The sequence below is a fragment of the Mesocricetus auratus genome, unplaced genomic scaffold (assembly GCF_017639785.1).
Source record: "Mesocricetus auratus isolate SY011 unplaced genomic scaffold, BCM_Maur_2.0 Super-Scaffold_100037, whole genome shotgun sequence".
Lineage (NCBI taxonomy): Eukaryota > Metazoa > Chordata > Mammalia > Rodentia > Cricetidae > Mesocricetus > Mesocricetus auratus.
Window position 1 is genome coordinate 10,824,197 of NW_024429215.1, and position 72,089 is coordinate 10,896,285.

General features: G+C 43.1%; 2 protein-coding genes and 1 long non-coding RNA gene across 3 annotated transcripts; all 3 read right to left on the reverse strand.

Annotated features, from left to right (window-relative positions):
• Positions 1-28,240: 28,240 nt before the first annotated feature.
• Positions 28,241-35,197, reverse strand: LOC121135363. The gene is made up of 3 exons (XR_005872508.1): positions 34,210-35,197; positions 32,074-32,200; positions 28,241-29,007 (listed from the first exon to the last, which is right to left on the reverse strand). It is a non-coding gene; the product is annotated as an uncharacterized LOC121135363 (long non-coding RNA).
• A 3,637-nt stretch (positions 35,198-38,834) lies between these two features.
• On the reverse strand, positions 38,835-52,147 carry LOC101834943 (zinc finger protein 883). The gene is made up of 4 exons (XM_013124925.3): positions 51,925-52,147; positions 51,303-51,341; positions 48,598-48,724; positions 38,835-41,465 (listed from the first exon to the last, which is right to left on the reverse strand). The coding sequence occupies exons 1-4, from the start codon at positions 52,009-52,011 to the stop codon at positions 39,676-39,678; spliced, it is 2,043 nt and encodes a 680-aa protein (XP_012980379.2). The 5' UTR covers positions 52,012-52,147; the 3' UTR covers positions 38,835-39,675.
• Positions 52,148-63,106: 10,959 nt separating this feature from the next.
• LOC101834414 (vomeronasal type-1 receptor 4-like) lies at positions 63,107-64,057 on the reverse strand. The gene has a single exon (XM_005085663.4). It carries the CDS (start codon positions 64,046-64,048, stop codon positions 63,107-63,109), a length of 942 nt encoding a protein of 313 aa, XP_005085720.2. The 5' UTR covers positions 64,049-64,057.
• Positions 64,058-72,089: the final 8,032 nt, after the last annotated feature.

A 72,089-nucleotide genomic window follows, 5' to 3' on the forward strand; every position in this document is an offset into this window, starting at 1 on the left:
CTTTCATTAGGCAACGGCCTGGCCTTGCTTTTCTTTTCCTAGGGGGTCCTGGGTAGGGGTCTTTCACAAATAGTGAGCTTCTTGTTAGGGAGCCATCTTTCTAGTGCTGACATTTTCGTCTCCAATAGGCTGACATATAGGTGAGGTCAAAGCTTGAGAGTAGCTGAGGTTGTGGCTCACTTGGTAGAGGGCTTGTGTAGCATGCGCATGGTCCCGGATTTAATTGACAGCAGCGTCTAATCCCGAGGTGGTGTGGTGGCCCACACATTCAGGAGGTCAAGACAGGTGCCTCAGAATTTCAAAATAATCCCCAGGTACAGAGGTGGAGGTCAGCCTGGCCCACAGAAACCTGTCCCCCCCCCCAAAAAAATCAAATAGGGCAGGGTTCGTGTGGAGTTGTGCAAGCAATTAATCCCAGGACTTGGGAGACAAAAGCAAGTAGATCTCGCCGGGTGTTGGTGGCGCACGCCTTTAATCCCAGCACTCGGGAGGCAGAGGCAGGCGGATCTCTGTGAGTTCAAGGCCAGCCTGGTCTACAAGAGCTAGTTCCAGGACAGCGTCCAAAACAATGCGGAGAAACCCTGTCTTGAAAAAAACAAAACAAAACAAAACAAACAAACAAAAAACCAACTGGACAAAAACCACCTAAAGCACAAACAAATGTTACAACTTTTAAGAACACGATGAAGAGGCTAAGCCTATGAATCCAAAGAACGGGAAGAAGATATGAAATACAATCTAAGGGAGGGTGGAGGGATGCCTCAGTAGTTCAAGAACACAGGCTTTTCTTGCAGAGGACCCAGGCTTGATTTCCAGCACCCACCGCGCTATGGCTGACCACCATCCAATGCCCACAGGAGTGTGCAAGAGGCACATACACACATCCAGGCAAAACACTCATGCACACAAAATAGGTAAACCCCCAACACATTAGCAAAAAGAAGAATCTAAAGGAATAGTAAAGACATTTGGTGAAATGGTAGCATATCTGAGCTCTCTAGTTATAAGACAAAGACCAACTGCATGGGTTCAAAGATCTGACAGATTTTTGTCTGAAACAAATAAACCGCTGGCAAAGAGATTGAAAATAAAAGATGTCAGACAATAAGCAAAACACACGGAAGACAAAAACTAACCACGGGTGCCTAAACTTACATCTGGTAAATTACACCTTGCCTAAGGTTGGATTACATACAATGTGCTACATCACATTAATACGAGGACCAGTTTGTTAAGAACATGGCGCAATACAAATATATGCACCTGTTCACACGCATGATTTTCTAAAATAAACATTGTCAAATAATAGAGACAGTCATGGTGGGTGACTTCAATATCTCATTGTCATCGAAAGATCTGCCATCTAGATTTAAAAAAATTCAAACACAAAAGTGAAGAGTTAAACTTCGAGAGATCTCCAGACAATCACAAATGGGCTGGAGAGGGGGCTACATGGTTAAGAGTCTTCTAGAGGACCTGGGTTCATTTCCCAACACCCGTAAGGCAACCAACAGCTGTCTGCAATTCAAATTCCAAATTCCAAGGGAATTCAGCGCCCTCTTCTGACCTCTGTTGGCACTACATCTAGGTGGTGCACAGACTGACATGTATGCGAAACCCCCATTTGGGTTAAAAAACAAAGAAACCAAAGAATTTTTGCAAGCAACAACTATTGAAGACACATTCTTATTAGCCCATGGAGTGCTTTCTAAAACGGATCACATTGTAGACTATATTTGGTGTCTTAAATACAAAAGGATCATAATTATTTCTTCTATATACTCATATCACAGTTAAGTAAAACTAAACATCAATAGCAAAAGAAAATCTAGAAAATATGCAAAGATTGTTACACAAAGGGGGTGTCTTGGGTAGAACAAGTTCCTCATACCAAAGTCCCTGATATAGTCTAGATGTTTTGTGAAGGAAGACATCATCTCCCTGTAACTTTAATCCTTATTTTGTTCTATTTGTGGTACCCAGTAATACAAGATGCTCCAGGTGTGCCAAAGTTGTCTTATGACCAAGGCATGCAAAGGATGTGAAAGTCCTTTAAAAAACTCTATAAATCACAGAGAGCAATCACTGTTCCCTACAGTGATTTCTTCAAGGTCTCAGTACTTCCAACAAACAACTATTACATTCTAATGTTGACCCTGGTTACAATGAAAAACAACTATTTCATTTTAGTGTTTACTCTGGATACAATGACTCTGCTAGGTTCCCACAACATTTGCAGATATCTTGAAGATAATAGTATCTTCATGTGGCTGGAGAGATGGCTCAGTGGTTAAGAGCACTGACTTTTCTTCCAGAGGACCCAGGTTCAATTCCCAGTACCACACGACAGTTCACAGCTGACTGTAACTCAAGTTCCCAGGGATCTGACACCCTTACACCAATGCACAACAAATTAAATAAATTATTAAAAATAGTATATTCATTACTATCACATGATGTCTGTCCTACCAAAGCCTATACATGCCATTCATCAGCACTTTTCTGTGTTTGGGTTGTTGGTGTGGAGCTGATTCTGAAAAAAAATCACCATTTAACCTGAGTATTCCTATAGAAGGAGGGCTTAGTACAGCAATACTCCTCCAGCAAAAGCTTAGAGATGCTGACAAACCCCTGGGAAGAAAGGAGAGCAGGATCTCAGTTAGGAAGAGAGATGGAGATGACAAAGAGAGATAGAGATGATATATCAGCAGATGGGATGGTTGGGTCTACAGAGCAGACCTTTCAGGCATCAGGTGACTCACGGAACCACCCCGGAGCACTGAGAACGGAGAGGCCATTCACACTGAGAGTCAGGAGCTACAAATGCCCTGACTGCAGCAAAAGCTTTGGGCCAACAATTCTCAGCCTGTGGGTTGAGACCCCATTGAGGCTCACATATCCTGAGTATCAGATATTTAATTCTCACGTTGGGGAAAAGCTCTGCCAGTGCAGAAAATTGGAGCAGTGTTTTAGCCAGAACGCTCGTGTCACACCAAAGCTCGCATGCCACGGCTTGAGTGCAGCCAGGGTGCAGGAGTCTTCACCGCGTTTCCACAGTGCAGATGGTCGCAAGCATGAGCGACAAACTTAGAGACGACACACAAACGAAGCTTACATTTTGTCGTCTGGATCTGGTTCTTTTTTTTTCTATTTTTAAAAAAATTTTAAATTAGAAATAAGCTTGTTTTACATGCCAATCCCAGTTCCCTCTTCCTCCTCTGCCCCCCACTGGTCCCTTATGCCATCCCCTTTCTGCTCCCCAGGGATCTTCAAAGTCTATCATATCATTTGGAGCAGGGCCTAGACCCTCCCCTATATATCTAGGCTGAGAGTATCCCTCCATGGGGAATGGGATCCCAAAGTCCACTAGGGATAAATACTGGTTCTACTGACAGAGGCCCCATAGACTGCCCAGGTCTCCCAACTGACACCCACATTTAGGGGTCCTGGTTCGGTCCTATGCTGATTCCCCAGGTGTCAGACTGGGCTTCGTGAGCTCCCACTTGCTCAGGTCAGCTGTTTCTGTGGGTTTCCCCAGCATGGTCTTGACTCATTTGCTCGTCACACCTCTCTCTGTACAACAGGATTCCAGGAGTTCAGCTTAGTGCTTAGCTGTGGATCTCTACATACACTTCCATCAGCTACTGGTCTCACCCTCCCTGGGGAGTGGATCGGGAGTGGGATAGGGGATTGTTAGGGTGCATGGGGGAGGAGAGGAGGGAGAGGGAACTGGGATCGGCATGTAAAACAAGATTGTTTTTAATTTAAATAAAAAGAATAATAAAAATTCTTATGTTTTCTTGGGCAAGATGTTTTCAGATTTTGTGCTATTTAAAAAGAAAACCCAAGCCAGGGGTGGTGGCGCACACCTTTAATCCCAGCAACTCGGGAGGCAGAGGCAGATGGATCTCTGTGAGTTTGAGGCCAGCCTGGTCTACAGAGCGAGTTCCAGGACAGGCTCCAAAGCCATACAGAGAAACCCTGTCTTAAAAAGAAAAACAAAGAAAAGAAAAGAAAATCCAAAACTATTTTAGCCAAGTGTGTGGGTATATGTCTTTAATCCCAGCACTCAGAAGGCAGAAGCAAGTGGATCTCTGTAAGTTCTAGGCCAGCCTGATCTACATAGTGAGTTTTAGTGTATCCAGGGCCATACATTGAGACCTTGCCTAAAGCAAATAAACAACAAAAAGTCAAAACAAAGAAAAGAATCAAAAACTGATTTTGAAATTCTTAATATTTCTTGGTTGTGGTATCAGATTCTATTGGGGTTGTTTTTACATTTTTGTGTTGAGACAGGTTCTCACTATGTATCACAAATTGACTTCTAAATACTCTCAAATCATCCTGACACACACTTTTAATACCAGCACTTGGGAGGCAGAGGCATTTGAACCTCTTGCGGGATGGAAGCCAGCCTCGTCTATTGAGAGAGTTCCAGGATAGTCAGAGTTACACAGAAAGACTCTGTCAAACAAAACAAAGCAAAACAGCTTTCAACTCAGTTTCTCTGATCACTGACATTACGTTTGAACAAGTCCAGCTATGCCTCTGACGGCCACAAGAGGGCATTGGATCTCTTAGAATTGGATTATGGTCACTTGTCAGTCACAAGATGAGAGAATTGGGGGACTGCAACTCAATTTTGTCTTTAATATGATTTCAAAGCTTCTATGCAAAGAATGGTCCATTAAATTGCATGTTATATTTCAATTATATGGTTAAAATGTTTATGGGATGAAGGCAAGCATATAACCTTTTTTTCTGTATATGCATGTTACTGGGACTGATCCCTAATGTCACAAAGAAATGTTCGCAATATAAAATTGAGTTCAAGAGGATGTGGTGTCTGCCTGCCCCTACCTGAGGGACTGACTTGGTAGATCCCTCAGCTCGTGATTGTTCTTTGTCTTCTGGGTTGCTACCCACTTTTGCTGCCCAGTAGTTCTTTCCAAAGTCAGGTTTTCCATCAAGTTAAGAATTACAGGAGGAGAAGTTTACAGTCCATCAAGACACACACGATTTGTGGCCATGAAAGCAACACACACACACACACACACACACACACACACACGCACACACACATACGCACAGAGAGAGAGAGAACGAGAGTGAGAGAGAGAAGAGAGAGAGAGAAGAGAGAGAGAGAGAGAGAGAGAGAGAGAGAGAGAGAGAGAGAGAGAGAGAGAGAGAGAGAGAGAGAGAGAGAGAGAGAGAGAGAGAGAGAGAGAGAGAGAGAGAGAGAGCTGAATAACGAAAGCTGAGGGTGTCCAGAGAGGGAGTGCCATCTGTCTGGGAGTCTGATTTTATGCATTTATTTAATAGAATGTGGAACAGGTGTTGGCTCCCTTTTTAGTTCTTGAACCTGGAAGGACGCATTTACCCAGTTGGGTTATTTGAAATGACAGCAGGCTGGGTGAGACATGGCTGGGGACCGTTGAGATTTCTTTGGAAAAGAAAGCACTTTGAACCAACTGCAGGGCAGCAGGATCAGGGAGGGAGTTAGCCTGTTGGCTGGGAGCTAGCCTCAGCAAGGAAAGTGTTTCTTTTGGGCTCGTTATTGGGCTTTTGGGCAAGCCAGCTCCCATCTAAAGTGGAGGCATTAAGAGGTCAATTTGATCACATCTGGGACCTCTCATCCTACTATCTACCTATTTAAGAATTCACTATCTTACGTGGAATCTCACAGAAAAACATGGAGGGAACTTTTGTCAAGGCTTGGAAGAAGGCAGGAGGTCAGACTCTTTTCTTTGGGGGGGTGTTTAGAGACAAGGGACAAGGTTTCTCTGTGTAGCCCTGGCTGTCCTGGAACTTGCTTTGTAGACCAGGCTGGCCTCGAACTGTTTCTGTCTCCTGAGCACTGGGAATGAAGACCTGTGCAGCCACCACCTGGCTTGGTAGATAAAAAAGAATTTTAAATTTATTTACTTATTTTACATCCCTACTGCAGTTTCCCTCCCTCCTCTCCTCCCATTCTCTCTGCCTGCCTTCCCTCTGCCGGTACTCCAATCCACTTCTCTGTTTCTGTTCAGAAAAGGGCAGGGCTCCCATGGGTATCAACAAAGCATGGCTTCCCAAGTTAGGGTAGGACGTGGCTCCCCAGACCATACAGCCCAGTTCTGATCGTGTCCTCTCAGTCAAACCTCTGTGGAAACACCCTCCCAATACGCACCACACACCCGGAAGTGTGTTTCCCAGGCATTTCTAAGGGCAGTCAAGTTGACACTGAATGTGAACCATCTCGAAGCCGTATTCAAATTTCGTTCTTCTTCTTGGCTAGCAATAAGAACTGTGAGACTTTCTGGATGCTGGCAGGGGTGGTGGCCCCTCCCTCACTTGTGCTAACTCACAATTGCTGTACATCGGGTGGCCTTTAGTTCCACGATTTCCCTTCCTGTAAGTAGATGGAGTTCAGAGCACATCGGAGGTAGGTCAGACCCACGGATGTTGTTTCGTAGGCTGGGAGGATTAACTGCAGTTTTTAACCATGGGTGGATTTTCTGGCACACACTCCACCAATGGTTAAAAAGTATCTGCAGTTCTTTATGTGGCATGTTTCCAGTTATCTTAGGAAAACATTAGCGTGTGGCCAGGGATACATGCGCGATAGCCTGTTTCTTTATTGGCAAATTGAACCCATTGATGTTGAGAGATATTAACGATTGGTTATTGTTAATTCTCATTTATTTTGTTGGTGGTGCCAGTGTGTGTGTGTGTGTGTGTGTGTGTGTGTGTGTGTGTGTGTGTGTGTGTTCCTGTTTTTGGTTTTTGCTGGGGTGAGATTATCTATTGCCTTGTTTTCATGGGCATAGCTAACTTCCTTGAGTTGGAGATTTTTTTTACTATTTATTTTTTATTTGTGTATTTATTTATTTATTTATTTATTTATTTATTTATTTATTTATATTTTTTGTTTTTCGAGACAGGGTTTCTCTGTATTGTTTTGGAGGCTATCGGTCCAGCCCAGCCTCGAACTCACAGAGATCCGCCTGCCTCTGCCTCCCTAGTGCTGGGATTAAAGGCGTGCGCCACCACCGCCCGGCTATTTGTGTATTTATTTTTACATTATCATATGGCTACAATGTAATGAGTCATTCTCTGACCCACCAGGCAGGCAGTTCTCAAATAATGATATGGAGATTTCTTTTTATTCATGAAAGCTTCACTTATGGTGTAGACTTGTTTCTAGCTGGCTCTCATAACTTAAATGAACTCATTTATATTAATCTATGTTCTATCACACTACATTATCTTTCTTCAATCTTGCACCTCTTGTCTCTTCTTTATGTCTCCTGGTGTCTCTGATCCTTTCTTCTTCCCAGACTCCTCTCTGCCTCTAGAAGTCCTGCCTAACCTCTTCTGGCCTAGCTATTGGCCGTTCATCTCTTTATTAAACCACTCAGAAGGTGCTTTGACAAAGACATACCTTCCAGTGTAAACAAATACTGTGCAATACTACAAGCCTTTGGGGGCCAGGGAATGGAATGTGGTGGTTTGGGAAAAAAATGGTCCCTAAAGGGAGTGGTCTTGTTGGAAGAAGTGTATCACTTTGGGGTGGGCTTTGAGGTATCTTTTACTCAAACTTCCTTCAGTGTGACACTCAGACCATTTGCCTGCGAGATGTAGGAACGTAAGCTACTTCTTTTTCTTTCTTAGTTAAAACATTTTAATTTATTTTTTTCTGTATAAAAAACTTCCAGATTGCTTAGCAGAATGTACAGATTAAAGAAAGATGACTCCTCACCGTCCCAATATCTTTACCTTTGTGAACTTTAAAAAATTTTTTTAGTTTAATATAATTTTTAATTTAAATTAGGAAAAAGCTTGCTTCACATGTCAATCTGAGCTCCCTCTCCCTCCCCTCCTCCCTTGCCCCTCCACCAGCCCCCTAACCCCCCCACCCATCTCCACATCATTTCCCAGGGAGGGTGAGATCCATGGGGGATCTCCAGAATCTATTATTTCATCTAGGGCAGGACCTAGGTCCATCCCCATGTGTCTAAACTGAGAGAGGATCCCTCCATGTGGAATGGGCTCCCAAAGTTCATTCGTATGCCATGGTGAACACTGATCTACTACTCAAGGCCCCAGAGACTGCCGAGGCCTCCTCACTGACACCACATTCAGGGGTTCAGGATCAGTCCCTTGCTGGTCTCTCAGCCATCAGTCTGGGGTCCAAGAGCTCCCCCCTTGTCCAGTCGGCTGTCTCTGTGGGTTTCACCAGCACGGTCTTGACCCCTTTGCTCATCACTTCTCCCTCTCTGCAACTGGTTTCCAGGGGTTCAGTGTTTAGCGGTGGATGTCTGCCTCTGCTTCCGTCAGTCCTAAGCTACTTCTCTAACATCCTGTCTACCTGCATACCACCATGTCCCACAATGATGACAATGGACTGGACCTCTGAAACTCTGAGTGAGCCCACCCTAATTAAATATTTTCCTTTATAAGAGTTGCCGTGGTCATGGGATCTTCTCACACTAGAAACCCCAACTAAGACACGAGCCCAGTCACATGGCACTTCTTATCCCACACTTGTGGTCCTTGGGGCATGCGAGACAATGGGAAGCAATGGCAGTAATGCCTAGATCTGCTTTATACTCAGACACTGGGGAACTGAGCCATGTACTGGGCGTCTGTGGGATTGGATCTGCTCACGAACTCATCTGTGCCATCCTTAGAGGGCCATGCAACTGTTGAAGATATTGCTGTGTACTTCTCTCAGGAGTGGAGGCTTCTAAAGGAAGCTCAGAGGAGCCTGTATCATGATGTGATGCTGGGAATCTGTACTCCTGGTCTCAGTGGCTAAGCTCCTTGAAACTACACCATTGACTGGTGGTCTCTGTGTATCCTTTTTCCTGATATTATCCTGTATTCCCAGAGTGGGAACATGGGTCCTGCTTCCTTATCTCGTCTCTTGACAGGGGGTGCTGTGCTCATCATGCTTGGGATTTCTGTAGTCCAAAATCTGCTGTTCTTATACCTTTCAATGAAAACTTTGGGTTCAGTCTTACAGCTTATCTATTCAATGCCACTTGACTTTACCATTCTTTCCTCAGTTGGTTGTTCAGACATGAGGGCAGAACTATGTCATAGGGTCCTTCCTCGCCTTATTGGGCATTTATTGAGGCTTAGATATCTCAGAATTTATAGGTTTTTACATGCCCACTATTTGCTGGAAACACTAGGCTATGACAGCAAGATAATCCTTAAGTTTTTCTCTGTTAAAGATATATTTCTCCTCCTGTGGTCTGCTAATAGTTGAGACATTCTGAATTAGTAGTGGTCACTTAGCTGTCTTCCAGGTGTTAGATAATCTCACCAATTGATATGCAGTCAAGGAAGAACTATATTCCTATAAGACAGTTAGTCTTATCAGAGGGACTCATATGGTCCTGTACCTGTGATTAGGAGCAGGACATGAGTTTGTGGCTGGCCTCAACTCCTGCCAGACATATGCCTTATGCTCAGTAGTATTTTGGTGTCAAAGTGTATGGCCGTATTTTTTTCTTGGAGGCAAGCATCCTTACCTGCCAAGCCACCACAGTAGCCCTAGCTTTTCTCCTGTAGAACTGGAGTAAGGATCTTAGCCCGGGTCAGAGTGTGCCAACAAATAGAGTGAAAGTATATGTTGGGAACTTCATGTTTCCATGACAGTGATTCCTGATGCAGATACCCAGGGACCAGGTAGGTGGGCATGGGATCAGAAAGTGGCAGGAGGGGAATTAAAGCATCTTTTGTGACCTTCCTGTCCAGTCATGATCCAAGGGAGCTGGAATCCCTTGGGAGTAAGCAATGAGCCGTTATCTGATGAGACCAGGAGTCCATAGGTCTCCAACATCACCTCGAGGTAAAGGGTCCTTTAAGCAAAGTATAGCTGTCTCCACTCATCCTGTGTGAAGGTCATGAGTACATCCTTGAAGGTCAACAGTACCTGGAAAGTGAAACAGTTGTGGCACTGGCATTGTGCTTTAGGATGGAATCAGAGTCACCCAACAGAGGGGAGGGTTCAGGGAGAGTCACAGGGAGTTCAGCTCCGTACTGAGATCAACAAGGTGGAGGCATATGGGGGGGGCTTTGGACACAGTGTAATTGTGGTTGAGGGAAAAGCCTTCCATGAGAAAGCCACTAGAGATCACACAGGCGATGGAAATGCCAAGGGGAACTATGGGAGGCAGTTGGCCAGCACTCTGGGATGTCAGGAACAGAGGACTACAGCTTTGACTAAAATTCGCATCCTCATAACAGCAGCGACACTTGAGTCCCACTGGTCCTCACTGTGAGTTTTGCTGGGTTGATGGCTTTGACCACTGTAAAAAAGCAAACAAAACCCCAGATTTGGAGGCAGTATTGGAATCTGATATTTGCCAGCATGAGAACATGATGAGGCTGTCACACTATTTCTTTAAGCTTCAGTTTCCAAATCAACCTTTGGTTTGGAATAATCATACTTTTGCTGTCAGACATTTCTGAGAACTAAAGAGAAATAGATGTTCATGAGGCCATCAGTGGAGAGTCTAGCAGACATAGGTGCTTGGTGTGTTTTCGACTTTATCTTATTGCAGTCCTTAAAGTTAATGCCATTATCACTCCCATGCCATGGTCAGAAACGCAGGTTTATGGTGGCTCTTGGAGGTCATTTGCAGAATCACATTGAAGTACCAGAGACAGGGTAGGGATATGGTTCAGTGGTAAAGGGCTCTCGTTTGCCAAAGATATACAGACCCAGATTCAACCCCTTGCACTGCAAAAAACAAAAATCAAAGAACAAAAAATGAAAAAAACCCCACAAAAAACCAAAAAAAAAAAAAAAAAAAAGAAGAAGAAGAAGCAGGATTGCCAGGGCCTAGGTTGGGCCAAAGGCCCTTGGGGAGTCTGGAGATGGAAGAGCAGTGAGTTCTCTCAACTTCTGAGCCATTTCTCCAGGCCAAGTGTTGATTTGGCATGTGTGTATACGTTCACGTGCAAGTGAGCCATGATGCTTGTATGGTGGCCCACAGCATAACTAGTGGGAGTTGGTGCTCCTTCCCCTCTGTGTGCCTCAGGGATTGAACTCAGGTTGTTAGACTTGGTGGTGGGTGTGTTCACACATGGAACCATCTCACAGGCCTGAACGGCAGACAGACACATTGGCTGTTATCAGTTGCAACCTGGCTCCTCTTGTTCTGAGCCTGCCGTGGTACCTTTCAAGCATAGCCCAGCAACAGTCTCCACTTCCACGTCTGTCGGCAAACTTTGAGGAGATAGGATGTGAGATCCAAGTATTAGATTCAAACTCCAAACTGGGCACTTGAGGACCAGCCTGGGCCTGAGACACACACATCATGCCTCTAAGCCCATAAAGGAAAATGTGAATATATCTTCTGGACAAGGCAGCAAAGCGACCCGTTTAAGGTTATGTCCCAGGAAGAGGAATAGCAGGAATCCACACTGAAGGGTAAGGACTGAGGTGAGATTCATTTCAAGCACAAGATGATGGGGTCAAGAAACACTGCATCCTCCCTGGTACATCCCACTGGGTGATGGAAATGAGTATCTTCCCTCATAAGACAGTGGCCCAGAATTGAGTCCAGGCCCAAGAGTGGTCCCCAGCTCAAAGGCTGGAGGAAACAGGATCACTTATCACTTGCAGATAGCCTGGGACCCTGTAGGTGGGTACTGGATTGTGAAATTTTAGTGGTGTGTGTGTGCGTGCGTGCGTGCGTGTGTGTGTGTGTGTGTGTGTGCGTGCATGCGCGCACACACACGCACCATAGCATGCATGTGAACTTAGTGAACTTTTGACAGGGTGTCCCACAGAGTGCAGTTTGTATCCCCCATATGCTTTGGGTGTGAGGCTATGGACTAAAGCATGGTTGGCTTGCCAGAAACTGATTCTCTCCCCTCAACAGCCATCAATAGTCGACAACTCCTCAGTGGGGGCTAATAAACACCCCACTTCACGCTGGCTTACTGACCTTCAGGAGTGCAGTGGTCCTTTCACTTCCAGAAGACACTGTTCTGCCTGGCCATCCCCAACATGCTCCTACGGTGGCCGAGCCACTCAGCCATGCTTATCACAATGCACCCAAATCCCCTGAATCTTGCAAGCCCCAAATATATCTTTCTTCCTATCAAATATCTTATCATCGTAATGGAAAAAATAACATGTATCAAGATACCAATTATCACACATTATACAGGTATAATGTTTGTGAAATGAACTTCAATTGATTTATTTTACTTTTTAACAGATGGTATCACTTTGTTCCTTGGGCTGGGCTTAAATGTTCCTCTGGCCTTAGTCTCCTGAGTGCTGGGAGTATAGCTGTGTGTCACCATGTTTGGAAATAAAGCTATTTCAGAAAGGGAAGGGTCTGACTGCCCCAAACTGTCACTTCACAATTATTTGATTACATGTTGTTGACAATATGCCTATCCGTATGACAGAAACAGAATATGATGCCACATATCCTTCTAAGTGCACGTATAGTGACATCATATGCCAGTCTGACTGGGATGATTTATATCAGGAAAACTGGTAAGCAATGCAACAGGTTTGTTTTTACTAGATTCAAGAATGCACTGAAAATGTTAAAAATGCATTTCAAGTTAAAAATTACTATGTCCATGCGATTGATACTGTGACAATATTTTTAGTAACCAAAAACAATAATCTCATTTTTCAAAGTTACTCATATGAACAAAAACTAAGTAAAGTTCTACTACATCTCTTAGTTTAATTGTCTTTAACTTTTTAGAAAAAAATAAGATTATCAGCCAATACGCTTTAAATGTAGACAAATGGTATGTTTTATGAGAAAAGGTAAACTATCAACATCATAAAATCTCAATTAAAACTGCAGTGAGTTGACATTATATAAAGCTCACCACCCCAAAGGGATTGCCTTTGTCAAGAATGGGCAAACTTGCTGGTTGGTGGCGGCACATGCCTTTAATCCCAGATCTTGAGAGGTAGAGGCAGGTGGATCTTTGCGAGTTTCAGGACAACCAAAAGTATGCAGAGAAACCCTGTCTTGGAAAAGAAAGAATGGACAAACTTATGAGTGTGTAGGCATACATGCTGATGCTGAAATTACAAGGGTACAACTAGTTTAAGTCACATCAAAGAGGATAAAACATCCACATTTGAAAATTATATGTATATACACTTTGTGGCTTTTTTGGTGCTAACAGTACCAAACTGAAAATGATTCACTTGGCCATTAATATGAATTAGGAGTGACACATCCATAAAAGAGAATAATTCTCAGAAAAATGTTTGATTAGTAACACTGATGAATCGAAATGTGATTTGCTTATTTTGAAAACCACAAGAAACTGGGGGCTGAAGATAGTCCAGGATTAAGAACACTGGATGCTTGTGGAGAGCATGGTTTTGGCTCTCAGCATCACAAACATATCTATCTGTAGTTCCAGAAGATCCAAAGCCTCTTCTGACCTCTGCAGGTACCAGGCATGCATTTGGTGTACGAACATACATGTAGGCAAAACACTCATACATATAAAATACAATTTAAGGAATAATTAAAAAAAGTTGGCACTTTATGATCTATTCATAATAGCTATGAAAACTGCAAATTAACTCAGTTTTTAAAAAAGTAAACTGGGCTGGAAAGTTGGCTCAGCGGTTAAGAGCATTTCTTGCTCTTGAGGAGGTTTCAAGTTCAATTCCTAGCACCCACATGATGACTCACAAGTCTTCACAACTCCAACCCCAGGGGATCTGATGCTCTCTTTCAGGCATGCATGTGGTGTACGGGCAAAACAATTGCACTCGTAAAATAATAAAATAAAAAAATAGGTAATCTTTGGACACTTTGAAAGCCTTGAACCACAGAGGAATTATGCAGAAATACAACTTCTGAATACGTTGGTCAATGGGATCACAATGTCTTTATGGGTTTATAGGGATGATAAACTTTTTAAATGTACGCACTTTGAATATTAACAGGTAGTGACATTTCAATTTTACATAAGCAAATTCGAAAGAAAATTGCTAAAAGGGAAAAAATTAAATCTCCAATTTCCTAGAAACTATGTTTGGCAACTCCGCTGTTTTTCCATTTTTCACTGATATGAGATAAGGGTAGTTTTACAGCAGCTGGAGAGGCAGAGGTGCACAATGAAGGCTGATACAAATTGAGACAAGAGCAATACTTGCTAGGCAAAGCCAAAGCCAGATCCCCAACCAAGACCAAAACCAACATCAGTTGTTTCTTTATGGGAATTTCAATTAAGTTTCCTTACATTTTGGCCTATATAATGTTTAAACTTGAGGGGAATCTCAAGAAACATGGTGAATTGCAGAACTTTAAGAATGTCTTCTTGGGGCTGGAGAGATGGCTCAGAGGTTAAGAGCACTGGCTGCTCTTCCAGAGGTCCTGAGTTCAAGTACTAGCACCACATGGTGGCTCACAACCATCCATAATGAGATCTGGTGCCCTCTTCTGGCCTGCAGGTAGGAACAATGTATACACAATAAATAAAATAAAAGAATGTCTTCTCAATGGCGCCAAGTACAAGACATATAGATTTGGTTGTGTGATTTGATCATGACACAGTCACTAGAGCTCAAGACAGTTTTCACAAGCAACACAATGCATATGGCTTCCTGTCAGCTCTTCCATAATCTATTAACCATGCCCTATGTTTTGCACTAAATGTTATTCTTTCCTAGATCCCTGTGACATAAACTTGGAGAACCATAGACATAAGATTACATGTGTCTCCACAGAACCCATAAGAAATGCTTCTGTTCAATAGCACAGCACACAAAATGTAAAATCATGTGCGAATATTGTAACTAGTCCAAGCTGTATCAAGGAGCACCAGAGATACTTAAAGCAATTAATATTTTCTTGGGGTGATCACTAATTTTTTAATGCTCTGCCTTTATTCTTTTTATGTATTTTACTTTTACATTTTTGCCATGGGTGTCAGGTCCCTTGAAACTGCAGTTACAGACATGTGTGAGCTGCCACATGGGTTTGGGGACTTTAGCAGCTAGTGCCCTTAACCCCTGAGTCATCTCTCCAGTCTCCTGATCAATAATCTTAAAAAAAAAGTGTCATTAAAGACTTGGAGGCCACAAACGCTGAGGTCCAGGAAGGCTTGCTTTCCTACAGTGGGAGCAACAGAAGTAGTAACTAGGTTAGCATTGCACACTAAACTCTACCAAGAGAGAACTACTCTGTGTTTCTACAGTGCCACACAAGGTGGGGGCTTCATAAAAATGGTCCTGCTTTTCACACGAATTGGCCCTATGTCAGAACTGTTCTCATCAGAGGCAAACAAACTGTACCCCTTGCTTAAAAGTCACTTGGCTAGCAGCCAAATTACAGGCTCATACGCACAGTCGGAAAAGGTAAATCCGTTGTTCCTAAAGTTCAGGCTACTGATGATTGCCTCTCTGGGATGGCACATGTTAAGTATTTCTATTGTAAGGCTTGTTTGCAATTGCTGGGCTCAAAATCTGTGTTTCCAGTGGCTGAACAAGCTTGGGTTTGCTGCTGGAAGGTGTTCTGAATTCTGGGGACTTTTTAAAAATCTTTTTTTTATTACTTTAATTTTAAATAGCTTGTTTCACATGTCAATCCCAGTTCCCTCTCCCTCCCCTCCTCCTGCACCCCCCCCACCATCCCCCACTGCCTCCCACCCTATCCCCACTTCCTTCCACATAGGGGATAACCAGAATCTGTCATTTCACTCAGGGCAGGGTCCAGGCACTCCCCTAAGAGTCCAGGCTAAGAGAGCATCCCTCTTTGTGTTATGGACAAACGATTTCTGTTTGTATGCCAGGGATAAACACTCATCTAGGGTAGACGTCAAGTTCATTATCAGCAATGGGCATTTAAGGTGGTCTCTCCACTATTGCTTAATTTGCCAGTTGGTGTCATTCCTTTAGACCACTAGAGGTCTCACTGGTGCCAGATCTCTCTTCTAACCTATGATTCCATCAGGTATTTCTCATCCTGTTCTCCCCCCTAATCTACCCGCCCCCTCAACCTTCCTGTTCCCCCATGACCTACTCTCTTCCTCTTCTCCCCCTCTCTTCTTCCCAGCTCCCACTCCTCTCCCTACCTCTCACCATGTTCCCAATCTGTTCAGAGGATCTTGCCTCATTCCTCTTCTCTGAGGTACCATGCATATCTCTGTTAGGTTCTTTTCTGTTTCCCAGACTCTCTGTCAGTGGAAGTGCAGACTGGCACTATCCTGATCCATGTATAAAATCCATATATGAGTGAATACATGCCATGTTTGTCTTTTTGTGACTGGGTTACCTCACTCAGGATGGTTTCTTCTAGTGCCATCCATTTACCTGCGAATTTCAAGATTCCATTGTTTTTTTTTCTGCTGAATAGTACTCCATTGTGTAAATGTACCACATTTTCTCTATCCACTCTTCAGTTGAGGGGCATCTAGGTTGCTTCCAGGTTCTGGCTATTACAAATAATGCTGCTATGAACATAGTGGAGCAGATATCCTTGTTATATGAATTTGCATCTTTTGGATATATGCCTAAGAGTGGAATTGCTGGGTCTTGTGGTAGATTGATTCCCATTTTCCTGAGGAATCTCCATACTGATTTCCAAAGTGGGTGTACGAGTTGGCACTCCCACCAGCAGTGAAGGAGTGTTCCCCTCTCCCAACATCCTTTCCAGCATAAATTGTCTTTAGTGTTTTTGAATTTAGGCATTCTGACAGGAGTAAGATGATATCTCAGAGTTGTTTTGATTTGCATTTCCTAGATGGCTAAGGATGTTGAGCACTTTAAGTGTCTCTGAGCCATTTTAGACTCCTCTACTGAGAATTCTCTGTTTAGTTTTGTACCCCACTTTTTAATTGGATTCATTGGTGTTGGGGAGACTTGCTTCTTGAGTTCTTTGTAAATTTTGGAGATTAGACCTCTGTCAGATGTGGGGTTGGTGATTATTTTTCCCATTCTGTGGGCTGCCTTTTTGTCTTGCTGACTGTGTCCTTTGCCTTACAGAAGCGTCTCAGTTTCAGGAGGTCCCATTATTAATTGTCAATCTCAGTGTCCTGTACCAATTTGTTGAAGAGTATCTCCCACTTTCTCTTCTAAGAGTTTCAGTGTGGTTGGATTTATGTTGAGATCTTTGATCCATTTGGACTTAAGTTTTGTACAAGGCGATAGACATGGATCTATCTGCACTCTTCTGCATGCCAATAACCAGTTCTGCCAGCACCATTTGTTGAAGATGCTTTCTTTTTTCCATTGTATAATTTTAGCTTCTTTGTAAAAAATCAAGTGTTCATAGGTGTATGGGTTAAAATCAGGGTTTTCAATTCAGTTCCATTGGTCTGTCTATTTTTTGTGCCAATACCAAGCTGTTTTCAGAACTATAGCTCTATAATATAGCTTGAAGTCAGGTATGGTGATGCCTCCTGAAGTTCCTTTATTGTATAGGGTTGTTTTTCCATATAAAGTTGATTATTGTTCTTTCAAGGTCTGTGAAGAATTGTGCTGGAATTTTGATAGGGTCCTGTCTAGCAGTGAGAGCAGAGTGTTGAGGTCTCCTACTATTAGTGTGTGAGATTTTTATGTGCGATTTGAGCTTTAGTAATGTTTCTTTCACAAATGTAGGTGCCTTTGTATTTGGGGCATAGATGTTTAAAATTGAGACTTTATCTTGATGTACTTTTCCTTTGATGAATATGAAGTGTCCTTCTTCATGTCTTTTGACTGATTTTAATTTGAAGTCTATTTTGTTAGATATTAGGATTGGTAAACCTGCTTGTTTCTTGGGACCATTTGATTGGAAGATCTTTTCCCAACCCTTTACTCTGAGATAACGTCTGTCTTTGATGTTGAGAGGTGTTTCTTGTATGCAGCAGAAGGAAGGGTTCTGTCTTTGTATCCATTCTGCTAGTCTGTGTCTTTTTATAGGCAAGTCGAGGCCGTTGACATTGAGGGATATTAATGACCATTGATTGATGATTCTTGTTTGTGCTTGATTTATTGTTAGTGAAGTTATTTTGTGTAGTTTCTCCTCCCTTTTTCTTTTGGTGTTTTGTAAAGTGGGATTATATAGTGCCTGTGTCTTTGTGAGTGTAGTTATCTTCCTTGGATCTAGGTTTTCCTTCTAGCACTTTCTGTAGAGTTGGATTCATGGATACGTATTGTTTAAATCTGGCTTTGTCATGGAATATTTTGTTTTCTCCATCTATGGTAATTGAAAGCTTTGCTGGATATAGTAGTCTGGGCTGGCATCCTTGTTCCCTTAGCGTTTGTAGGACATCTATCCAGGATCTTCTGGCTTTCATCGTTTCCATTGAGAAGTCAGGTGTAATTTGGATAGGTCTACCTTTGTATGTTACTTGGCCTTTTTCTTTAGCTGCTCTTAATATTTTCTCTTTACTCTGTAGGTTTGATGTTTTGATTATTATATGGCGAGGCGACTTCTTTTTCTGGTCCAGCCTATTTGGTGTTCTGTAAGATTCTTGTATTTTCATAGGTATATCTTTCTTTAGGTTAAGGAAGTTTTCTTCTATGATTTTGTTGAATATGTTTTCTGTACCTTTGAGTTGTATTTCTTTGCCTTCTTCTATACCTATTATTCTCAGGTTTGGCTTCTTCACGGTGTTCCATATTTCCTGGATATTTTGTGTTAAGGATTTGTTGGTTTTGAGATTTTCTTTGGCTGACGACTCCATATCCTCTAATGAGTCTTCAACACCTGAGATTCTCTCTTCTATCTCTTGTATTCTATTGGTGATACTTGCATTTGTAGTTCCTGATTGTTTACCCAGCTTTTCTCTTTCCAGCATCCCCTCGTTCTGTGTTTTCTTTATCGTTTCTATTTCAGCTTTCAATCCTTCAACTGTTTGAGTTGTTTCCTTCATTTTTTTGGTTGTTTTTTCTTGATGCTCTTTAGATTCTTTGAGAGATTTGTTTATTTCTTGAATTTTTCCCCCATTTCATGGATTTTTTGTTTGTTTTTTCTTCTATTTCTTTAAGGGATTTCCTCGTTTCTTCTTTGAGGGTCTCTATCATTTTCATGAAATAATTTTTAAGGTCTGTCTCCTCTGCTTCGTATATATAGTGCTTTTCGGGTCTTGCTGGTGTTGGTTCCCTAGATTCTGGTGAAGTCATGTTGGTCTTTCTATTGCTGAGTGAGCTCTTATTCTGTCATCTTCCCATCTCTTCTTCCAGTGGGCACAGGTGGGGTCTTTCCATCTCCACTGGTTTCCTTCCTTCCTGAAGCTGAAGCTGGGGTTGCAGGAGGTTGGGGCCTGGAAAGGCTGATGTTTTTCCTGAAGCTGGGCTCACTGGAGTCTGGGGCCTGGAAGGGCTGAAGCTGGGCTCACCGGGTTTGGGGCCTGGAAGGGCTGATGTCTTTCTTCATGAAATTCTTTTCTCCTTTGTGTATGCACCTCCCCCATCTGTTGTGTGTGCTGGAACTTCAGAGTTTAATTTCTAGAGGGCATTCTTCTTCTCAAAGTTTCAGTACTTTTCCCAAGATACTCTAGTAGTAGAAATTGGCCTATTAACACTTAAGCTGCTGTTAATTCTCTCACACTAACAAGAGAATTTGGACTACAGACTCTCTATATTGGTGTTATGTGAGGAGCCGCCCTCGCTATCGCTATTGCCGTTAGAAGATGGCGCTGACATCCACTGTCAGTTGGAGTTAACTGTCGCTGTCAGTTGGAGTTAACTGTCGCTGTCAGTTGGAGTTAACCGTTTAAACTGTGCCTCTCCCGTGACGTCATCTGGGGTGATGTGCAAACCACCAATCCCGGCTCTACACATCTCACTCGGAGCTCCTAGGCTTATATAAGGGGCTGGGTTTCTTAGCTTGGGGTCTCCCTCTAAGAAGCTGATCATCTATCTCTCAAGATGCATTAAAGCTTTACTGCAGAAGGATCCGAGTGTTCTGCGTCGTTCTTGCTGGCGAGACGGTAGCGCGGGACATCTGGTGCCGAAACCCGGGAACTCTTCAACATCGCCGGCGCCGCGGGAGACCCCTCGGAAAACGGGGCGGATTCAGAACTGCAGGGACGTAGGTTCAGAGAGGTATGCTTTATCCTGAACAACCCTTTTCTCGACTTTGGCCTTAGTTTGTCATCACCGTGGGACGGGTCAGTGGAGGCTTTGGTGCTAGTCCTGTTTGTCCTTCTCCTTCATCGTGGCTGGTGCTGACAGAACGGCGCTGTCCGTCTGGCGCTGTCCGTCTGGCGCTGTCCGTCTGGCGCTGTCAGTCTGGCGCTGTCCATCTGGCGCTGTCAGTCTGGTGCTGTCAGTCTGGTGCTGTCAGTCTGGTGCTGTCAGTCTGGTAACGGAGTTGAGCGCGTTTTTAGATAAGCTGTCAGCGCGATGGGGTCGTCACAGTCAGTGGTTACAGCCTTACAGACTGTGCTAAAACAAAGAGATCTTAAAATTGCACCACGAACACTTCAAAATTTTGTGAAGGAGGTAGATAGAGTGGCACCATGGTATGCTTGTTCCGGGTCCCTCACTGTGGCCTCATGGAACAAGCTAGGTAAAGAACTAGACAGGAAGCATGCAGAAGGAGATCTCTGCTTAGGTACCAAAGCCATTTGGAAGCTAGTTAAAAACTGCTTGGAGGATGAGGCCTGTCACCCTGCTATAATAGAAAGTCAGGGAACCTTAGAGGAAGTTCAGGATAGCATGTCAGAAACTGAACGGAGTGAGAGAATGGGAGCTCGCAAAAGAAAAGACATGTCTAAGAAAAAGGCCCTCCCAGGAAGTTAAGAAAGGGGGAGAGAAAGAAGGGAGTTATCATTCACCCCTTAACAAATCTAAGAAAAAGAAAAAGCCAGAATCTAGTCTATACCCTGCAGTAGAGCTAGAAGCCTTGGAGCTAGATAATTCTGATTCTGACACTCTGGATTCTAGCGAAGAAGGTGGTCTAGAGGAGGAGGTGGCACGGTATGAGGAAAAAGATATCACCCTGATAGACACCGGCCACTGAAAACAAAAATGAATGTGAGGCCACCGCCTATAAATCCGGCGGGCTCACGCCCCTCAGCGCCTCCGCCATATGAGCTTCGGCTGAATACTGGTACTGACTCCTTTTTACCTTTAGAGGAACGGAGAAAAATACAAATGGCTTTTCCAGTATTCGAGAATGTGGAAGGCGGAAGAGTACATACCCCGTAGATTACAATCAAATTAAAGAATTGGCCGAATCCGTTCGTAATTATGGGGTCAATGCTAACTTTACCACATTACAGGTGGAAAGGCTTGCTAATTTTGCCATGACTCCCACTGACTGGCAAACGACAGTGAAAGCAGTGCTTCCCAACATGGGACAATACATGGAATGGAAGGCGCTCTGGTATGATGCAGCCCAGGCACAAGCTAGAGTTAATGCCACGGCTGAAGATGAGAATCAGAGGCAGTGGACATTTGAAATGCTGACAGGTCAGGGTCAACATGCCCTTAATCAAACCAACTACATCTGGGGCGTCTATGGTCAGGTGTCGGCCGCCGCTATTAAAGCATGGAAGGCCCTCACAAAAGGGGAGAGTCCAGTGGACACCTTACAAAGATTGTCCAAGGACCCCAAGAGCCATTTTCAGACTTTGTGGCCAGAATGACAGAGGCCGCCAGTCGCATCTTTGGTGATTCAGAACAAGCTATGCCCCTGATTGAGCAACTTGTCTATGAACAAGCAACCCAGGAATGTCGAGCGGCTATCGCCCTCGCAAAAGCAAAGGTTTACAAGATTGGCTCAGAGTGTGCAGGGAGCTGGGGGGACCCCTAACCAATGCAGGACTAGCTGCCGCCATTTTACAAACGCACAGGTATAGAGATTTATCTAATCGAAAAGCTTGTTTTAATTGTGGGAGAATGGGGCACCTTAAGAAAGATTGTCAAGCCCCTGAAAGAACAAGAGAATCGAAGCTTTGCTATCGTTGTGGTAAAGGTTATCATAGGGCTAGCGAATGCAGGTCAGTCCGGGATGTAAAAGGGAGGCTTCTGCCCCCTATTGAAGAATCCAAGGTACCCCAATCAAAAAACGGGTCACGGGGCCCATGGTCCCAGGGCCCTCAGAAATATGGGAACCAATTTCAGAAAAGCAATCAAGAGGAAGTAGAGGTTTCCGAGGAACCTCCGGAATGGACTTGCGTGCCGCCTCCGACTTCTTACTCATGCCCCAAATGAATGTTCAACCGGTCCCAGTCCATTCCCCTGGACCTTTGCCCCCTGCCACCATTGGGCTTATTCTGGGCCGTGGCTCCTTAACTTTACAGGGACTCATTATATATCCTGGGATTGTTGACCCATATCATAAAGAGGAGATTCAAGTTCTCTGTTCTAGCCCTCGGGGTGTATTTTCTATAAAGCAGGGAGATAGAATTGCACAACTGGTGTTGCTGCCCTCCCTCGGGGATGGAGAAACCTACACTTTACAAAAAAGGGCTATGGGATCTTCTGGAAGTGATTCAGCCTATCTGGCTATACCCCTAAATGAGAGACCTACAATAAAATTGTTAATTAATGGAAAAGAATTTGAAGGGATAATGGATTCGGGAGCAGACAAAAGCATTATTTCACTCCATTGGTGGCCGAAGTCTTGGCCCACTGTTGTTTCATCTCATTCTCTACAAGGTCTTGGATACCAGTCCTCTCCTGCCATCAGTGCCTCAGCCTTAACCTGGCGGGATGCTGAAGGCAAACAGGGATGTTTTACCCCCTATGTGTTGCCACTCCCTGTAAATTTATGGGGACGAGATGTGTTACAAGCCATGGGCATGACCCTAACTAATGAATACTCCCCCAGGCATCAGCCATTATGGCAAAGATGGGGTATACAAATGGTAGAGGCTTGGGTAGGCAAGAACAAGGCAGAATAAAACCCATTACACAACACGGAAATCGGGGTAGAAAAGGACTGGGTTTTATTTAGGGGCCGTTGAGGCTTCACGACCCATACCATGGAAAACAGAGGAGCCGTTATGGGTCTCTCAATGGCCTCTATCCTCTGAAAAATTAGAGGCTGTCACAAGATTAGTGCAAGAACAGGAACGGCTGGGGCATCTAGAGCCTTCTACCTCCCCATGGAATACACCAATTTTTGTTATTAAGAAGAAATCTGGGAAGTGGAGATTACTCCACGACCTGCGGGCCATTAACAATCAGATGCATCTTTTTGGCCCTGTTCAAAGAGGCCTTCCTTTGCTTTCTGCACTTCCTCAAGATTGGAAGCTTATTATTATAGATATTAAGGATTGTTTCTTCTCTATTCCACTTTACCCACGGGATAGACCAAGGTTTGCCTTCACTATCCCTTCTCTTAATCATATGGAACCAGACAAGAGATTTCAGTGGAAGGTACTGCCGCAAGGCATGGCCAATAGCCCAACAATATGTCAGCTATATGTGCAGGAGGCTTTGGAGCCAATTAGGAAGCAATTTACATCTTTAATCGTTATCCATTATATGGACGATATTCTTATTTGTCACAAAGAGTTAGATGTTTTACAAAAGGCTTTTCCCATGCTGGTGGCTGAATTAAAACAGTGGGGATTAGAGATTGCCTCAGAAAAGGTTCAAATTGCAGATACAGGCCTCTTTTTGGGCTCAAAGATTACTCCCAAAAATATAGTTCCTCAGAAAATAGAAATTCGCAAAGACCACTTACAAACATTAAATGATTTTCAGAAACTTCTGGGAGATATAAATTGGTTGAGGCCCTTTTTAAAAATTCCATCTGCTGATCTAAAACCCCTCTTCGATCTCCTGGAGGGTGAGCCTCATATCTCCTCACCCAGAAAATTTACCCCTGCCGCCCACCGAGCCTTACAGATGGTGGAAGAGGCCTTACAGGAAGCACAATTACAACGAATTGAGGAGTCACTACCTTTTAATCTGTGTGTTTTTAAGACAGCTCAATTGCCAACTGCAGTCCTGTGGCAACATGGACCATTACTTTGGATTCATCCAAATGCTTCCCCTGCTAAGATTATTGACTGGTACCCTGATGCTGTTGCACAGCTCGCGCTTCGCGGAATAAAAGCAGCTGTTACACATTTTGGCAGGGATCCTGATTCCTTGATTGTGCCTTATACTGCTGCACAAGTTCAGACCTTGGCAGCCACATCTAGTGATTGGGCAGTTTTAGTTACTTCCTTTTCAGGACAAATTGATAATCATTTTCCAAAGCATCCAATTTTACAGTTTGCCCTAAACCAGGCTATAGTGTTTCCACAAGTGACAGCTAAAGACCCACTCCCAGATGGGACTGTGGTGTACACTGATGGATCAAAAACTGGTATGGGAGCTTATGTGGTCAAGGATAGGGTTATATCTAAACAATATAATGAAACTTCACCTCAAGTTGTAGAATGTCTGATAGTACTGGAGGTTCTTGAGGCTTTTCCAGGACCCCTCAATATTGTATCAGATTCCTCTTATGTGGTTAATGCAGTTAATCTCCTTGAGATAGCTGGAATAATAAGATCCTCCAGCAGAGTTGCTAACATCTTTCAGAAGATACAAGCTGCCTTGTTAAATAGGAGATTTCCTGTTTTCATTACCCATGTCCGAGCACATTCTGGACTCCCAGGTCCCATGTCCTTAGGGAATGACTTAGCGGACAAGGCTACAAAGCTGGTGGCCGCTGCCTTGTCTACCCATGCACAAGCAGCAAAAGAATTCCATAAGCGCTTTCATGTGACGGCTGAGACCTTGCGCCGTCGTTTTGCTCTATCCAGGAAAGAGGCTAGGGAAATTGTTACTCAATGCCAGAATTGCTGCGAATTCTTACCTACTCCCCACATGGGAATAAACCCACGTGGCATTAGACCATTGCAGATGTGGCAGATGGATGTTACTCATATTCCCTCTTTTGGAAGGCTTCAATATGTTCATGTTTCTGTTGACACCTGTTCTGGCGTAATGTTTGCCACACCCCTAACAGGGGAAAAGGCCTCATATGTGATTCAACATTGCCTTGAGGCCTGGAGTGCTTGGGGAAAACCCAGAATTTTAAAAACAGACAATGGACCAGCATATACCTCTCAAAAATTCCGACAGTTTTGTCGGCAAATGGATGTTACCCATCTAACTGGCCTACCTTATAACCCTCAAGGACAGGGCATTGTGGAACGTGCCCATCGTACACTCAAATCATATCTGATTAAACAAAAGGGGAGTATTGAGGATGTTCTACCCTCGGTACCAAGAGTTGCTGTATCCATGGCACTTTTTACCCTTAATTTCTTGAACTGTGATGCCCAAGGCCACACTGCGGCTGATCGCCACAGTTTAGAGCCTGATAGGCCAAAAGAAATGGTAAAATGGAAAGATGTCTTGACTGATCTCTGGAAAGGCCCGGATCCTATTCTTATAAGATCCAGGGGAGCTGTGTGTGTTTTTCCACAGGAGGAAGAAAACCCCCTGTGGATCCCTGAAAGACTCACTCGAAGAGCTCCTTCACAACTCCAGAATAAGAAGGATGGAGGCCAAGTGGGTGATGAAGACTCTCCTACTCGGGATGATGGTTCCTAGTATGATGGGAGAGTTACGGTGGGCCATCATGTCTACCTTCCCCTACCGATGCCAGTGATGCAGAATGCCCAGGTGTTCCCTAGATTTTTCACAAATAATAGAGAGTTGGGGCTTGCCTTTTTGCCTTTAGATCCTCAGATACAGAGTTTTCAGGATGAGAGAACCTTGTCATTAGTAGGAAGCTTGTGCTTTACTGTGATTTCTTCATTAAAGGATAATTTTATTCATATGGATCCAGAAAGATCTAATGCTAATCCTTTTGAATTAATGGAAGCTGTACTGATCTTTCTCCTATGATAGTGAGAAGGGACAGATTACTTTTGATTGGAAAGGGGCATTAGGCAACAGTCTGAGTGAGGGACAGAGCTCTGGATCATCTGATTGGTCCTCCTCCAATGTTAAGTATACCCCTTTTAAGAGAACTAATTATTCAGCTGCCCTTTATTTGGGTTGTGAGTAATGATACCTTAGGTAAGAATCAGAAAGAAATAAATTGTTCTGCTTAGAATTGTTTTTATGCATTATGCTGGGATGCTATTAAGCACCCTTTTGCTTTGGTAATGCGCATGCCTCGATTTATTCCAGCTCCTGTTGAGGCGCCAAGTAATTTGAGTTTGTTTAGGGAAAAGCGAGATTTTTGGGATCTCTGCTATTATTGTGGGCCTGATAGCCACCGCCGCGGTTACTGCTTCGGTTACCGCCTCGGCCCTTGCACTTTCTGCCACTGTGCAGACAACTCAAACCATTAATGAACTATAGGCCACTGTGACCATGGTCCTAGATAAACAGGCCACTGCCAATTCTCAGATACAAGGAGGCCTGATGTTGGTAAACCAACAGATTAATTTGGTTCAGGAACAATTGGATATATTGTGGCAGATGGCCCAATTGGGATGTGAACAAAAGTTGCCTGGCCTTTGTGTCACTTAGTACAATATGAGAATTTTACAAGAGCAGCTAACCTGTCAAAAGCTCTGTCTCAACATTTATTACAGAATTGGACTTTTGAGTTTGAGCAGACACTCCGTGAGTTGAGAATGGCGATCCTGCAAGTGAATTCGACGCATCTGGATCTTTCTCTGATGGAAGACCTCTCCCCCTGGATTTCATCTGCATTTTCTTATTTTAAGGAATGGGTGGGGGTAGGATCATTTAGCCTAGTTCTCTGCTGTGGAATAGTGTTGATGCTTTGGATGGTGTGTACGCTCAGAGCCCAAACAAAAGGAGAAAGTGGTGGTGGCACAAGCACTTGCTGCCTTAGAACACGGAGCATCCCCTGACATTTGGTTAACCATGTTAAAGCAATAGGTCGCTGGCCTCCCAGCTCTTGCACCCCACGAGGCTAGTCTCATTGCACGGGATAGAGTGGGTAGGCTTCAGCAGCCCAAGGAGTTGCAAGGCTAAGCACTGCACAGGAGAGGTCTGCGGTATAACGACTTTCTCCTGGGAGATAAGTCATCTTGCATGAAGGTTCTATGTCATGATCTCCTTCCCCCAGAAAAAAGACATCGGACTGGTCAGGACTTCCTCTGGGGATAAGACCCTGGAGAGGAGCTTTGTACATGTTCCGAATTTGCACATGGGGATTTGACCTCTATCTCCACTCCAAAGTTGTGGGTGTCCTATTGCTTCAAAAATAAATGAATAGGGGGAGATGTGAGGAGCCGCCCTCGCTATCGCTATTGCCGTTAGAAGATGGCGCTGACATCCACTGTCAGTTGGAGTTAACTGTCGCTGTCAGTTGGAGTTAACTGTCGCTGTCAGTTGGAGTTAACCGTTTAAACTGTGCCTCTCCCGTGACGTCATCTGGGGTGATGTGCAAACCACCAATCCCGGCTCTACACATCTCACTCGGAGCTCCTAGGCTTATATAAGGGGCTGGGTTTCTTAGCTTGGGGTCTCCCTCTAAGAAGCTGATCATCTATCTCTCAAGATGCATTAAAGCTTTACTGCAGAAGGATCCGAGTGTTCTGCGTCGTTCTTGCTGGCGAGACGGTAGCGCGGGACATCGTTATAATTTAAAAATATTATAAAACATTTAGATTTAGCTTTTTAACCATCATGTTCTGTAACGAGCATTCTTTCTGCCAGCCTCGTTCCAGAGATGCATCAGTTGCAAATGACACAGAGACTCTATAAGTTACAATGCTATCGCCCAATGTCCAGGGCTTCTCATTGGCTAGTTCTGTCTTAAGTATTAACCCATGACTACTAACATATATATTTCTATAAGGTCTTATCTTACCGAGGATGCCAGCCTCATGTGTCTTTTCTTCCCAGGATCACATGGTGACTCTCTATGCTTGACTACATTTCCCAGACCTCGATTGCTAGTTCCACCTATCTTGCTTCCCTATTGGCCAACAGTCAACCAATAAGACAAACATATACACAGAAGGACTTCCCCTATCAATGTTCCTACATAATCAGAGCTTATTAACCTATACCAACAGAAATATTAAGAGGGGCTGATTTGACTTCAAAATACTAGTTAGGCCAACTATTAGTATAACTAGTAAGATTAAAACTTATCAGACATTAGAACATAAAATAATTTTTAAGGTCTGTCTCTTCTGCTTCATCTATGTAGTGCTTTTCAGGTCTTGCTGGTGTTGGGTCTCTAGATTCTGGTGGGGTCATGTTTGTCTTTATATTGCTGAGTGAGCTCTTATTCTGTCTTCTTTCCATCTTTTCTTCCAGTGGGTGCAGGTGGGGTCTTTCTGTCTCCACTGGTCTCCTTTCCTGAAGCTGAAGCTGGGGATGCTGGAGGGTGGGGTCTGGAAGGACTGGTGTCTTTCCTGTGTGGGCAGGTCCTCTGGGTGCCAGGAGCAGACCCCGGGAGATTGAGGGAGTAGGTGATGGGTGGGGGTGGGTTGGTCCCAGGGGGACCCGAGCTCACCTGAAGCTGGGGACGCCGGAGGTTGGGGTCTGGAAGGACTGATGCCTTTCCTGTGTGGGTGAGTCCTCTGGATGCCAGGAGCGGGCCCCCAGAATATAGAGGGGATGGGTGATGGGTGAGGATGGGGGGTGGTCCCAGGGGGACCCAAACTTACCTGAAGCTCTAATTCTTGGGATTTAAAGGGACATTTTCTACTATTAGCCTCTGCAGTCTTGGTGACTTCACTTAGCTTATTATCTTTGGGACTGTTCTGGGACTGGAGAAGTTCCCATCTAGCTGGGAAGTCCTTTCTAATTTTCCTATAAATGAAAGGATCCCCTGATACATGGAGTGTGCAGTTTTTCACAAGGAAGTCTCTGTCCACATCTCCCTTTAATGGATTCTTGGCAGTGTGATGCTTTTGGCTCTGGAAGATTGAACATGCTTCTACAAAGAATAGTTTTTGTTCAGGTGGGCCATCCAGATGCAAAATGTCTGTCAAGACAGGAACACAGATGTCACAGGAGTGAGTCTTCCCAGTGAGGAGACTTTTCTTTGGAGTCCTGGCTTGTGACATTTATGCAAACTCTTTGTACAGAAAGATTTCCTTCATATTCTGATTCATGCCAATAATCTGAAAGAAGAAAAATGCTGTTCAAAATCATGTTACTTGTGGATAGAGTCTATCAATGATGCCTTATTAATTGTTTTTTCTCTATGATGTTTTAACCCCCTAAGGAATGACTCTTTAAGCATGACCAGCTGTTTGTTTGTTTTGAGACAGAATCTCATTACATAGCCCTGGATGTCCTGGAACTCATTGTAGCTCAGGCCAATTCGAACTCACAGAGATCAATCTGTCTCTGCCTACCAGGTGCTGGGATTAAAGGAATGTGCCACCACGCCCAGTAGAAGGATGAGAAATTGTTAACAGGTGACAAAGGGCTCAGTGGGTAGCATGGAGTTAATATGGGAAAAAAGCAATCCAGAAATGACATACAAAAATCATATTTCCGTGTATATCCAAGAATACATTCCTCTTCTCTGTCAGTCTTAGGGCCAGACACTGAACCTCAAGTTCATATTCCTTTCCAAAGTCCACCAAAATCATTCTACCCATGAGATAGTCTAAATTTAATTCAGGAAATAACAAACTTAGATTGTCTTAGAAACAAGATGACTCAATCAAATGGACCCAATGGGGTCCCTGTTTAGAAGTTAATATTGAGTTAGATATGTAGTTCAGGGGTAGAGGGGTTCTTAAGCAAGCTCAAAGTCCTTGCTTCAGCATTCAACACCAAAAGAAAAACTACCTCTACAACTACTAAAATGATAACCTATAGTAAGCTAAAACAGAGCTCTCTGCTGGGTGGGTGGTGGTGACCCACACCTTTAATCCCAGGACTCAGGAGGCCAGCCTGGTTTACAGAGTGAGTTCCAGGACAATCAGGGCTGTTACACAGAGAAACCCTGTCTCAAAACAAAACAAAACAAAACTGAAACACAAACCAAACCAAAAGAAACCAGGGCTTTCAAGATCTAAACTCATACAAAGTATAACGTATAAAGGGTGAATTATCTCCACTGCGTCTGTGTTGGTTAGCCCAGGTGTATCCATTGTTAATCTTAAAATGCCTCTGTTAATGTGCTAACTAGTCCACAGAACCATTCATAAGTTCCATTGTGGACAAGTCCTGGAAAAGTCCAAGATATGAAGGAAAGACTGTAATTTCAACCCCATACTGATCACTGGGAGGGGAGACGAGTGGAATCAGATAATCAATTACAAGCAATGACTAGGTCAATTATGCCTTTTATGAAGGTCTTGAGATGGTCATCAAAACCACCACATGACCTGATTTAGAAAACATCTGGGTTGATCACTATAAAGAAGTGTTGGGAGAGTGGTGTGCGTATAGAGGACCGAAAGCTGCCCAAACTTCTGCCCAAATAATCTTTCCTTCCTTCTCTTCACTCCCTCATCCTTTCCTCCCTCATTTTCCTCTTCCCTCTACTTTTCTTTTGTAGAAGTCAGAAGAAAACTTTTAGGGGTTATTTATATAGCTTTACAATGTGGGGCCTGGGGATCAAACATGGGACCCCCTACTTGATCACAGATGCCTTTATCTGCTGAACCATCTTGCTGGCCCTCTGCCTATGTCTTGGCTAATGAAACTACTCATTTTGGCATTTCTGAATAGCAATGTCTATACCAGTGTTTTTCTAGAAAATTATTAAACCAGAGATATGTTGGGAGAACTCTCAAATTTGTAGTTGCATAGACAGAAATGGACTATGCTGGGCATTTGGTTTGCAAGTAGAGTTTGAAGGGACTGAGACTTTAATGCATGAGACATACTTCACACTTCTGATAGAATCAAATCTGAATCCAAACGCAGACTGGCAGTGCCTGCCACACTGCAGAATTGGTTGTTAGCATCATAAAAACACCTGGACCCCATGAACATCCTTCCTTGTTGGTCAGACACATTGAAGCTAATCTTTACAAATATTTAAAAAACCTAGCTTATCATATAATCCAACAATATAACTGTTGGACATACTCCTTTGACAAGAGTAGACTCATAGCACACTATGACTAGGCCCAGAGAATTCTAACCGTAGAAGTCTGCAGGGCTATTTAATGATAAATGTTCAAAGGGCATACTAAGTATGGGTCAGTGTTGGAAGATACTGATGAGGGGACAAGTGATGCTTGCTGGCCAGGAAGAAAGGTTGGGACCTGGTAAACGAAAAACAGAAATGAGATATGGCTAGTGGGACATCAAAACACTGCTGTATAACAGGTTTCTGGTGTAATCTAAACACAACTCTGATGTCATTTCCTGACTCAGTTGCCACGCATGAGGGCCAAGCTTCCCCCAGACTCCTATTGCTTTTCACACTGTGATAAAACCAAGCATCTCCCCACAGTACCACTTGTCTAAGAACATGTGAATTGTATGATGCAAGTCTTGAGGAAAAGCAGGACAGGCGAGTGGTCAGCAGTGGTCTAGAACAATCCAGTACACAGAAGACCATTAGGAAGAAATGTAAGTACTGGGGAAAAAAAGCTTAGAGGAAGGTCTGGTAAGAGTTCATAGCCCACAGCCTGGCGTTGGTGGTACACACCTTTAATCCTAGCACTAGGGAGGCAGAGGCAGGAGGGTCTCTGTGAGTTCAAGACCAGCCTGGTCTACAAGAGCTAGTTCTAGAACAGCCTCCAAAGCCACAGAGAAACCCTGTATTAAAGCCCCCCCCCAAAAAAGAGTTCATAGTCCATACAAGTACTAATCATGACATTGCCTGCCAATTCCCACAGCAGGTGGCTATAAAGATTTGTCAGGGAGGAGGATGATAAAAACGGAGCAATGGTACTAAGGATGTGAAGAGTCACCAGGTCAAGGGGAGAGAGAGAGAGAGAGAGAGAGAGAGAGAGAGAGAGAGAGAGAGAGAGAGAGAGAGAGAGAGAGAGAGAGAGCGCCAAGTGGGAACTATAGCTTTGATGGCATGACTCTTGTCACTCAGAACTTTCACTCTTTTGAGGGAATTGCATATTTGGGCAGCTGAAGGCAATGTACACAGCTCAGTGCAGGCACCCATGATGCACCTCTCAAGGAAGTGGCATAATCAACAGAGACCATAGTCTGATGATATGAACAGAAGGAAAGGTGTACACAGGGAGGTACGGGCGCCTTACCCAGGGAGGTTATAAGTACAAAGTTCTCCAGCATCATATGGAGATACAGCAGTCTCTGAGCTTCACCCAGGAGCTCCCATCCTTCCTGGCAGAAGTACCTGGCCACATCCTCAAAGGGCACATATCCCTGTCATGATGGGAACAAGTCACTCAATGATCGAATCTCCTAGGATTCCAGGTTCACCCACCTACCCACCATTCCTTCATACACTAACTGCACTTCTTTGGGTGATCCCAGGCTCCAAGACCACGGGAACTCACCTGTTACCATGGCCTTAGTATAACTGTGTCCTCCTATAGTACTCATAGGCATGCTGGAGGAAGCCATGTAATTCTGAGCTTGGCAAAACACAGGGCTGTAACTTATTGTATTTGACAATCATCCTGAGATTCTCTAGATTGTGTCCTTCATACACACCTAAATGTGAACTGACTCTTTACTATTATGTCTTGAATACCAACACACATGTGTTTGAAACTCTCATTTCTCTCTTTTGTACACATTTCTCCTTGGGTCATGTGGTCAAAATCATTATCAGGGAGGGGCATTTAAGGCAGTCTCTCCACAGCTTTTCCATCTCTAACAACGGAATGCTCAATCCCAGAGGCTTTCCACTCTAGATGGCTCTAAGCTAACCCAGCAGCCTGACTGAAAGTCTTCAGACACTTCTCAATGCTGGTGAGCCCAAAGTCTGATGAACAGGCACTCATACTGGCTACACTGTCGCCTAGACACAACTTTTCTATATGTCTGACTAATACCCACTCTTTCTTTGGAAGCCTTTGATTACTGTCAGTTCATCAAATTCTCACTGAATTCCTTTCCTTCATTCCCTTATCTTTGTGACACCTGCCAACTCTACCCAGATACTCAAGTCATGATACCCAGTACTAAACAAAACGTTTGAAATATTTAAAAGTTAAAGTATAGCTCATTCTTTTATTGAACTCCTCTTGCCATCCTCTACCCCCCAAGTGCTAGGATTAATGGGGTATATATTCATATGAGAATTTACACCTCATTCTTAGGAGGACCAAAACAAAATTTCAGATATCCTAATATATATCCCCAAACAGATTTCTACAGTCAACTTTAAAATGCAGTTGGTTAAGCTTCCATCAGATTAAAAATCTAAAAATATGAAATCCCTTGAGTTATTTTACCCTGCTCTCACTCCCTCAGAAGAAAAACTCAGGTTTCTTAAATGAAAAAGCAACCCAGATCCCAATCACAGTTTTTACCCTCTGCTCATCACAATGATGAAGTCACATGAGCTGTTCCTTGGACAATGGAAGTAGGCACGACTCTAGGGTGTCAATCACCTCATTTTATCCCCATAACGTGTGTAAGCCCCTCAAGTCACAAGAATGACCAGACCCTTCCCTTGAGAACCTCCAACTGCCAGGTTCCACTCACAGAATATTCTGTGTGCACTAACTGCCGGACCCTGCCCATTCGCCTAGCTATAAAAAGCACCCAATCTCTGCACTTGAAATCCCACCAATCTCCACCCTGGAAAACTTCACCCTGAAAAGTTCCAACCTCCTCCCCAAGAAACTCTATACAAGTCCTGTAAACTGTTCGGTTCTCTACTGTTTCTTCCCTGAGCAGAGGCAGCCACCCTCCTGCTTTTTTCCCCCTCTGGCTAAATCTCTTTGTGAGGTTTGCTGTACCATGTGCTTTTGTAATATCCCCTGGCTTCCAACTGCCAGGACACCTTTCCATCTGAGCTGTAACCATGACAGCATGTTCTTGCTGCAGCCATGGGGAGCCTGGTAAAAATCTCACCAAATCGCCTCTGCTCCCATCACGTGCAGACCAGACACGGAACGTTCCAGGCCTGACTTCTTTGGCCCTGCTGCTCTAATTTTCAGCAGAAGGAGAGGCAACCTGTGGTCTCTACGGAAGTTCAGTCTTACATTTCAGTTCTGTATGTTGGAACCGTGCCCGGGGCAGCCTTTCTTCTCTTTGTGAGAAACCTTTCTGTATAACCCCCAGCCTGAGTTTCCACTCCTGCTTTGGGAGTTCTCCAGGCTTTACGCAGTGGAACGCTGGTGAAACTATCATTTTAGCACACAATCCCAGAGACAACTAGTGAGGTCATCAGCGAAGCCCCTGGAACACTCCTTACCTACCTGTGAACAGTCCATAAGCGCTTTGGTCGTCATGAGAGTCAGCGGGAAGAAGGTTGTGAAGGATCATGGTAGGTAGGGGTTTCAGCATCCTCCCCTCAATCCCTGTATAACCCTGGAGCCATGAGACCTTATTACGGCTGGATTATATATCCCTAGTCTTCAGCACTCAAAGCTGAGTCCCAAAAGACTCAACCTTCCGGAGCCTCAGTGTTAAGTCCTCAAGGCTACTTTGAGAGTCTTGTAAACCATGTTCTCCCATCCCGAGCCTCACTCAGTCCCAGATCCATAAAGATACAAGTAAAAAAAAATTCCTCACCTCACCACTGGAAGGCCTAAAAATGGTCCTGCTCAACCTCGCAGACAAGACACCACACACACACCTGTCAACTAGACCTCTGCGGGTCCCACTCTCATCCAGTCACATCCGCCAACAGTCATCGGGATTCCACTCACAAGCTCGCAACTGCTCTGGACACAGGGATTTCTACCGTAGGGACGCGAACCTCTTGCAGATCTAGGACTGTGGTGAGGCCGGGGGGGGGGGGGGGAAGGGGGTTGGGGGGGTGGAGGGAGGGGAGGGCGACACTTTCTTAAGCAGGTTGCACCACTTTGGCAGCCGTCGTCATACTCTGCAAATGGTCGAGCATCCCTCATGGCCAGTGATAGGGACGTAGATCTACACCCTCTCTGCCCACCTTGTTTCCCACTCCACACTCTTTTTATCAAATGATAGCCAGAAATAGCCCCAAGGCAGCTACAAGGACCGCTTGGCGGAGATGTAGGAAGTCTTGCCCACAGCTTGCGGTCCGAGCACCAAAAAAGGCCTTTCTCAGAGTTCATTGGTCCAGCCTTTGGCCACTCGGCTCAAAGAATCGTGGGTAATGTAGTTTCCGTAGCTCCGCAGCGTCCATGCAGGCAAACATAGGTTCTGGAAGCGGCTAAAGTTTAAGGGCAATGAAACCGTCCGTCCACAGAGCCGCGCGGGATCGCGATAACCGACTTTCTGGTTCGAGTTCGGGTCCTTTGTGATTAAAGAGACCCGAGGCGTCGTCTCAAACAGTTCTTAACTCCGGAGCCTGGGGTCAACCCCGCCCTTAGACGCTCTTGGGTTGGGGGAACTGCAACAGAAAGTGACAAGGGTAGGAAAAGCTAGTGAGCTAGAAGGATTTAACTCACGTGGCATCGATGAGACCAACAAACCAAAACGATAACAAAAACCTTAAGTTTTGGGATTTCTTACAGTCGCTTCCTATGAACAAAATTAGATTGGCAAAGTGGAGCCGGATGAGGACTGACTGGGTCTCTAGGGGGAGAAGCTGGATTCGAAGTTTTGTGTGGTTGTTCAGTTCGTGATGAATATGGCTGTGCGTTACCCATACAATGGCATTTTGAAGCCCTGTGTCATCTTCGAGCCCTTACATTCTTTCTGGTTCCTCTTCAATAGTGTTTCCTGAGCACTGCAGGGAATACTATAAATGTCAATCATCAAAGTCTTTGTCTTTTTAATTCTATTTTTATTTTCCCCCATTCCTCCTTCTCTGTGTGCCCACAGAGGCCAGAAGAGGGTGTCAGATTCCCCGGAGCTAGCCCAGGTCAGCCATAACCAATCTGACATAGGTGCTGGGAACTGAACTTGGTTCCACTGGAAAATCAGCACAAGCTCTTCACTACTGAGACATCTCTTCAGTCTCTTCAAGGTTTTCTAGAGTCCTTGTTTGGAGGTGCTGGCCGGAGACAGCAGCTACTCAAATATTCTTGATCAAAGATTGCTCCTTCTCTACCAGGGAATTTTTTCCTTTTGGACCAGGATCACAGCTTCGGGAGGGACATGCGTGGGACAGGCAGGGAGGGAGAGAACACTTGCCCAGCCAGCTGTGTCAGAGGGGTTACATAGGTTGTAGCCAGACTGCCAGCACTTTCTGAGAGCTTTTCTTAACGCAAATCACAATGGACTCAACCAGTTTAAACACGTTTTTGTAGTTTTTTAAATGTGAAAGTTACTTTAATTGGAGCCACTATTATAAGTAAAATATACTTTCCAAAGAACCGTATACCTATGCTCTTTGTAGCTTTATTAATAGTCTTCAATTGGCAGCGAGCCTCTTTATCATTAACAGATGAACAAACAGTGACTTGTCCACAGAATAGACTTCTGCTTAACAATAGAAATAACGATGTGTTCCTGTAGGCAACAATAATGAATCCAAAACCAATTACTCAATATGAAAATAATTAGAAAACAGGCACACACTTTATGATTCCCTTCAAATAAAATTCTAAAAGTTACAAGTAAAATTAAACCATTATGAATTTGAAAGCTCAAAGCTCCTTGGAAAACAGATTATACAAGAGAAGAGAAATTCTGGATAGAAACATTATTGAGCTCATGATGACTGTGTGGATTTATAACCAGTTCAATGCATCTACCATAAAAATGTACACATAAATGCACATCTGTTATGCACCAGCACGCTAATTCTGCATAACTCAAAGAGTGGTTAGCATTGGTTCAGTTTGAAAGGGTTTCAGCCTATCCTACTGGGAAAGCTAGGGGTTGGGGTGGGGTGCTCCTTAGTTCAAGCCAACAGAAGCAAATGGCAAAGGCTGTTCACAACATGGTAATAAATTAGCAGAGGGGTAGCCAACATAGCTAGGGCAGGGGTTCTCAACCTTCCTAGTGTTAATACCCTTTAGTACAGTTCTGCATTTGGTGGCGACCCCGCCATCATAAAATTATTGTGTTGCTACTTCATAACTATAATTTTGATCTTGTCATAAATCATAAATATCTGATATGCAACCCAAAGAGGTCATGGCCCACAGGCTGAGAACCACTTACCTAGGGGCTGGGTATAACCTTCAAAAGACCTGCTCCTAGTGACTGACTCCTGCCACCTGGGCCTCATCTAAAGATTCTACCATTTTCCAAAATAGCACCACTATCTGGCAAGCAGGTTTTTAAAACATGGGAGGCATTTCAGCTCCAAATCTCAAAATTCAACTCCTGGCTCCTCAAGGCTCATCGCTGTCTCATGAAGCACAATGCATTTAGCTCCACTTCAAGAATCTCCAATCTTACCAGTCCCTGTACTGTTCAGAAGCTCAGGGTTTCTTCTGAGATCAAAGGTGAACTCTTAACTGAGCCAAATAAAGCCAAAAAGGTGGTTATGTTACGTTCCAACTACAATGGCACACAGTAAATATTCCCATTTCAAAAGGGAAGGAGTGGGCCATAGAAGGGGAGAGAATCAAAGGACAGCAAACAACAAACAAAAAAACCTGAACGGAAAACACTAAACCCTGCAGCCCTACTGCCAGAGTCAGGATCACACGCTGCTATCACCCGAGGTTGAACAGACTTGAGCATGCCTACTCCTAAGGCCTTGCTATTTGTAGCCCATATAGCCTCTATTGGGCTGGTTCCACTTGCTGCTGATAGTTTTTTTTGTCAGACATCCCATGTTCCTGACATGCACCATGCAATTAAGTGTTAATTTCTCAAGTTCCCTGTCAGTGACACTTGAGAAAACGGACCCTGTGACATGCCAGTTAGCATCACAGGCTATTCATCGGAATCGGTGGAAGCCTCCATGACATTGTACCTTCCCTTCTGCCTGCCTGTAAAAGGAGCAGCATGTCAATGGTATTAATAGGGCCAGCCCAAGCCTCCTGGGTCCATAGTTGCAGTGGCCTGCACAGGGGGAGCAGGACCCAGGAAAGCATCTCCCTAAGTAATTCTTTACCCAACCTTAACAGCACCCTTTGAAAGGGAAATTATTTTCCACCAGTTTGTAGTTCAACAGCCTAGAGCCTTCAAGGTATTTTTTTCTATGCCCTAGTAATGAAGTGTTTGGCTTTTTTTTAATGGTTCCCATTAGCAACTATGGCTGCTCTGTCTGCAGCTGCAGCGCATTCTGCTCCTGGCAAAATTGCATTCTTTGGGGTCTCCGTGCTCTGCTTTTTGCTGATGTTTCTCAGAGTAAATCCTGCTATAAGCAGCCAGAAATAATTATGTCACAGTCTGAATTTAGGCTCGGTTAAATTTTCAGGATGCAAGATATGGGCAAATTATTTTCCAGAGTGCCACACCCATGGTCTCTGTCTGTTTTCATATAAAAACCCTACCTGTCAACTAATCAAAGCCCATATTACTGTACCAGTTATTGTTTCTATTTGGCTCCCCTAATTTCACAAGTGACAAATGACACCAGGAATCATGGATATGGCTCTATGCAGCTCAGTGAAAAGGTTGCCTTCAACGGTCTAGGGCATCATGTCAGATCACGTGGGAATGGCGGAATAAATTTAAGTTATTGTAAGAGCACTGAATGCTGTTGTTCTAACAGCTGACCTCAACTTCAGGGTAGCCTTTGGTCTAAACAAAAACAAATCACCCTTCTCCCAACAACAAAGGCATTGAGGCCCAAAGCTAGGACTGAACACCTGCTTTGTCCCACTAAAGGTCTTGGAGAGCAACATAAGCCACTCTTTCCCATGACCGTACCCCCACTGAGACATGAGTGGAGCTGCCTCAAAAAAAAACTGTTCCAGTTTACATAACCAGGGCCTACACAGTAGTATTTTACCCACCCAAGGCTGTGAATAAAAACTCGATTAAAAGCACATGAAAAAAAATAAGGCCTTTATTATTGCACGAAACAGCAGGAAGTTACTGGCTAGTGACCTTGGAGTATGTAAACAGTAACCTGAACATTGTGAGACAAAGAATGAAAAAGAGGATAATGCTTTCTGAAGCCTCCAGCCAAAGGCAGAGCAGGTTATTTTAGGCAAAATATAGACCAGGAAAAGAAAGGGGGGGGGTTAATGTCATTTGCAAGGCACAGGCAATTGAGGGTTTCACTAGGGAAGACTATGGGCATGTTGAGGGTTGGATTATGCACTCAGTACGAGGTGCAAGAGATGCTTTCTAGGAGACACTATGGCAGTTATTTACCTCTGGCAAAGGAGACAGATTCTGGGATGGGCAGGGTACCACCAGTACAAATTACTCATGCCTGGAACTCATGTAGCACTTCACCCCTTGGCAGACTCTAGTCTGCTACAGTGAACAACAATACAACACTCTTGGGAGGTTTAAGGATGTTTTCAAGTGTAGGCTTTCAGGAGCTGTGATGGTCCACCTAGTGTTGAAGGATTTCCCACATTTTCTGCCTTTCTTTGACTTTTTTTTTTTTTTTTTTTTTTGGTGTTAGAAGATGCTACAGGGTTGTTTGTCTAAGATGTCCCTCATTTGCTGTATTTTGACTTTTTTTTTTTTGGTGTTAGAAGATGCTACAGGGTTGTTTGTCTAAGATGCCCCTCATTTGCTATATTTTGACATTTTTTTTTGGTGTTAGAAGATGCTACAGGGTTGTTTGTTCTAAGATGTCCCTCATTTGCTATATTTTGACATTTTTTTTTTTTGGTGTTAGAAGATGCTACAGGGTTGTTTGTCTAGGATGTCCCTCATTTGCTGTATTTAGAAGGTCTTTCTCCAGCGTGAAGTAACTGATGCCGAGTGAGGGTGGATACTTGGCTAAAGGATTTCCCACAGCGGTCACATTCATACGGCCGTTCCCCAGTGTGAATTCTGCTGTGTTGAACGAGGTTGGTAGTTCGGCTGAAGGTTTTCCCACATTCTCCACACGTATAAGGCCTTTCTCCAGTATGAACCCTCTGGTGTTTAACCAAGTCAGCTCTCCGGCTAAAACATTTCCCACACTGATCACACCTGTAAGGCTTTGCTTTAGTGTGGATTTTCTGATGTTCCGCAAGATTGTAGCTTTCCCTGAAGAACTTCCCACATTTGGCGCACTCATAAGGCCTTTCCCCAGTGTGAGTTCTTTGATGCCGATCAAGTCTGGATTTGTATTCAAAGGCTTTCCCACACTCCTCACATTTATAAGGACTTTCTCCTGTGTGGACTCTCTGGTGTCTAACCAGGGTGGCTCTTTGCGTATAAGATTTCCCGCACTGCTCGCACTCATAAAATTCTGTTGTAGTGTGAATCCTACGGTGTTCAATGAGGTAGAAATATTGCTTAAAGAACTTGCCACACTCCCTACACTCGTAAGGCCGTTCTGAAGTGTGGGTTCTCTGATGTTTCATGAGGGTGGCTCTCTGACGGAAGCACAGGCCACATTCCCCGCATTCATAGGGCTTTTCTCCAGTATGAATTTTGGAGTGTTTAATGAGGTTGGCACTTTGGCTGAAGGATTTCCCACACTCTTCACAATTATAGGGCTTTTCCCCAGTGTGAACTCTCTGATGTACGGTAAGAGTGGCCTTGTGACTAAAAGATTTTTCACACTGTCCGCATTCGTAAGGCTTCTCTGTAGTGTGAGTCCTCTGGTGCGTAATCAGGCTGACGATTTGTCTAAACAGTCTTCCGCAGTCTCCACATTCATACGGCCATTCTCCAGTGTGCGTTCTCTGGTGCCGAAGAAGACTAGAATGACACCCGAAGGCCTTCCCACAGTCCACGCACTCGTAAGGTCTTTCTCCACTGTGGACTCTGCAGTGTTCACTGAGGTTGGAGCTTTGACAGAAGGACTTTCCGCATTCACCGCACTTATATGGTTTTTCTCCAGTATGACGTCTCTGGTGAATTCTAAGGGTGGCCTTTTGGCCAAACAGTTTTCCACAGTCATGACACTCATACGGTCTCTTCTCAGTTGGGTCTGTCCGGGATGGTACGCGTGTGTACGTGTTCAAATCTTGCTTACAGTTGCTAGATTCAACCCCTTCCCTTTCACCACCAACTCTCTGGTACTCAAGAAGCATGTGTTGGGGGCTGGGAGATTCCTTAAATTCATCTGACTTAGAATTCTTTTTATCACCGTGGAAAGCCTTGCCACGCTTAGTTTTGTTTTGCTTCTCACCTTTGGGAGTGGCCTGGGGCTGGAGAAGATTGCACACAGCTGGGAAGTTCTCTCCAATCTTACTACAGATGGGAGGATTCTCTGATACATGGAATACGCAGCTCTTCACGAGGGAGTCCGCATGGCTCCTTAAACAGTTCTTGGCTCTAGGATGCTTCTGGTCCAGGAGGTTTGCGCACACCTCAGTCAAATACGGTTTCTGCCCAGGTAGGTCATTCAGATGCAAGATGTCTTTCAGGACTGTGACACAGATGTCAGAAGGATGAGTCTTCTGTTTGGGTAGATCCTCCTTCGGAACCCTGATGTGTGGTTCTTCAGCTGGTGACACACTCGGTGCACAGGTTGTTTCTTCAGTCTCGGCTTCATGCCAACAAACTGAAAGCACAGAAAACATTGTCACGGTCGTAGGAATTACCAATTATGTTTTAAATTTATTCTCCTTATTGAACTCACCAGGAAGAGTGGTTATTATATTTAAAATTTTTATATACTTAGCTTTATATTCAGATCATCTTAAGGTCTCCAGGATACATGCGGAAAATATTTGCCCCAGCTTCTAGCTACTTTTATTGCAAAGATGTAAGTTGTGTCTACTGGAGAGAGGAAAAAGTGACATAAACCAATTCGATCTTTCGGGGCAAGTCTTGCTTTTCGGCAGATTTCTGCCTGAAAGACTTCCCAGTGTCCAGCAATCTGATTTTAGCCAACTCTCTACAGGTGGCTTTTATGTGTGGTTGGGGGGGGGGAGGAGGAAGGAATATCATTTAAATGTTTCTATAAAAGAGAAGAGGAAAGACTATAGAGCAAATAGCCAGTCCTTCCCTTACAGGCACCAACCTAGATGTTAAATGGAAACATTTCTTCCATGTCTGCCTCCTTACTTCCTTATAGATTTATTTCTGTATTTCTATGTATTGTGTGTTTAAGTGTGTCTGTGTATATGTGCATATACACTTAGGCCACAGAGGGTGTCAAATCAGGAGCTTGGTTGTAGATTGTGGGTAGGCTGGGAATTAAACTCCAGTTCTCTCAAAGAGTAGCAGGCCCTATGAACCATGGAATCATCTATCTCTTCTCTTTTCCTTTTCTTTTTTTGGTTCTCCTTCTCTTTCTCTCTGCCTTTCTCCTAATCTCTTCATTCCTTCATAATGTGGGTAGGGAGGCCAATTGTTAATACATAGGATAAACCTTAACTATAAAACATTTAGCTCAGCTGTAGTTAGAATAATCCAGACCCAATACTGTAAATCATGTTTTTATAGTTTGTGTATCCGTGAATAAACTTCTTTGTCCTAAATATTCCAACCATATTCTAGACTGCAAGGCCATATCCTGGCGATGGAGAGATGTCTCAGTGGGTAAGAGTGAATACTGCTCTTCCAAAAGATCCAAATTTTGTTTCCATCATCTACACTGGATAGCCCACAACCATCTCTAACTCTAGTTCCAGGAGATGCAATTTTCTCTTCTGGCCTGCAACTCAAGTGCACACGACCTGCCCTCCAATTAGTCCCTTTCTTGTATTCGAATCCTTAGCGCCCACTGTTTCCTCATGATACCCTGAATAATGTAGTGTACCCCCCTCTCAGAAATAAATCCCCCCCTCAATAACATTCACCGTTCCATGATGCCAGTCAGCCATCTCTAGAAGTTAAAATCCACAGTACATACGAATGAGGGCTGCTTGTGTGGTGGAGCATAGGCTGTTTCCTGGATCACCCCAGTTATTGCCTGATCAACACACGATACCCGACTTACCTTCTGAGCACTGGCATGCCCGTGCTTTGCTAGGTTCTTGCTTGTGTTCAACTTAAAACTGCAACAGGTCATACTGTGTGGTAAATGTCACATATTCTCAATGTACCTTTGGGCCTAAGGGCTGCAGGCCACTTGTGTGTCCCTGGGCCTGTTTGGTCCTGGGGACTATATAGTAAGGTAGGGGTAGGATGGGCTACTGCTGTAGCTGCAGGAATTGTCAGGGCTGTTGGCTAGTTGACGGGAGAAGAAAGCTCCAGAAGAAACAGGGAGGCGTGCCTCATTATAATTTAAAATAACCGAGGGTGCCATTCAACAGGCAGGCGGTGAAGGGTACCATGGAGGGCTAACGGTGGGGTACTGAGCCTCGATAGCATTCCCCAGTGACTTTATAGCACACGCTCTGCCTTTATAGATGATGGCAAAGACGGTCAGAAGGCCCCTAGTTGACATGCCTGTTAAATTATCACAACACAAAGAACTCAGGAAATAACGCTGCCGTTCCCACTGTTCTCCCAGATACAGAATCCAAACACACTGTGAGAAAGCAGAGCACCTTGGAGAGGTCGCCACTTAAAACCCAGACTGTCCCTAACACAAGGAGCTCACCACACAAGCATCGATCCAAAAGGTGCAGCGCCCAGGCCTTCTCCACTGCCTGTGCTCATCTGAGGGAAACTAAAGAAACCAAAGGTTCAGGAAGTTCAGAGCCCAGATTCATCAAACATGAATCCAAACAGAGATACACAGAAGAGGGGGGAAGATTAAAAAAGAAAAAACAATTGGTAGAGAAGATAACTATGATCAACATATGTATACATATGTATATATAGACACATATGCACATATATATGATCCTATTATTTATGTACATAGACATACATATGAATGTATATTTTAAATAAACATTAATCTGCACACAAAGGTCTAGCTCCAGATCAAGGCTGTCCTCAGACTGGCTCTTCCTCGCCTAGGATTAGTCAAACAGAACAGCACCAGTTCTATGTGGTCCGGCCCCATCACCTATATCCCAGTCACACTTGCCCAATCCAAGGCAGGATAGACTCTCACATCAGACACACAGCCAAAAAAAAAAAAAACAAAAAAAAAAACCAAGTCCACATGCCCGCGCTAAAAAACCAAAACAATATGAAAGGCCAAGACAGCGTGTCTCCCATGAAAACCACGAGGTCTGACAGAAGTGTTCTTTAATGAGAATGGCTTAGATGAATCCCAGGATGCAGAAATGAAAAGGAATCCCATCATCAGGCGTGGTGGCACACTGCCAAGAGCTTGAGGCTAGCCTGGTCTACATACTGAGTTCCAAGACAGTCAGAGGTATATAGTGAGACTCTTATCTAAAAAAATCAAAGAAAACAAAATCAGAAAACAAGCCCATAAACTTTTTGAAAAGACTTCAAGGAGTCTAAAGAAAACACAAGCAGGCACCTAACTGGATTTCAACACCATAACAATGAACACCTGAATCATGTCCAAGAAGATACAAATGTAAGGCTGGATGAAATGATGAACACAATTGAGGATTTGAAATCTGAATTCAGTAGAGAGACAGAAAACTCAAGCTGGAATTCAAAAAATTACAACCCAACGAGAAACCTAGCAAAAGCCTTACAGGTAGATAGATCAAACAGAAGACCAAATATCAGGTCTTGAAAGGTAACTCAACAAGTCAACTAGAAAACTCAATGGAAAGCCTTACAATCAGGATGGATAAAGTAGAAGGCCGAATATCAAGTGTTGAAGCAGGAGAAGTAGACCACACAAACATTGATTATGAAAAAAAATTAAAAGCTCAGGAAAGAAACATGCAGGAACTTTGGGACACCATGAAAAGTTCCAACCTCAGAACTTTATTTTTATTTATTTATTTATTTATTTATTTATTTATTGATTGTTTTTTCAAGACAGGGTTTCTCTGTGGCTTTGGGGGCTGTCCTGGAACTAGCTCTTGTAGACCAAGATGGTCTCGAACTCACAGAGTTCACCTGCCTCTGCCTCCTGAGTGCTGGGATTAAAGGCGTGCGCCACCACTGCCCGGCTTGTTTTTTTTAATTTTTAAAATTTATTTTTATTATTTTTTTAATTTTTTAATTTTAGACATGGATGAAGGAAAGAAATTTGTGGCCAATGGTATAGACCATATCTTCAGCAAGATCATAGAAAAAATTCCCTAAACTGAGAAAAGACACACCCAGATAGATACAAAATTACACAGAGCACCAGGTAGACAAGACCAGAAAGGAACCTTCGCATGGCATGTAATAGTTAAAACAACAAATATACAGAATAAAGAGAGACTACTAAAAACTGTAAGAGAAAACACACCAAGTTACATATAAAGGAAAAGCCATCAGAACAATCACTGATTTCTCAATGAAACCCAGAAGAGCCCAGAGCAGTATATTCCAAATTTAAATGACCATGACCACCAACCTAAACTACACTACTTAGGAAAACTATCTTCCCTAATTGAAGAAAGAAAATGGTGAAGGAGAAGGAAAAATATTCCGTGATGCGGGCAGGTTAAAAAAATTAATAGGCAGGGCCTCTGGCAGTGGAACCAGTATTTATCCTTAGTGTACAAATGGGCTTTGGGAACCCATTTCCCATGGAAGGCTACTCTCTCAGCTTAGATACACAGGGGAGGGCCTAGGCCCTGTCCCAAATGACATGACAGACTTTGGGAGTGGATGGGAGTGGGTGGGATGGGGGGTTGTTGGGGGGATGGGAGTAAGGGAGGGAGAGGAAACTGGGATTGATATGTAAAATAAGATTGTTTTTAATTTAAATAAAAATTAAAAAAAATAAGTCTGAAAATAAAAAGAATTCATAGGCAGCGGATCAATCCTAAACATAATATAGGAAGCAATACTTTGGAAGGAAAAGAGGAATAAGCATTACCAAGAGACACAGACAGCAAAACAATGACTGTAATCAATGGACATTTTTAAAATAACTCTTAAATATCAGTGGCTTTAATTTTCCAATTGAACAGGCTGACAGATGGATCGAGAAACAAAAATCCAGCCAGGCAGAGGCACATTCCAGGACAGCCTGGACCATTATATAGAGAAATCCTGTCTCAGCATCTCTTCCCTCCCTAAAAGAAAACAAAAACAAAACTCTTTCTGCTGTCTTCAAGGAACTAATCCCGGTTTTTACCCAGCTTTTAAAGACAGGTACTACCTTCAAGGGTAAGATTGGAAAAAAAAAGTCCAGTTAAATGGGACCAGGAAGCAAGTAGGTATACTAATATCTTATGTGTGATAAGAAGGATACTTCATTCTAATATAGGAAAAGTTTAACCAGGAAGACATCACTACCCTAAACATATATGCATCATATCTGATTTCATGCAAAGTGAATACTAGAATCAAAGACACAGAAAAGCACCAACCCACTAACAGCAGGCAGTTTTAATATCCTGCTTTCTCCACAGACAAGTCATTAGAACAAAAACACAGAGAAACATCAGCATTAAGCACATCAAATAGACTTAAGAGATATCTACAGAATATTTCCTCAAACACAAAAGCATATACATTCTAACCAGCAGCTCACAGAAGCTTCTCTAAAATAAGACTGTATCTAGGGCATAAAATAAATCTTAACAAATTCAGAAAAATAGAAATAACTCCATATATCCTATGTGACCATAAAGCAATAAAATTTAAAACTAGCAGCAACAGATGCACAAATTCAATGGAATTGAATGTACTATTGAGTGTTGGGCAGACAGAAGAGAGGAGAGGAAGAGAAAGGAGGAAGAGAAAGAGGAGGAAGAGAAAGAGGAGGAAGAGAAAGAGGAGGAAGAGGAGGAGGAGGAGGAGGGGAAGGAATTTCTCAGAACTACATGAAAATGAAAATACAACACATCAAAACCTCTAGGACATATTAAAATTGTCCTACGAGGAAAGTGTATAACTCTAAGTGCCTGCCTTAAAAACAATCAGAAAGAGCTCAAATTGATGACTTAATGAAAGCAACTCAAGAATTTAGAAAACGCAAGTACAATACAAACCCAGATCAGCAGCTGGCAAGAAATAAAAACCAGCAAAGACATTCAGAACATTACAAAAGAATACTAAAAAAAAAAAAAACTGCATATAAGTGGGAGCATTTTTTTTAACTATGTGATCTATTTGAACTCTTGCTAGATACACTGAATCATGGGACACCAGCTGCTACCTGGGAAGAGAGAGACTTGGTTCTTGGTGTTATGAAAACCTAGGGTTTTTTTTTTTTTTTTTGGTTAGTATGTAAGGTACTTTTTTTTGGTTAGTATGTAAGTTACTTTCCATTGCTATGAGTAATCACAATGACCAAGGCAACTAATAGAAGGAGGATTTATTACAGTTCCAGAGGGATAGGAGTCCATGATGGCAGAGACCAAATCTCAGACTGCCAGCAGGAGACGTTTCACATAGCACACTTAATATCATAACACTGTTAGACACACTGCAGATTCCTGAACACAACCCGGGTGTTACACCCTGCATCAGCTGTTACTCACTCATCAGGAACAGGCAACTGTTGTGACCATCTTGACATGTCCACCTCGTGAAAGGAACCAGGACTTTCTCCCAACCCCAAGTTGTTTAACTACACAGGAAATAATGTAAGTCTTCAAGAAAAGACAGATGAGTGATTCGTTAAAAAAATCAGTATTTTAGAGAGGTCTAGATAGAGGTCTTGTACGACAGTCTATAGTCCATGTAAGCACCAAGCATCCCAACATGTGAAATTCCTGAAGGAGGCAGCTATCAGACACCACCTAGGACTTGGCAGAACTTGGAGACAAAGGAATTATGGATATGAGCGTGGCCATCTTGCCAAGGAAGGGACAATGTCACTTTAGAAGCTGTGGTTAATGTTAACGGTCAACTTAACACAGTCTTGGATGATCTGGAAGAATGGCCCTCTGGCATGTCTGTGGGGGGACTGTTGTGGTTGTGTTAATTGAGTGGAGGACCTGCCCATTATGGGTTTCACCATTGCCTGGGCTTGGGATTCTGGATTACGAATGAGAAAATGAGCTGAACCCTGGCACGCATTAGGTCATTGCTCTCTACTCTTGGCTGTGGATGCGATGCAACCAGTTTTCTCAAACCCCCACTGTTGCGACTTCTCTGCCACGATGGGATGCAATGTGTTGAGTAAAACCTCCCTCATGTTTCTTTTGTCAAGGTATTTTGAAGGCAAGGATGTAATTTATATCAGTAGACTCAAGTCAAGATAAATGATAAATGATAAATGGGTGTTTATTGGGGGATGATTACACACACACACACACACACACACACACACACACACACACACACACACACACAAAACCCCAAAGAACTGCCAGAGCATTTTCCTGCTGCTCCTACCGGTAGGATCAGCTGACCCAACAGAAAAAGTGAGCAAAGGGACAGCCATGTCTCAAGCTCCTCTCTTTCTGCTGGAGCCACAAGGGGTGTGGCCGCCGTTTCAGGTCCACACACTCATTACCCTGAGTGCAGGGTGTCTGCCACCCAGACATTTTGAAGAGTGCTCTGGGGGGGGGTGGGGCACGTGTCAGGTCTGCTTAGGGTGGTCCACATAGCTCAGCACTGACACCCATGAGGCACCTGCCCAGAAACTAGGGAAGCTCCCAGGGCCTGTAAGTTTGGCTGCAGAAATGGCCGAGCTGGTTCTAGGAGTAAGAGACCGGTGGGAACCAAGACACGGGAGGTTACGGGCGCCTTACCCAGGGAGGCTGTAAGTGCTAAGTTCTCCAGCATCACATTGAGATACAGGAGCCTCTGAGCTTCATCCAGGAGCTCCCATTCTTCCTGGCAGAAGTACACGGCCACATCCTCAAAGGTCACACAGCCCTGTCATGACGGGGACAAGTCACTCAATGAGCAATTTCTTTTAAGATTCCTAGTTTGCTCACCCACCCGTCCTCCCTTTGCTTACTCTTCCCTGGAGAAGCTAAAAAGCCGACACACTGAAGCCCAGCTGTGACTTCATTCCCAGATCACCCTGACCTCCCGGTGCACCCAGAGAAAGGTGAGGAGGGAGTAGCTATGCATTTTGGACCTGCCAGCAACAAGGCTATCGAAACTTCTTTTGAGGCCACAGGCCCTTAGGATAGAGATAATAGAATATAAGAACTAACGGCTTTTTGCCCTAAGCAACAGACGGTAAGTTTTGACTCTTCTGAAACAGCCCATTTGCCTTTGCATGTGGTGGGTCTCTCTGTGCTTGTTATATCACAGAGAGCAGGAGTGAGTGGGGATTACCCACTCTTATCCCAGCCAGTACTATTACAGCTGCTTCCTGGCTCACAAACCAAGCCAGTAGGTCCTATTTCAATGGTTTCCTTGCTCCTGGACAGAAGCTGAGCCTCATTTGCTATTGAAGGGGTATGAGAGGCCTGCCAACCAATAGAAAGGTGTGTGTGTGTGGGGGGGGGCAGGGAACCCTGAGCCCACCATAATTGCACACACATTTAGAGATAATGGTTCTGATGTCCCTCTCCGCCTACTTGAAGAATTTGGAAAACTTATCAAGCAGGCTTTGTTCTGCTCAGAGCTCTTTTCCCGTCTTTAACCCTTTAGCTGACAGAGACACCTCACAAAGTCTAGCTGGCCTGACTTGGGTCAAGCAATTTTCCTAGGGCTCCCCCCAGAAACAAGTAAGACTTTGCCTGCCACCCGCATCTCAGGACCTACGGGTGTCGAGCAAACATTTCCCATTGCTGTGTGTTTCTTCTTACTCCATACCGCACTGTCATAGCTACCTCAGATCCTAAATGCCACACCACAGGCGTCCCCTTGGGCTTTGTTTAGCAGAAGATATCTAGAGAAAGCTTCCTAAATAGAGGTTAGATGATTTCTAGTGTCTGAGGTCACTGCCATCCCCTCTCAATGCCTTTATGGCTGGTTCTGTTCTGTTCTCTGCTCCAAAGCCAGCCACCGTCATGACTTGGGGAATGACAGGTTGGTTTTCCACTTGTGTGGTAATCACCTCACCAGTCACAGGCGTCCTCTAACTAAACAATGAATGTCTAGCCACAGAAGCCCTTCTCTCCAGACATACTGACCCTCCCAGATGAACACCTGTGCCCCTGAGCGCTCCATCTTTCTGACTGAAACTTTTCAGACAGGGCAACGGTCCCTCCTAAGTGCTGGTGAGGCTGGTACGTGTGCGCATAGACACTCATGCTAGCCACGGTGATATGTTACCTCAGTGATTCCAAGTTTGTGTTTGTCTTTTTTAAAATCTGAGTTGAGTTCCACGCCTCCTACGGAAGCCTTGACCACCCACCAGATCAGCTACCTGGTTCCTACAGCTCCTGCACTCACTCAGGCTGTGCTAACGATGCCTGTGCTCCGGGTAGATGCACAGTTACCAGATCTACACCCTCACTTTCCTGCTAATGGCATTACTGTCCAGATCCGGTTCCTTCTGGGTGTAACGGGGCACACACACTTAGGAGGCTGAGAGGCTGGGGTACCAGTTGACCTGAGGAGGTGAAAACCAGCCTTTCGAACACGAAGGAGTGAGGAACAAAACAAACAAACAAACAAAAACAAAAAAGACCCAATTCTATTTCCCAACTGAAAGTCAACTTATGGCTCAGGGAAACCCATAGGCCTTCACCATCTGGGATGCCTCTGTGATTAATCTTCCCCAGCGTTTAGACCTGTGTTACTAGCTACCGACTTACGCTTGTACTATGGGTTTTGAAAACTCAATATCCTTCTTTTCTGTATGTATGCATGTATGTATGTATGTATGTATGTGTGTGTGCATGCATGTATGTATGTGTGAGTGTTCATGGGTGTGAAACAACATTCATGTGGAGTGTGGAGGTCAGGAGAACTAGATGGAGTTGGTCTACTCCTCCCACGGTGTGTCCTGGGGTTGGTTTGGTTCAATTTGTCATGCTTGGCGCTAAGCGCCTTTACTCTCTCACCTACCAGGCTGGTGCTGTCTCTCCCTCTTCCTTAGGTTTATTCATTTTTCAGTGCGTGCATGCGTGCGTGCATGCGTGCGTGCGTGTGCGTGCGTGTGTATGTGTGTGTGTGTGTGTGTGTGTGTGTGTGTGTGTATACTCATGGGAATCAGAGGGCAATTTGCAGGGGTCAGTTCTGTCTGTCTACCGTGTAGTTTCTGGGGATTGAGTTAGGTCCTCTGGCTTGGTGTCGAGTGCCTTTACTTGCTGAGCCATCTCATCAACCTCTCTGTGTTTCTTAGGGTCTCACCACATCGTCCAGGCTGGCTTTGAACTGGTGATCCTCTTGCCTCTGTCCTCCCAAGTGTTGAGATTACAGGGGAGTTCCTTTTTGTTAGACTTGACATCCTGCTCTTAAGAAGCCCCCCCCGCCCCAAATGAATTCTACTGCCAACTTGAGACAAGGAGGGGGGTCACACTGGTGAGGTTCTGGAACACTCCCCACTCACCTGTGTACAGACCACATGCGTTTCTGTAGACCTGGGAATCTGTGGGAAGAAAAGTTGTAAGCGGCAAAGACCATGGTAGGCTTTCATGGGCTCAGGGCTTCCCGTGACCCCTGTCCAGCCCCAGATCTCCATGACCTTTGAATTTCTAAGCTATCTCTAAACTTTAGTGCCCAACGCTGAGTCACACCAGCTGTGGGATGGTGCACAAAGCTTAACCTTCCCGAGGCTCCACGTTAACCCCTTCCAACCCGGTTAAACTCTGTGCAGCTTTTGGAACATTTTGAATAGCCTCTGACAGCGTTCAGTCCCGCTGGCTCCTAGGTCCCCGAGGACGTAGGCGGAACGCTTCACCTTGCCATTTTTAAGCTAGAATGCCTCCAGCTCAAGTGTCCAAAACATGACAATACCTATACCAGTCAATCAACCTCCTGCTAGCCCCACTCTCCCACGCGCCATTCACTAGTTACGAGAAGTGGGGATCCCACTCACGGGCTCGGCACTGCTCTGCACTCAGGGATTTCTTCCATAGGGACATAAGCTGAGCGGGGTGGGGTGGCGTTCAACAGGCTCTAGGACTCAGGTGTCTGCAGCGGGGGGGGAGCGCCCAGCATGCAGCACTCACCTGAGCCGGGTGCCTCGGAGTCGCCATCGGATTCTGCAGATGGTGCTGGGGCCCGCACACGGCCGCCACCGCTGCCGGCGGTCTCATCCGCTGTCACTCGCTGCCTGCTCGCTCTCTTACCTTGAGTCCAACTTGGCGATGCTAAAGCTCAGATTCCTCCAACAATCTACCCAAAGGGAAGTTAAACCACAGACAGACAAGGACGCACTGTAGGAAGTCCCGCCCAGTGCCAGTTGGTTCTGCAAGTCCAAAACTGCTCTCTCTGGCTCAGCGTTTGCTACTCGCCTCCTGGCATTATGGGTAATGTAGTTCCTACTGCTCAGGTCGTCAACAACGTCAAACGACGGTCCATCCTCAGAAGGATCTTTACTTATTTCTGAATATTTTTGAAGTAAAGGAAGAGTAGGGATTTTATTCGGGGAAAACACTTGAGGGAGTGCCTTTTCTAGGTTGGTTTTGGGAGAGACATTAAAGAAAGATACCATAGGATTGTGTGTGTGTGTGTATGTGTGTGTGTGTGTGTGTGTGTGTGTGTGTGTGTTTTACTGGAGATCAAACAGGACCTTGCACACGTTAAAACGCCAAATTATTTTAAAAAAGAAAACAATACAAGATAAATAAGCAAAGACAGACAAGTTATTTAAAGATTAATCTGCAAACAATTAAATTATATTTAAAATACCCCAAACACATTTGACACTATTTGGAAGTACCATAAAAGAGAAAAATAAAATAAAAACTACCATTTGAATGTCTGATGTAAAGAAATAAAGCATTAATACTAGCTACAATATAGATGGATATAAAAAATATTATGTAACACAAGAGTGTCTTTCCACTTCTAACCTGCCCCTCTGTGATGTTCATTACTCAGTTAAAGGTTTTTCTTGTTCACTGATGGGAGCAAGTGTTTTACAGAGGTGACATCAACTCCCTTGGCCTGACTGTCATTGCTCATTCTTGTGACATGATACTGCCATCTTCTTGGGGGATGAGCTTAGAGACCATTCAGCCTTCATCTTGGGGGCTGCCATCAACGTCGTATCTATAGGGGGGCTTTAGGTCCCATTGGCCACCGCCCCCAGCCAGCATCACAGATACATCCTACACGCACAGGTGAGTTGCTTTCCTTCAGGCACCCAGGGTGCAGAACACAGGGCAGTCTCTGGAAGGTGGGTGAGTGTAGACCTCTGAACTGACCCTCCTCTTTCAGGGAAGAGCCTCCAGTACAAGCTGAACGCTCTTGGCAGGAAGATCAGGCCAAGACTGATGGTGGCTGCAGGTGAGGGACACTATTCTGGATTCCTACTTTTTGGCTTTCTTTTTCAAGATAGTGACACTGTGTCTGTTTCCGGTAATGTGGGGATCCTGGGGACTAAAACAGTTTGTGGCTGTTTCTAAGAATTCGCCTGCTCTTTGGGAATCTGAGACCCTGTTCACTGGGCTGGTAAAGTATCTCCCAGCATTTAGTTAGTTACAAGAGCAATTGAGGAGGTGTTTGATGGCCTTTGCATATTTACATCTTAAATTCTTCTCCCCCTTGGGGTTTATATGCATGCAGATTATTTTTCCCCTCTTTTAAAAATGGCTGTGTAGAGTGGCATATTGAGAACTTAATGTTTTTTTTTCTGTTTTTTTTTAGTGTCCTTATCAATTTAAATTAGAAACAAGGTTTCTTCACATGTCAATCCCAGGTCCCTCTCCCTTTCCCTCTCCCTCTCCCTTCCATCCTCCCACACCCTCCCACCAACCCCTCCCCCAATCCCTACTCCTTTCCCCAGGGAGGGTGAGGCCCTCCATGAGGGGTGTCCATAGTCTGTCATTTCATCCAGGGCAGTGACTAGGCCCTCCCCCAAGAGTCCACACTGAGAAAGTATCCCTCATTGTGGAATGGGCACCCAAAGTCCATTTGTACGCCAGGGATAAATACTACCCAAGGCTCCATAGATTGCCTAGGCCTCCTCATTGACACCACATTCAGGGGGTCTGGATCAGTCCCATTCTGGATTCCCAGCCATCAGTCTAGGTTCCAAGAGCTAACTCTTGTTCAGGTCAGCTGTTTCTGGGGGTTAAAGGAGCCCAGTCTTAACCCCTTAACCCCTTTGCTCATCAGTCCTCCCTCTCTGTCACTGGGTTCCTTGAGTTCAGCTCAGTGTTTAGCTGTGGGAGTCTGCCTCTGCTTCCATCAGTCACTGGTTGAAGGTTCTGTTTCCCAGACTCTCTGGCAGTGGGCTTGTAGGCTGGCACAAACTTAATGTTTTTTTTTGAGGGTTTCTTCTGGTTTGTGACAAGAGGAGCATGTGGTAAAGTGATGCTTCAGTATCCAAATTTCAAGTCCGTGGGTGTTTGAGTAACGGAATGAATTTAAGCTCCTCTTATTTTGACTTCCTCCAGACACAGATGTTCATGTCTCTCTTACGTTTTTTTTTCATTTAGTTTCGAGACAGGGTCTCTATATAGTGCTGACTGTACTGGAGCTTATCATGTAGATCAGGCTAGTTTCAAACTCACAGGGATCCTCCTGACCCTGCCTAAAATGTGTTGGGATTAAAGGCATGTGTCACCATTCCTAACACAGATAATGCTTTTGAATCAAGCAGATACGTCAGTTATTATTGGAATATGTGTTAGGGACCTATTGCATCTTTGACTGACAGTATTCTAACACCTGTCAATTTCTGTAACATTTATAGATATGTTAGTTAACAATGGTTGATACTATTGTTCAGTACTAATATGCTGTGCCTACTGGGCTTTAATTTCATTACAGCAAGGTGAAAAATCTCACCAGTGATCCCCCTAGTAAATAAATGCATTCATTGGATCCTGTTTTAAACATACAAGTTACTTGCTATTTCCTTTCTGCAGACTTGACTAAGTATTGTAAAGTTATATGTTAAACTACATACAATAAATTAAAAGATTAAAAGTAATTTTGAAAACACTTAAAGGCAGCCGGGCGGTGGTGGCTCATGCCTTTACCCCAGCACTCGGGAGGCAGAGGCAGGCGGATCTCTGTGAGTTCGAGGCGGGGCTGGACCGACAGCCTCCAAAACAATACAGAGAAACCCTGTCTTGTAAAACAAAACAAAACAAAACAAAAAACAACAAAAAAGAAAACACTTAAAGGCAAGCATAAGCGCATAAAGGTCCACACAGACACATGTCAATGCAACTGCGTGTGAGTGCATGGACAAAGGAGAGAATCCAAATGTTTTCTCTGTGATATCTGATGGTCACTAGTTTCATTTCTGTTTTTTTATGACTTTATTTTTCGTTCTCAGATTTTATTGGGTTTTTATTACTCTCTGTTATGTTTTCTCATTTTTCATCGTTGAAGAAATTTGTGTAATGCATTTTGATCATTTCCGTACTTCCCCCAGTCCTCCCAAATTTGCCATCTTTCTCCACCCACCCATCTTTGCACTTTTTAAAAGGTTTTTAATCCATAAAGGATAATTTGTGCTGCCCATCTGCTCTTGGGAGTGTGATGACCCACTGGAGCATGGTTGAATTATCGGGGACCACTTATAACCGGAAGCTGATTCACACTTTCCTAGTAGCTGTCGGCTATCAGTTATCGGGGGCCGCTTATAACCGGAAGCTGATTCACACTTTCCTAGTAGCTGTTGGCTACCTGTTGCATCACGTTTAGTGGGTACCATTTTCTTTGGAGTCATACAGTTTCCTTTCTGGTAAATCCTGGCCTTATGCTAATGGCTGGGACCTTGGAATCCTGCAATGTGTCTGCACCCATGACACTTATCTGAATGTAGTTATACCAACTATTAATTGTAAAGCAATTGAAAATGCTAATACCTATGAATGGCAATATAAAACTGAACTTTTACCACAATGTCCTAGCTAATTATCTGCAATTCAAATGGCAGGAATTCATTGAGATCTAGTAAAGTTCTTACTAGAAAGACACATTTTGACATTACTTAGGAAAATAAGCTGATAGAGACTATGCAGTTCATTGCTTGACATGATATGAAGAAGATAGTCCAGCTTGTATAACAAGTGTTCTCTGGACCTGTTGTGCAGTGACCCAGGAACAGGACAGAATAGCCTCTGGACATCTGGCTGTGGGGATCTTCTTCCTGTTAAAGTCTGCAATGGGGATGCAGGGGAACTCAGCCTTGCTTTGCTCATTGTCATTGCTGAATTCTCTGGAATCAGGGCAAAGCCTACGGACCTGATTGTCAAATACTTGACCTGGGCCGACTTCATAGTTCTCTGCAGAGGAATCCCGCGGACCATTGCTGCTTTTAGTCAGACTTATTATCTACATTATGTTACATGTAAACTTGCCTTATACTTTCATAGAATTGGCAGAGGAGTGTTCCATGGCTCCACATCCCTGTCGAGTGTTTTTCAGGCCATCACCATCAGTTCCAGTAACTCCAAGTTGGCCCAGCTCAAGGTCAGAATCCCTAGGATCACCAGTCCTTCCCCGGGCCTCTGGTGGGCCCTCCAGCTGTTGGTATACATCTTCATTCCTATATATACAACTGCCATAAGGGTTGGGAGAAATGTTCCTGGGATAAAATTTTTTGGATACTGTGCTGTTGTGAATCCTGGGAGACTTAATACAATCCTATTGACATCTAGTGATATCATGTTTTTGGGACTGATTATGTGGGCCAGTGGTTACATGGTATTTATCCTGCTCACACACAAGCAGAAGGTGCAACACATCCACAGAATTCCATCTCCTAGATCATCCCCTGTGAGCAGAGCTACCCAAAGTATCCTCAGCCTAGTGAGAAGCTTTGTCTTCTTCTATGTGGCCTCTGTCATCTTTACAATTTATCTGTCTGTTCCCAGTGTAACCACTCAGTGGCTGTCAAATCCAGTTTAGCAATGGCTGCAGGCTTCCCAGCATTTTACCCCTTTCTGCTCATCAGGCACTGCACCTCTGTTTCCAGGCTCTGCTGCCCAGGTTCTCATCAGACAACACACTGTGCTTGTGTAGTCAGAGAGCACTAAAATCTGTACTGTCTACATCCCTCTTTCCATGTCTTCTACTAAGTTCTGTTCTGTGAACAAATTGTCAACATGAACCTTCAGGATAGACAAAGAATGTCTTCCAAGTTTCTTCCCAATACAGTTTGCTATTTAGCCTTGGACACAGGCAGTCAATGCTTTCTAATGTGAGTGCTGAAACAATTGCTACTTGCTGTTTCCGTGGAGAATGTCAGAGAAGAAGAGGTATTTAAGCTGTGGCGCTGTGTGCATCATCACGATACAGGTGAGCTTCCACAAGGATGCGATGTCAATCAGAATTCTCACCTTTAGTCCCAAAGTTAACCAGGTCTCTCTCTTCCTCCTGCTGTGGATCAGGATGTAAGCTCTCAGCTGCTTCCCCGCCCTGTGTCTGCTTGCTTGATGCTGCATTCTCTGCTATGATGGAGATGCATTAATTCTCTGAGACTGTAAGCAAGCCCTCAATTAAATGCTTTCTTCTAATAATTGCCATAGCCTCACGACTGAAAAAGTAGCCCTAAATTAGAAATTGGCATCAGGTATTGGGGTATTGCTGTGACAGGCCTGGTAATGCTGCTGTTCGGAGGAATATCGAAGACTTTGGGATTTTGGAGCAGTAAAGCAATTGAATGCTCTAAGGAGTGTTTTCCAAGTCATCCTAGTAGGAGCTCGGAAGACAGATGTAATGCTATGGAGGGCCAGCTCAAGAGACTTTAAAGGGAACTAATGCTACAGACCACTCTTGTGACATTTTGGCAAAAAAGTGACAGTTTTTTGCTCATGCCCTAAAAATCTGCCAGAGGCTAAATTGAAGAGCTTTGGATGAATGTGTTTGGCAGAGAAATTTCAAGACTATGGTTATCAATGGCCACTCTTATTCAATCTTATGCCAAAAGAGACTCAAAGTGCATGGTTTGAAAAGAAAAAGAGCAGCAGGGAAGGTAATATTGGAGTCAAGCCCTGATCTCAAAGAGATGACAAATTTAGAGAAAGTTGCTAACTGGAATAAGGGGTGTGGAATTCTCAGGGTGAGACCCTAGCCAGCTAAGCCTGCAACTTGGGAGGGATTTCCTAGAGCTAAACAGCAACAGAAAGTTTATGTAGATGCAATACATGGAAACAGTCAGATTCCAGGACATGGAAGCCTAAGCATTTGGCAGGATCAGTCACTTGGTTCTGCCTTTAGAGTTAAGAAGTAAATGGCCCGTGGAAGCTTATTCTGAGATTAAGGAAAATCACCAATGCCAACCACACATGCAGCAGTGGAGGACCTGTGTGGAGGCCTGGAAGGACATTGCCTGAAGCTATGAAGGTGATGTCTGGATTGCATTGGAGACCCCAAGATGATGGAGATGCTGGATGATAGCATATGGATCGAGGAGAGCTACAGACATGGAGTCAAGAGAGATAACTATGCCATTTTGAGATATGAAGGTCCATCTAGTAAACCGTTGACATTAGGTATAGAGATGCAGAATTTGGACTTTGGCCTGCTGGGTTTTGGTCTTTCTTTTGTACAGTATTTCCTCACTATGCTCCTTTCCTTCTCTTTTGGAAATGTAATATACATTCTGTGCCGTTGAATGTTGGAAGTGTGTAATTTGCCTTCTTATTTTACAGGGGTTACAGCGAGGAGATTGCTTTGAGTCTGAGAAAAGTCTTTGACTTAAGCTTGCTCTCTCTACACCTCCTGTCTAGGGATTTGGATCTGAGTTCTCAGCTACTGCTACAGCTCCATACCTGCCTGCCTGATGCCATGCTCCCTGCCATAGTGGAAAACGACTCCAATGATCTGAAACTGTAAACAAGATCCTCCAATTAAATGCTTTCTGTCATCCAAAGAAATATTTATGGCTGGAGAGATGTCTCAGGGGTTAAGAACCTTGCCTGCTCATGCAGAGAACCTGGGTTCAATTCCCAGCACCCATATGCGAACTCAGAACTGTCAGAGCTACAGCTCCCAGGGATCTGTTCAGCCACATGGGCTGTCCCGCAAGAGTCAGTTAACCCTATAATCTCTGCCTCTCTCGTGCTGACATGATATTTAAAGTTTTAAAGCTGTGTTTCATGAGTTCTCACACCCACATCTACTTTGACTATATCCACCCATGATTCTTATTTACACCTCCCCACCAGAACCCTTCTGCACTTCTGTTTCTTAATTTTTAATGCCTCATGGGGTTTAATTAAAGCTTCTTGAATGAGCAAGGGTGGGAGGTTGTTTACTTGTGTAAGTGCAGGCTACTAGTGGCTACACCGCTGAGGGATATTACCACCCTTCCTCCCTTAACCCGGAAGTGATTTCAGCTCCCCTGATGTGGCTGGGATCTTTTGAGTCCCTCCTCTGTCCATTAATGAGATGCTGATGAGGCTGGTCTTGGGCAGGGAACCACAGCTGCTCTAAGTGCACGGATGTAAGGCATTTCCAGGAGAAAGCAGTTCATTGCAGAGCATCCTTCTTTATCTTAATTTTACACACCTACATTTATGTAGGACGTCTTAGTATCCACCGCTTTGTTCTACTCTTTCATTCTACTCTCTTGCCCAATGAAACTGTTCTTCCCAATACATCTCCTTCCTACTTTCACGTCCTGCTTTGTGCGTGCCTCACAGTGTTTAATTAGCATTTGCTGGAATATTGGTTGGATGCTATTTGCTTGGCCAGGGGCAGATTATTAGTGGCTACGCATTATTGTAGAAATCGCATCCAATCCCCTACCTGTTAAAGGTGAATAGTCCCTCAGAGAAGAGTAGGTACCAGTAGAAACCGACCTCATCCATGACGGAATGTTGAGGTACCCAGGCACAGAAAAACAAATGCTCCATGTTCTCCCTCATATGTGAACCCCAGCCTTGACTCTTTAGATTTTCTTGTTTAAATTGGTGAATTTGTAAAACCCAGGAAGATAGAAACAGATTGTTAAGGCGAGAAATGCCTTTAAGAAGCAGGGATAACAGGCATAGGTGATACTGGGATGCCATTGTATAGACACTTTCAATAATATATAAGGTAATGGTACACATGCTACAATGGTGTGACTTTAATTTAATCTAAAGAACAAGGTACACTTGCCACCATTAACATTTAACTTGCCTTTCCATAATTTAAGAAGGCATAAGGCACTTGCCAATTTCCACAAAGTCAGTCTGAACTGAATTGCCTGATTGTAACACAGGACATGATATTCTAACTCCATGCCATTGGATGCATTCATCAACAGTAGGGCTAATTTCCACAGTTCCATTCAAACTTAACTGCTACCATAATTATGAATGAGAACATTTTCCACAAGGGAAGCTGTAAGGGCTCTAATCAATGATGTCTCTGTGGGAGATATTAATAAACACTCGAGGTGTCTCACTTTTCCATTGCTGCCAATGTGTGCAGTCAGATTTCTTGTTGGTAACCTACATCTCACAAAGTTGTAGATTCATAATCTCCTGTCCTCTAAAACCAGATGCATGAAACATATAAAAATTGTCATGAAAATCCTGGGTAGTACTATGATTAACTATAGATAGCCACATTTGAAAGGTTGTATTTAGACATCGAGTACCATTACACACACAAATAGGAATTCCCTGTATTTCCACGGTATAATTTATAACCACATTACCTTCTATCTCAGGCTAAGCAGGTCCCTGTGGTCATAAGGACCAGGTTGCCAAGACGATTCATTGACCACAGCAGGAATATCCATATAACCCCTTGCTAATTAGAGTGTTGGGAATATAGTTCCAATAAGTATGGTTGGCCCCCATTTCCTGTGCAGTTACCACAGACAGTGTAACAATGAACAAATTTTTGGTATTCAAAAGTGTTGTTGAGTGTCGGGGGTATAGCTCAGTGGTAGAGCATTTGACTGCAAAAGTATTGCTGATTTTTTAAATCAATTTTGGTAGCATCCATAACTTCTTATCTCCTTTAGAAACATAAGCATACCCTTGACCCCATCATTAACATCTCCCATAAATTTCCATTCTGATGTTCAAGCATCCTTGTAGTATACAGGTTGACTCAATTCAGCAGCTTTTTCCTGTGGTCCAATACCTTTTAGCAGCTGTAGTCCCTGTTTCAATGGCATTTAAAAATTTAAAGTTAGTAAAGCAGTATGTAATCTGTCTCTGGGAGTCCTCATATCATCCTTTTGTTTTATAAACATCTTTTTCACATTAGATATTTTAATAACTGTTTGTCCAGCAGGATTATACAATATTCCATAATGTGTTTTATGTTATAACATAAACAATTGTTTTATTTTTCTGAAATCATAAGTAGGGGCATTATCAGTTTTAATGTGTATTGCTATGCTCATTATAATCATTACCACTAATAAATTTGTAATTGCAGAATCAGCCTTTTCAGAACTTAATGCTTAAAGTCTGTTAAAACTCAGAGTATGAATATATGTTAATTTTTGAAATTCTTCTAAATGAAATACATCCATTTGTTAAATTTTATTTCTTTGAGGGCCCTTCAGATTACTTACTATAATCCTAGGGTAAAAGACTTTGATTATACCAAGAACAATATGGACCGTGTTTTATAATTTCTTTAGTTAACTGCCAAGTTATGGAAAAATTTTAAGTCTTTGCTAGTAACATGATATTTTTCTAAAATTATTTTTCCCTTTTTTATTTATTTAAATTAGAAACAAGCTTGCTTCACATATGAATCCCAGCTTCCTCTCCCTCCCCTCCTCACCTACCGCCCAATTCCTCCAGCCCCCCATCCAATGCCCACTCAACTCTCCAGGGAGGGTAAGGCCCTTCATGGGGGATCTCCAAAGTCTGTCATATCATCCAGGGCAGTGTCTAGGTCCTCCCCCATGTGTCTAGGCTGGGAGAGCATCCCTCCATGTGGAATGGGCTCCCAAAATTCATTTGTACACCATGGTAAACACTGATCTACTACCCAAGGACCCAGAGATTTCTGAGGCCTCCTCACTGAGACTACATTCATGGAGTCTGGATCAGTCCCCTGTTGGCCTCTCAGCCACCAGTCTGGGGTTCAAGAGCTCCCCCTTATTCAGTCAGCTGTCTTTGTGGGTTTTACCAGCATGGTCTTGACTGCCTTGCTCATCACTCCTCCCTCTCTGCTTTCCTATTGGCCAACAGTGCTTTATTTGCATATACACAGAAGGACTTCTCCTGCCATCTATCAGCCATTTTAGACTCCTCTATTGAGAATTCTCTATTTAGTTCAGTGCCCCACTTTTTAAGTGGATCCTTTGTTGTTTTGGAGACTTGCTTCTTGAGTTCTTTGTAAATTTTGAAGATCAGCCCTCTATCAGATGTGGGGTTAGTGATTATCTTTTTCCATTCTGTGGAATGGCATTTTGTTTCGTTGACTATGTCCTTTGCCTTACAGAAGCTTCTCAGTTTCAGGAGATCCCATTTAATAATTGTCTATCTCAATGTCTGTGCTAGTGGAGTTATGTTCAGGAAGCAGTCTCCTGTACCAATTAGTTTAAGGGTTACCTCCCACTTTCTTTCTGAAAGGTTCATTGTGGCTGGGTTTATGTTGAGGTCTTTGATCAATTTGGACTTCAGTTTTTGCATGGTGATAGACATGGATCTATCTATATATAGTGTTCTACATGCCAGCATCCAGTTATGCCAGCACCATTTGTTGAAGATGCTTTCTTTTTTTCCATTGTATAATTTTAGCTTCTTTGTCAAAGACCAGGCGTTCGTAGGTGTGTGGGTTAATATCAGGGTTTTCAATTCAATTCCATTGGTCTACCGGTCTATTTTTGTGCCAATACCAAGATGTTTTTAGGAGTATAGCTCTATAGTAGAGCTTGAAGTCAGGAATGGTGATGCCTCTGGAAGTTCTTTTATTGTACAGGGTTGTTTTGGCTATCCTGAGTATTTTGTTTCTACATATAATGTTGAGGATTGTTCTTTCAAGGTCTGTGAAAAATTTTGATGGGGGATAGCATTGAATCTGTAGATTGCTTTTGGCAAGATTGCTGTTTATACTGTGTTGATACTACCAATCCAAGAGCATGGGTGATCTTTCCATTTCTGTTATCTTCTTTAATTTCTTTCTTTAAAGACTCAAAGTTCTTGTTATACAGTTCTTTCACTTGTTTGCTAATCATAGAAAGACAAGGTATTACATACTTTAATTTCTGTGTTGAGGGGGATGTGTGCATAAAAACTGGATCCCCCACAAATGTATCATCATTTATGTACTGAAAAATAAGATGAAATTATTTTTACTCCTGATCCAGATCAAAGTAATTGTGGACATAATGGGATAATGATTAATGAGAACAAAGGGTCCTAAAGATGGAAAACACAGAGAAATAAAATCATTGATGGTCAACAGCCACCAATCATGATAATATAAGTAAGCAATGAAGCCTCGTAACAATGAGGAGACAGTATAAAAAGCCAGAAAGGCAAACACCAAGACCAGGATGTTTTGAGTGGCTCTGGACTCTGGGGAGTTTCTGCTGGAACCATGAGTGCTGCGCATGTGTTGAACCCTTTTCTTGTGTCTGTACAGAATGACAATCATGGAGCCACTGGACCAGGCCATAAGGAAAGAAAAGAAGACTTCAGGAAAAACCACCAATGTTGCATAGAGTAAATCAGTGATTTCATTACTCCCCACAATAGAACAGTACCCCAAATCTCGTTTTCTTGTTATGTTTTTGCTATTTATTTTTAAAAATGTGTACAGAAATAAAATAAAATTTATCAACGCGTAGAAGACACAGAGGAGGAAAATGGAGCTGCAGATGTGTTTTGCAGGTTTTGCTTTTTCTCCCTTACAGAAGGATACCTTGTGACTAATGGTGATGGCCTGGAAGACACTCAAGAGGCAGGTGATGCCAATGGACACACTCCTCCCAAATCCTTGAATGTATGCTAGGATCCTGCATCCAAAACCATTCAAGATCTCCTTCCACCCAAAAGCTGCCATTGTTTGGGGCACTCCTGCAGAGAGAATGATCAAGGCATTGGCTGCCATTAAGTTCATGAGAATCAAGTCTGTTGGCTTGAGTATACATTTTCTGCAGTAAAGGACCAGGTAGTAGAACATAAGGGAGAAATTTCCCAGAATTCCAACTGTGGTTTGTGATAATAAAATAATTCTGATTGCCAGCATCCAGAAGTCCATTCTGTGATTCAGCACAACTTTATTTAGACTGTGTCCTTGATATTTCTTTGTTCAAAATGAAAAAGAGCAAATGTTTGTAGCTTGTGGTAAAAGAGGATACTTTTATACTATGGATCTATCATGAGCGTAAGCAGGAGGTCATGTAATCTCAGAAATTCAAAGACAGCCAAGAGACCATAACAATCCCCAAAAATTTTGATAGAAGTAGTACCATTCTGTATAACCATTCACTTTGGACCTTCTCAATACATCAGAATGCACATATTTATGGAAGAAACAAATTAGCTTTCCTAGAAGATTCAGCATTCAGGACAGTATGATGTTGGCTTGTGAAAAACAATGAAAAGTGACAGTCCATACATACAAACATAGTTCCCCAAATACTGATATTTCCTAGTCCTTATGTAAAAGAAGAAAATTCAATAATGACCACATAACTTAAGTATGCAGATTCTTATTGTATAGCTTACCTAAAATTAAAATATAAGTAATGAGAAATTCACAATACCACTCAGAATTTATGGTCTTGTGACAGGGCAAAAGTTCTTCCATCTTGTCTAAGGTGGAGTCACTTTTGTTTGTCCTGAAACTGACACTCCCTTGCCTACTCCTCAAGCAATAGTCTCTTGGAAATGTACCCAACCCTTTTCTAGAAACTGGTGGTTGAAATGTGCAGGTAACTGCCTGTTTTTGTATTGTGTTAAATTGCTTGCTCACTTTACTGCCCTCTGCCAACTGCCAACTTTTTTTCTGGTTCTTTTCTATTTAAAGCTCTCCTTAGAATGAATTTGAGGCAGCTCTGTGAGAAGTGTTTCTCTTCAGGCAGTTGTTTAATGCTGACTCTTAATTTGGACTTTGATGTTCCTGAATGTTCTTTGGGTCTCAAACCTAGAATTGTATTAGTTAAAAATAATTATTATGAAAACTGCGCACATATGAATGGTGGTTCGTGTGACAACTGACATGAAAATAATTTAAGAGCTGTCTCTGATGAAAATTCACAGCACAGAGGCAAAATTTCAATATGTGAACACATGGTCAGGCCTGTCAGAGAGTTCCAGAATTCTAGTTTTATGACATCTCACAGAATATACAACCAAATAAAAATAGGCAAAATTTGCCAGGACTAATGTCAGAGATAAAGAGAAATTGTGATAAATGACAGCTACTGGGGTACTGTTTATGTTTCCATTGAAACTGTGTCTGAGATAATTATGTACCATTCCTCAGTCTAAACTGGAAATGAGAGGAAAGAGGGTAATGATTTAGTAGACCACCATAACTATTTTTGTGAAAGAAGGTGTCTGCAAACCCTCATCTAAGTGGATAAAGTCCACTGTAAAAGCAGCCAGTAGCATTTTGAATCAGCATTATTGGCTGAGCCAATAATCTACAGGACATTTTTTTTTCATACTCAAAAACTACGCAGGGGCAGCCAGCTGGACAATCAAGAATTGGGGAAGAACAGGCAATGAAGCTCAGGATCTAAAGCAGCTTAAACAGAGGAGGGATATGAGGAGAGACCTTATGAATGACCAGATATCGGCAGTCTTCCCCTCCCCAGGCACTGGCACTGTAGAGCACCCTAGGGAATGGCTATAGCAGAAACAGAGAAACTACTCTACTAGGTGGTAAAATCCAAGCTCATAAGAACAGATAGCAATGTGCCAAGTGTAATTTTAATAGCTTCTAACTTTTAGAAATGTGTCTTTACGTAAGAGTGAGTGTTTATAGAGGCCAGGAAAGTTGAAAGGAGCCCAATAGATGGTCTGGGTGTGGTATGGGGAGCATGAAACAATTCATTTTTTTGGAAGTGAAAGAAGGAATAATGGACATTGGACAGTATAAACTTGGATGCGGGCAATGAAATGGTAGACAGGTTATTTTTGGGCCAATAAAAAACACATAAACTAAGAAAATGTCCTAAGGAAACTTGCTACTTTGTAAGATAATAAAATATAGAGGAGAAAAAATAATTCAAACATAATCATCTATATAGAAAAAGATGGAAAATAATGAAAATACCAAATTTCAGTGTGTTTGTGGATCCCATGCCATGGCAATGTCTGTGAACATCCCATTACAAATGTTTGAAATTGGGATTCATCTAAATATATATCAAGAAGTTGCTGCTTTTGCAGGATCCCAGACTCAGTTTAAATTTCCAAGCATTTCATGTGTCTGTTTTACTTAAAACCACTATTAAAGATAAATTTATAAAATTTAAATTAGTTATATAGGTAAAAAATAATGCACATTAAGACTTTTATCTCCTAATTATTTGAATACTTTTACTATTACTAGTTTCTTCTGGCTGTATTTGGAAGAAACATTGTACAGCTGCTCTTAACTAAACTCTATATGTAGCAATGTCACCTTGTTGACTTGCAATCTATGGTGCTATGAATGTCACCAAATGCTAAATTCCTGGACTATGTATTGTTTAATTCTTGTGTACATTTTTAAAAAGTGATGAAGGAAATAATGATGTAGATTACAATATAAAGTGAGTTATAACTTGGCATTACATTGTAAGTAGTACATCGAATCAAGGAAAAATCTTCCAGCTGTTATTTGAATTAAGCAAGGAAGTCAGACATTTGGCCCTGTTCCACTGACTAGTATAATGTCATTGGTTTCCAATTTGTAAAAGTGTGTCAAAATTACTAAGAATTTTGAAAAGAAGTAATAATAACAATCAATGAAAATCAATTTGTTTTTAATAAAAATCTGTTAGATATGCTGTTACAATATTTATTATTATTCTAGAAAATAAATATGAAGATAGAAAAAAATGGGATTCATCTGTTAAGTTGAAAAAAATGTAACTCTACACAGCAGTATTCATACTGTTTACTATCTTTCCAAAACTGTATTTGATATTTAATTTTTCTGAGAAGCACATTATATAGTTACAGTTTAATTTGTGTTACAAATGTAAATAATTTTTAAAGGCTATAGACCCATGTCTTAAATTTTTAAAATTCACAGCTTCTGACCTTTTAAAAAATTGTTGTACATAAGTATGCATGTTTGAGTGTCCTTGTCCTTGTGTGTGTGTGTGTGTGTGTGTGTGTGTGTGTGTGTGTTTAATGATACTTGAATGTACCTTATTACAGGGTTCATCATCTGTTACTGGATTACTAATGAGCGGGTTCCTCCTGATGAAGCCTATATTCTCCTGTGCTCAGCAATACTTCCTTGCTGTAACTGTCACCCACCAACAAAGGAACTTCTTTTCCAAAAGTAAGGAGACCTTACTGAAAAAAATGACCAAACCCCAGGAAACAAGTGATGGTGTGGTACCAAGCACCAATAGATCTATCTATAAGAGAAATCCTGTACTCAAGACTCAGGGAACAGTGTGGTAGAGCAGGCAAGATAGATTGTAAGAGCCTGAAGAACGGAAAACTGCTATGAGATCCCATTTCCTGGAAACCTCAGGGAAGTAACCCCCGCAAAGTCTCATCACGGCTGCTTAAATAAAGGACACCAACAGAAATGCTAACTTGGAGTGGTGAATCTCACTGGGCCCCAGTAATCCCATTTTCAGGAATAATCACATGTTTAAATTTACTTTTTATATCATCCAGTAAGAATCACGATAGTTTCAACCTGATGACCACCCAAAAATGCCTACTGGCAGGCACCCTATCATCAATTAATGCCTGAGAAGATTCTGTAACATTGCTTCTGGGGGCTCACCGTGGCTGCTATTGAGCATTGGGATGAGTGTGCACTGAGCACACCATGCAGAAGCCAAGCAACCAAGACCACGGCCAGTTTTTGCATCAATGGTTCCACAGCATAAAGGAAGTGTATGGAGATTTTGAAGTGCAGGAGAATCACACCATCTGTCACAACACACTGGACAAAAGAAGTCATACATCATTTGGTCCAGGATTACCTGAAGGTGTCCAGACAACTCCAAACAACTCCCTTAAAACCCAACCTCAGTTCCAGGAGTGTTACAAAGATCTTGAATAAAAATTTCTGGAAACTACAAAGGGAATCAGGAGAAGGTAGCAGTTGAGGCTAAGGTGAGGCGTTCATGAGAGGACATAGTGTATCTTTTATGAAAAAGGGGGGAGGTTGGGTATTGAAGGGAAATAACTTTCCAGAGCTTTTGGAGGCAGTAGTTACTATGGAGTAGGCGGAATGGAACTAAGAGTAACCAAAGAAGGTATCTCTACTCCAGCATGAATGATCCACGGGGAACAGGAGTTGTATGATGCTGAAATTGCCCAGAGATTCAAGAAGAATTTTGTAAATTTTTTTCATTTCTCGTAACTGAAGAAAACAAAGCGTATAAGAAGGTCAAGTAGTGAGAAAAGTCATCTTTGGACAAAGGAAATCATGACCCCAAGTGCAATCAAAAGCAGCTCCATCAGCCGGGTGTTGGTGGCACACGCCTTTAATCCCAGCACTCGGGAGGCAGAGGCAGGCAGATCTCTGTGAGTTCGAGGCCAGCCTGGTCTACAGAGTGAGTTCCAGGACAAACAATATAGAGAAACCCTGTCTTGAAAAAAAAAACAGCTACATCGACACACCTAAAGTCAAAATACAGCGATGAGTACAGTGTTCTAAGATACACTTGCCATCCCAGATACCACCACTAACAACAAGGGACTCTGAGGACCTGGATCACAGCCAGTTTATAAACAACCATAGTGCCATTGATCACTTCTCAAAATCAGAGTCCTTCCATAAAGGGATTCCATAACAAACAGTAATTAGTCTTAGAAATGACCTTGCTCAAGGGGGTCAGGTTCATGACAGGGAAGCCCACAGAGACAGCTGACGTGATGGCATGGGGGCTAACGAACTCCGTATCAGCAGCTGGGGAGCCTGCATGGGACTGAACTAGGCATTCTGCAGGCAGATGACTATTGTGCCTTGCTCAGCCTTTCTGTGTATGGGGACACATGGTTCGGCCTTAACTTTATGTGTCAGTGTTTGTTGACTCCCCATGGGAGGCCTTGCCCGTTCTGAGGAGTGGATGGAGGCAGTGTTGGGGGGCGGGTTGAGGAAGAGCTGGAGAGGGGAGGGTGGGGAAACTGTAGCTTGCATATAAGATGCATAGAAAGCATAAAGCAAAGAAAATTACCTTGCTCTAACAAATGTTAGTGAATGATGCAAAATACATTTTCATTTTACACTGGCAGTGTGTCTTCATTCTGGAATTCTGGAGAGTCGCATGCACAAGTGTGTTTCTAATTATAAACACTTTTTAGAACATTTCAAAAAAGAGAATTCCACATTCCTGTGTTGAAGAAGACAATAATATGTTCCCCAAATTTTATGGACTAAGACATCAAAATGTACAGTACTTGTTGATGAAGTACAAAAGGCCTGCAAAATTAAAATGTGGTCTAACCTCTGAAATGCTTACCAATAAGTATGTTCTCTTAGACAATGCCACAGAGGTCTGCTTTTGTTAATTAAAGTTAATTTAATCATGTTACAGAAGAGTTTTTGTTCTCTTTACCGTTTTCCAAGTTGTACTTCACCCTTAAAATTCCCTTATATGTATGGTTATGATTTTTGTTCCATTAGTTGAAGAAATACTTGTCAAGAAAGAAAGGAAGAATGGATGGAAGGAAGAAAGAAAGGAAAGAAGGAAGGAAAGAAGGAAGGATGGATGGACTAGTGTTTGGGTATGGTTGTTGGCTGTATGGAGCTTGTGTGTGTACAAGAGACTCAGAGAATCATGACTCCCAACCATGATTCTAGCCAACATCATCCAATATTTGTGAATGTGGAAACCATCTGTGGTGTGAGCTCACTGAAATGTTCTTGAGAACACCACAAAAACATATTTTTTAATTTATGCCATTGCTATTCATTATGGAAATGGCATATACATGGGTAATATGACATCCTTTAGGCTGTACCGTGTCCAACACTGCACATGTGAAAGCCCAGCATCCCTGGAATATTTTTTAAAGTTCTACCTACTTGAAATAGTTGCTCTTATTGTGAGGAGGGGCAAATTCCCAGGAAGATTATGCTAGTGGACCAATTCCACCATATCTGTGAGGATGGAAAACTTTAAATTATTGACAAGAAGCTTCATCCTGATAGTTCCTTTGGCCTTTGAAACTCCTTGAATGACAATGATTAAGAATTATCTATACCACCCTACACAGGAGATGTGAGTATTTGGGTATCCACCCGCATTCAGTTTAGTGAAGCAAGAAGAAATATTAAAGAAAAGAATCAATGCCCACCACCCACCACAGTGTGAGAACACTTCTGTGTTCAGATCTGTGAGGTCCGTCAACTCAGTTCTAGAAGTGGGTGTTTGTCTTTACAGAAATAGCATCAGCACATGAGGCTGCATTGACGTTATACTAGTCAAATGCAAAGAAGTTCACTATTTTTTACTGGTAAATATTCACTTCGTTTTGTTTACAGTTAAGTGTATAATGGCAAATAGGATTTTAAACATATTTCTTTAATGGGATATGTATCCATCTGTACCCTTAAAATCCTACAGGGAGGTATGTGGCATTCCTCAATTTTTCTGCTTCCAAAGCTCTCTAACTTTTCTACTAAAGCAAGGTACTGTAACCTCATTATTTTGTCATCTTTGTACAACATATTTTGTGTGTCAATATAAGTCACCATGTAGGGTAGAGGTAGTTTCAACTTATCTCACTTTGTTGATGTAGATGACATGGAATTTCCTGAGACTTGTAATCTGAACTGTGGCCAAGTTTTCTAGCCTACAGAATCTTGTTGACCTCAATACATTTACTTTGTTTTGATTATTGTGTTCCTGAGTAAGTGTAGGGACAGATGTTTTAAGACTATCCAATAGCCTCGTAAAGAAACCTCTACCTTCTTTGCGTGTGTCACAACCTTCAAGGTGTCAGAAAGACCTTCAAGTTGATGAGGATATCTCTCTAAAGCTGATAGATGATGGGTAGATTTATGGACTGCCATGTGACATGGCCCTATATGTATCAATATCTATAAGAATAAAAGAGTGAAGGAAGGCAGTCAGCACTTTGTGTTTAACATTAGAGTATGATTCAAGCAGGGGAGATAAGTTGTCATTGCTAATACCTGTACTACTGGCATTTAACTCATAACTTGCCTTCTCTGTAACTGTCCCAAGTTCTAGAGGAAGGTTTCAAGCCTGTTATTATGCCATGGGGCATTCTATACAGACTCTATTACCGACTCTGACTTATAAATGTAGTGCTGCATACGAATGCCCTGTAGTCCAGAAACAGATCCCCATAATTTATCTTCCAGGACTGTGTAATTTTTACATTTCCATTCCATAGCAATGTTTACTATGGGCATAAATAAAACTGTGCTCAGTTCAACTGTAATAATCCTACTACAAAGACAGCCTACAAATCACATAGAGTATGGTAAATTATCACATTGACATATTACCACAATCCTTCAGCACTCTCACAGATGGATTGCATTACCCCGGTGTTACCCATGGTCACGCTCAGTCAGAGATTTATATTACAGTAAGTACTGACAGTGACTGGCACAAGATTAGGTGTATCTATTCACTGGCTAACTGCTTAGATATGGAATTATTCTTCTGTGTGCTCTGTCTGTTCCACAGATCTATTTCTGTCCCAGATTCCCATTGCCAGACATGATCACACACTTGGGCTTCTCTTCTTTGCTGGATATGACGCTCAGACTGAAATACAGAGTACTCACCTGGCTTTTGGCCTCTGCAGGATAGTGAACTCGTGGTGCAGCTTCAGATTCATTAGTAACCAGTGCTGTGTGAGGGTCAGCTCAACACTGAGGTAGAGGTCTTTGACTCTGTGAACTCATCTCCCTCCAGAATTGCAATTTTCATTTCACCTGCAGTAGAAACTGGCTTTGGGAGACCAAATCACTTTGGGAGATGAAATATTTTCCAGTTTCTAATTAACAAAGACACTTAAAAGTTTTTGTGAATATCTACAAAGAGACAAGGTGTTTTGAAGAGGCATTGAGTTTTCAGTCTCCCTGAAGATTGACTAGGAACCTGTGGAAGGTGCTAGAGAGTTCCACTTCA

Excerpts from the sequence above, each read along its gene's own strand:
- LOC101834943 (XM_013124925.3), bottom strand. The coding sequence starts at position 52,011 with ATGAGACCGCCGGCAGCGGTGGCGGCCGTGTGCGGGCCCCAGCACCAT. Across the intron at positions 51,342-51,924 it reads CTCCGAGGCACCCGGCTCAG|ATTCCCAGGTCTACAGAAAC; the intron begins GTGAGTGCTGCA and ends TTCTTCCCACAG. Across the intron at positions 41,466-48,597 it reads AGCACTTACAGCCTCCCTGG|TTTGTTGGCATGAAGCCGAG; the intron begins GTAAGGCGCCCG and ends CTGTGCTTTCAG.
- LOC101834414 (XM_005085663.4), bottom strand. The coding sequence starts at position 64,048 with ATGGACTTCTGGATGCTGGCAATCAGAATTATTTTATTATCACAAACC.